The sequence below is a fragment of the Pinus tabuliformis genome, chromosome 9, assembly GCF_031772625.1.
Source record: "Pinus tabuliformis cultivar Carrire ecotype Pingquan chromosome 9, CPIR1, whole genome shotgun sequence".
Taxonomy (NCBI): domain Eukaryota; kingdom Viridiplantae; phylum Streptophyta; class Pinopsida; order Pinales; family Pinaceae; genus Pinus; species Pinus tabuliformis.
The window spans coordinates 1,603,497,307-1,603,569,395 of NC_142307.1; the positions used below are offsets into that span (position 1 = coordinate 1,603,497,307).

General features: G+C 39.3%; 1 protein-coding gene across 1 annotated transcript; it reads right to left on the reverse strand.

Moving 5' to 3' along the window:
- Positions 1–6,732: 6,732 nt before the first annotated feature.
- LOC149154903 (brefeldin A-inhibited guanine nucleotide-exchange protein 2-like) lies at positions 6,733–54,775 on the reverse strand. Its single transcript, XM_089441319.1, has 6 exons — positions 53,248–54,775; positions 8,805–9,122; positions 8,128–8,476; positions 7,573–7,995; positions 7,159–7,451; positions 6,733–7,067 (listed from the first exon to the last, which is right to left on the reverse strand). Exons 1-6 carry the CDS (start codon positions 54,426–54,428, stop codon positions 6,752–6,754), a joined length of 2,880 nt encoding a protein of 959 aa, XP_089297445.1. The 5' UTR covers positions 54,429–54,775; the 3' UTR covers positions 6,733–6,751.
- Between the last annotated feature and the right edge of the window lie 17,314 nt (positions 54,776–72,089).

Here is a 72,089-nt window from a genome sequence, read left to right on the forward strand (position 1 = left end):
TTTATATAAATAGAAAAAAGGACCTACCTAAGCTTACAAAAAAAAAATGGACAGCATGCAAGACGAAAAGGAAAATAAAGAGGAGGATAAACAAGACTACCTAAAAGAAAAGGAGCTTTTTTGGGAAATTTATAGAGAGAACAGAAAAGATGAAGAAGAGATGAGACTGAAATCTAGAAGTCTTTGGCTGAATGCAGGGGACAAAAACACAACAATTTTCACAATACTATGCAAATAAGAAGAGCAAAAAAACTAGATAGATAAAATCCAAGTGGATGGACAAGAAATAAAGGGAGCAGAGGAGCTGAAAAAAGCAGCACATAATCATTTTAAAAACCTCCTGACAGCTAATGAAGAAACAACAGAATATGAGAACTTCCTTCAGCACACTCAAAAAAAAATAAGAGAAGAACAGAATGTAGAAATGAATAAAGAAATCTCAGAAGAGGAAGTAGTGGCAGCAATTTGGAGCCTCCACCCAGATAAGGCTCCAGGGCCAAATGGATTCACAATAGCCTTTTACAAGCAACATTGGAAAACCATAAAAAAAGGATTTCTTAAGGATGGTAAGAAATGTTTTCCAAAATGGGAGGCAATACAAAATCTTCTTATATGGCATTAATCCCAAAGGAATCCAATCCCTCCACTTTCAATAGATTCTGGCCAATCTCCCTTTGCAACTCCTCCTACAAGATTGTAACAAAAATCATAGCTAACAGAATCAAGAAAGTGCTCCTGGAAATAATATCTGAAAATCAGGGAGGCTTTGTTCCTAACAGGAAGACTGTTGACAATGTAATTGTTGTTCAGGAAGCCATCCACTCAAGCATGAAAATAAAAGAAAAAGGAATCATCATAAAATTAGATATGGCTAACGCCTTTGACAGGGTCAGTCTACCATATCTAATGGCTGCACTAAAAAAAAATTGGGTTCTCCAAAGATATAATAGAGTCTGCATCTCGGACCCATGGATAGCACCTCTTATAAACAGAATACCAAGTGACTTCTTCCAGAGCACGAGAGGTTTGAGACAAGGGTGCCCTCTCTCCCCTTTTCTCTATATCATTATGGCAGAAACTCTAAGCAGAGTCCTAGAAAAACAAAGGAGAGAAAGAAACATCACAGGTGTTCAAATCGCAAGAGGTGTTAAAAGCATTAATCACTCTCTTTTTGTGGATAACACTCTCTTGTTGGGAGGTGCTTCAAGTATAATTGCTAGAAGATTTTAAAAAGTCCTGGAAGCTTTTCTACAAGTCTCTGGGGGGCTCTTAAATAATAAAAGTACAGGATTTATGGCTGGAACACCTCTCCCAGAATCATGCAAAGGATCTCACAAATTCTTGAGATCCCTATTCAAGAAAGATGGACCCACTTCTTCTATCTAGGAATTCCCATCTCAAAAGAGAATCTGAAAGCAGAACTATGGACCAAGCAGGTTGAAAAAATGAAAGATAAAATCCAAAAATGGGGGATGATGTGGCTCAACATGGCAGGCAGGGTAATCTTGATTAAGGCCTTACTCACGACGCTCCCAATTTATCAATATGCTACAATTCTGGCACCGGCAAGTGCTCATAAGCAAATGGAACTAATAATAAGAGGCTTCCTATGGCAGGGAGGGAAACAAGAGAACAAAAAGTTTAGTCTGGTTAAGTGGGAGCAAGTCACACTACCATATGAACAAGGAGGCTTATCCATAAGACTTCTTGGCCTAATGAATGCTGCATTAAGAATGAAAATCATATGGAGAATGATAACAAGCAAGGAGAGTTGGTGGAAAAAAACTCTAACCATAAAATACATGAACCAACCGAGAACAAAGCTACTGACTGAAAATATTCCCATAAGGCCATGCACACAAGTGTGGAAGCTTGTGAAGAAGATCACTCCTCTAATCAGAAATCATATTTCCAAAATTCCAGGCAATGGGAAAACGATCTCAATATGGGAGGACAGAATTATGGGGAAGGAGCCCCTAAACCTACAGCCGGGACTTGAAGACATCCAAATCTAGATGAATGAAAGAGGCCTGAAAACACTACATTCAATCTCCAAATGGGAAAAGCGAAATTGGCAAGAATGGAACACTATAAGAATTCCCCCAAATCTGAAAGGTCAATGGGACAATCTAAGGAAGCACCTCAAAGGAACAGCTCCCACAAGCATTCAAGAAGAAGACACCTTTGCTTGGGATCCAAGCGAAGGATGCTACACTGTCAAGACAGGATACAAAGCTCTCCAAGATCAACAGAACCATCAGGATTGGGCCCATTGGAAGTCAGTGTGGAAGATTGAAAGCCTTCCTAAAATCAAAATTTTCATATGGACCCTTTTAAAAGGAAAAATTCTAACCTCTGAAAACCTCAAAAAAAAGGTTTTTATGGTCCATCCAGGTGTTCTATGTTCCTGAAGGAAGAAGAGACAATTTAGCACCTCTATCAGGATTACATGATAGCAAAAGAATGTTGGAAACAACTCTAAAGCCCCTTGGAAACCAATTTAAATTTTCCAACTCTTTTTTGGATTTCTTTCAAGCATGGGAAAAGGCATATCCCTACTCAACAAAGAAAAAGGCAACAATTAATAGATTCTGGAAATGCCTACCAGCAGTTTTGTGTTGGCAAATATGGCTCACAAGGAACAAGAGCATTTTCAAATATCAGACCCCAAGAATAGGGAAAATCTTATCAAAAACATGGGGCCTGACATCTGAAATCCTAAACATGAAAGGAACTACAACAATGGATTACAATACCTTACAGCAAGAAGAAAGAGACTGGATTAGTAAAGCAACAATAAAAAACAATGGGAAAAAAAGTCTTATGAAAATACCTACAGCATAGAGTTGGAAAATCTGACTAAATGAAGGAGAATTCACAAACTGGAAAGAAAATCAAAAAAGATACAGCCTCTCCTTTGATGGGGCATCTAAAAACAACCCTGGGAAAGCAGGGGCGGGGGGTATTATAATCGATCCAGGGGGAAAGTGATAGTCTCCTATGAATGGGGACTGGGAGAAACAACAAATAATAAAGCAAAAGTGTATATCTTGTTACTGGGATCAAGGATAATTAAAAAGAGAGCCATCCAAGATCCAATAATAATGGGAGACTCAGTTATCATCATAGAGGCAATGGATAGGAATAAAAACCCCACCAACTCAGCCATGAATAGAATATATAAACGGATAAGAACCAATCTGGACAATGCAGAAAATGTTACATTCAAGCATATTTTGAGAGAGCATAATAAAATAGCGGACAATTATGCAAACAAGGCAACTTAAAGAAGTGAAGGAATCATCAGGGAAAACAAGGATTTATATTACAATTCAGTTCCTTAGAACAATTTAGTCACCATGAGAAAAAATACTCTCATTAAAAAAAAGAATGAAAACCACCAAAATATCAGCAAAAGGACATCAGCAAATCATTTGAGAGATATTCCAGCGGTGAAACTCAGAAGGAAATCACAGGATTACCAACAAAAAATCTGGAGAGTATCGACATATGATTCTAGTCCGAAGACCAAGGTGGATCATGATCTTATGCATAGGAACAGTGATGTGATCTGTCTTATCCTTGACAGCCATCGCTGCAGATCTCCCTCATTAAATTGTGAGCACTCCCACATTCCTTTTCACTGTATCATTGTAAAAGAAAACTCAAAAATCTCTCTGTTTCATTCTTCACTCAGTTCTCCTGAAATCCCTTCCGCGCCCTCTCCTCACCTGGTCCACCCTCTGAGACCTTCATCCAGCACTTCCTACCCTTTTAGACTTCACTCTAGGCCTCCCCTCAATAGCACTTTCGCTCGACTTATTCCTCTGCGTGCAAAGGACCACAAAAAGTGCCCATCCTCCACTCACCTCCATCGCACTCCCTCACTTAATCTCGACCTCCCCTCTCCATTTCCTGTCTGCATCAAGAAGCTCACTGTTGTCTCTTCTTCCAAGTTGTCCCACCGCTTCTTTCGTTCCTCTGCTCGTGCATCCTCGAGTTCTTCTCACATCAGCTATTCTTCAAACTCCCACCACGAATGCTCTGTCTCTCTTTATAAGAAAAAGTCAAGGAAGAGTAGCTCATTTCAAAACCAACAGTCCATCTAAATCCTGAAATCAACAGATCAGTCCATTACAAAGTTAGCAGAGTGAACAATACAGGCAGTAGGAATCACAGGAACAGCATCCGCAAGAGGCACAACAAGCACTTCAAAAGCACAGAGAAGGCGTTGACAAAGATGGACTTCAATCCAATTGAGAAAGCAGCAAGAAACGATGGTTGTGCCACATGTAAGGCTAACAAGTTCATGATCAGCAGGTTTCAAGAAGCACTTCAAGATCTCAAATCAGAAATGAAAATGGAATTCAGCTACCAAAAGAAGACTATGGAAAGCCAGAAAGCGGAGCTAATCGCACTAAAAAATAAATGTGTGCATCTGGAAGAAGTGGTGGCCTACATCAAATCCTCCACTCTAAGCCAGGAGGGAGAAAATTCAATACACCAAGGCAAGAAGCAGCACTCCTATCAGGGACATTCAGTAAATCAATACTAAACATTTCAAACACTACAATAGACACCAATCATTATGTTTTGTAAATTTATCTTTCTATTAGGCCAATATGTAAGGCAATATGCCAGAATAGTTATAGGAATCAATAGAATTTTGGAATTCAAGCACAGAATCAGAGATTGCGTTCCCATTTTCCCTCTACAGCTTGATACCAATCTCCATCGAATGTAACAGGAGCTTACTCCTCTTCACTTTTTTGGTAATAAAATAAATACCCGATCTTGTCAAAAAATTATAATAATAATAATATTAATGATTAAGTTGAGATTGAACTATTACGATTGATTAATGATAAGTTAAGTGATTTTTCATCAACTATACTTGATTACCAATTGATGCAAGGTGATTTACTATTTTTGGAAAGTCATACTTGAGATGCTAGAAATGACTTTTTATTTTTAGAAAGTCACTCTAGAATTGTCAGAAATTAGATTTTTGCGCCGAGAGGTGCTCTACAGCCCAGTGTAGGACAGATGTGTAGACGTTAGATGTTAGATGTTAAATGTCAGACGTTAGATATAAATATTTTTTAAATTTATTTTTTTATATTGTAATTTTGTTCTTATTAATAAATTTACGAACAATATTTTAGATAAAAGAAAATCATAATATACATATCACATTAAAATATATAGCGTACAAATGGATCTGGGCTGGTAGATAATGAAATTCATCCCTGAGCTGCCAATTTTCAACACTCCACTAGCTTTGATGTAAACTGTGCTCATCTATCTAACACAATTTCTTTGGGTACTCCATATCTTGTATCTTGTGAGTATAGTATCATAAAGGAATTCAGCTATTCTCTTTTCTTGGATATTATTTTTAATGGTTGCACTTCCACCCACTGGGTAAGATAATCAATACACACTAGTAAGTACTTAAATTGATTAGAAGGTGGATTAATTGGTCCAACAAAATCCATCCCCCATTTTTCAAATGGCTCCAAAAAAATTAATGGTTGGATAGGCATTTCCTCTAATTTAGTTGGTTGGCCCATTCTTTGGCATTCATCACAATACCTCACATATTCCTTTGCATCCTTATGCAATGTTGGCCAATAAAAACCTGTGGAGAGTACTTTCTTAGCAGTTCTTGTGGCTGCAAAATGTCCACCACTAAGTTAACCTAAAAACATAGGCGTCTCGAACCACTTCCTGCATGTTCACACTCAAACCTCTGCATGAAGTTCCAACTCGAGCTACATTTCTCAATAGTTGGTAGCAGTCCCACATTCCCCTTTAATACTCGAGCTTGGTTTAATGATTACATGTCGCAGCATGACCCAGAATCAGTGCCTTCAACCCTTCACAGATACCCAGGCAACAGGGTATCAAATCAATAAATTATGGATGTTGTAGGATAGTTATAATCCTGTGGCATGCAGAAAGAGGATGCTTGTACCCAGTTCAAGCAGGAAGTTCACCACACTCTTTACCTACTGAATGCTGGCATTCAGACAGCTGACATTAGCCATTCATGGAAAAAGGGCAAGGGCTTCATGAGGAAGGTGCTCATGCCTGGCTGTGGTAATGGATGATGTGAACAACAGACATCCACCTACCATTATTAAAGAGGAACCCATTATAGAAGACACAGCTAGCAACGAACGGGCAGATGAAGCAGGACCCTTACTTGAAGACCATATGGATAAGCTTGAGGCAAATCTTTTGTTTCAATATCTGTTGCAATGGTTTACTTAATTTTTGTATTGGGGAATTGTGTGGCCAAAAAGTCATAGCAATAGATAGCTTTCTATGTTCAACTGTGATAGTACTTAGGACTAGGCACTGTTCTAAGCTCCATGGGGTTATCATGGTAAATTTTGTATATTTTGTAAATTTTGCTCTTCAAAGTGAAAGCAAACTGATAGTGGCCATCTGAACTGTGGATCTCTCTTTGGAGAGAATTATGTATATATATATATATATATATAATGTAAAAACATAGAAATAATCTTGTTTTGACACACTTGTGTTGACTGGCAAAAACAGGTGGCCAAAGTTATGGCTATCTTCCAGACATCCAACTCAGGTAAGTATTGCAAAAGAGATCCAGCAGTAAATGCAAACTTAATCAGAATATTAGTCTAATAAATTATGCATGAAAGTAGTGCTTTGGCACCTTCTTTCCACAAAATTCTCATGCCCGCCAACAAAAAACCAAAGTGAACCTCAATTAGCAACAGCGAAATTTTAGACAATGACGAGCTTTACTAACCTTTACAGCATCAATATTCTTCTGCTTAATGTCAGCAGCAGAGTGGAGAGATGTGAACTTTGCCACAGAGGTTACAAAAGCATCCCGTTGTGTTTGCATACCCATGACAGCAGTCACATGGATCGCATAACGGAAGCCCTCAAGACAATGGAATGTGACCACTTCATCATCGCTTTGGCCAAGAGTAACACTGAATGCTGCCAGCATTGGAGCCCAGCAAGCCTCCAGCATGAATCTCAAAATTTCCACATCTGTTGCAGCATAATAGGTTGACCTGTAAATTTCAAGTTGATCAGCTTAACAACTTGAAAAATCACCACATCCAGAAGAACTTACCATAGCATAAAGATCATCGTGTAACTTACTCAGATTTGCCAGTCTTCGCTTTAAATTGCTCTTGCATATGTCGAATGAGATCATCACTCTTCTCCAATGGTTTTTCTTCCCCTCTCTTGCGAATTACCAAATTAAGTATACTATCTAAACCTAAAATCATGTTTCCATTAGTAGGCTGTTTACTTGGTAGAGTCAAAGTATCATCTTTCATCTTGATCTCTTTTTTGGCTATACGATCATATAGGGATCCAAGGTAAACTTCTGGCAAATCCTTTCCATTGTCTATTCCTCGATTGTTTCGCAGGAAATCAGCTTTTGACATCTGAAATGCCAAAGGTTGTAAAAATAAGACGGAATCAACAAAAGCTTTACACCAAATGAGAATACAAATAAATTTTTATTACACCAGGATACAAAATTTTGATAGAAGCAGAACGACAAACCTTGTTTTTGACCATTGGATTGTGTGCATCTGTGTTGAGCAATATCACAGAATAAGCAAGCACATAAGCAGTGTCTGCACTTGTAAATGCTTTTGGGTTGCATTTGGAATAGCATTCAGCAAATTTTTCCATGATGCGATCAATTTTTTGTGCCTCTCCAGGTAATCTGAAGCCTTGTAGAAACAACCTGATTGCTTCATCAAATTCCATTCCTTCAAAGTTGAAAGAATCAACATATGCATGCATAACCTTCAGAGAAAAATCTTCTCTTTCTCCTAAATAATCCCCAATCATGGTTAGATCCAAGCCAGAAGTCTTTTTCAAAAATGTTGCTATATCCTCAGGGGAGTCCCCAACCTTTTTTGCATTGATAAGAAATTGGATACCCTTAGAAGGCTTTCTGTTGAAAAGCGAAATTCCTTCCTGCTTAGTCATCAAGTAGGATACACAATATTTGTAAGAATTCTACAAATATTAGGGACAAATTTAAGATAACTAAGTTAGAAAGACTTCGGATGAAAAGATTCAGAGTTTTAATAAATTGAAGCTATTTACCTGAAGTTCTAGTTTGTAGGCACGTCGCTGCTCAAATGTGGCAGCTTCTGATATATCCTTACTAATTTCAGCTTGGAATGTCATTCCATTCGTGGCTTCTTCCCGAATTCCATTTGACGAAAGTATTGTATTACCAGGGTCCACATTCACATCATCTGTTTGAGAATTTCTTGGCAATGAAGAATCTGAAATGCGCAACTGCTTGTTCATCCAAACTCCCATAGATCTACATATCCCTACCAAACATTTGATAGCTTCTAGTTTAAATGTAGCATCCTGAGTTGGAGATAATGTAGTGATAGCCCCCGGATGGACACCTTGAGCAGTTTTTAAAAGTCCATTAACCATCCTGCAAATTATGAAATATACTGTGATTGGTAAGAAGCAGCTTGAGCAATTCTAAATTCTATCATTTCCTCACGGGATCCAACAAAAAAATCAAATAATTTAAATAAATATTTATAAATGCATGAATGTATTAAAGTATTTATTTGTGTACATTAATGAAATATAAGATGCACTTGTTCCCAAACAAACAACCCATCTAAAAAAATCTCAATACTAACAATATCATTATGAAATTTGAATCCTTGCACATTGATGAAAAATCCATCCTTGTTGAAAATTGCAAGAAAGGAAATAAAACCACCCTGGACATGTAAGAGTGATAGGCATACCTCTCAAAAATATTTGACGATTCAACATCACAGTCATAATTGACAAAAATATCAGCCAGAATTTGGGAATCTGTGGATAGCTTATCCAAAAAATGAAGAACTATCATCTTCTGCTGAATGTTTGGTTGAGCAATATTTTCCAGAACACGGAGAATAAACATTGGGAAAAAAACTCCAATCTCAGCCTTTAGTCCAGCTCTAAATCTCGATACCAAACTCATAAAAAGGGAGCAGGAAAGTTGGAAAATATTTATCATTGACAGTGTACTGTTCTTCAGAAGAGATAGGCAAAGGTACTGTTTGATTCCCCCAAGAAACCTGTTATATTACAAGCATGTGGGCAACAACAATCAAAATATATTTAAAAATGTAGATATCTAATTTGTTCGCTAGTTCAAGTCACTTTTTATAGCTGCTACAACTGAACTAGTGTAAAACTACAATAACCCTACACAAGTTTGATCTAAAATTGTAACAGAATAGATATAAAAAAATACAGGCTTTCAATATGCACACATAAAACTAATTTTCTGCACATCAATATAACAGCATACCAATCCAACAAACTGGGCAGTTTAATTTAAAGCCCATTCATGGAGCAAATTTAAGTCTTGTGAGACAACACACTCCTGTACAAAGTTGTGAACCAAGTTCCAATCCAATTTGACATGCCATCTGTTACATTATCTGGTAGTGGTTGCCCAAAGCTGTTCTCCTTTAAGCTTTAGCAAGTAGAGAAGTAGCAGAGATTGCAGAGCTGGAGAAGGTACAAACATGTAAAGGAGACCTTCATAGGGAGGCTAGATTTTTTACAGGCCTTACTTGCTACTTGGGTTTGTGGGAGTTTCAGAGCATTAATGATGTAAGGGGCATGCTTGAGGGAATCTTCTAATCCAGGAGGACTGAGATCCCCATGCTTGACATGCATTTAATTCTGAGAGTTACACTGTTGGAATAGGGCACACTACTCTAGATGGCACATTAATGCTGGAAATTATTCATGAAGGGTGGGGGTGCATTTACTCCTTAATGGTGGGCTGCTTTACTTCTTGACTAGCGGGGCGCATTCATGTGGGGATTACCATTCTCCATGAGGGCACGTTCTTTTTCTGACTCGTTCCCTTGCTCTATAAAAGGAGAAAGAGGACACATTAGCTTAGCAGTCTATGAGATATTGTGTTCTTAGTGTTTGATTGCAGAGCAAAGCATGTGAAGCTTGGGAGCAAAACCCAGTTGTTGTATCTTCTTTTTCAAAGTGTTGAAAATCGGCAGCTCAAGAATGAATTTCCTTAAATAAAATCTCATTTCAGACAATTTTTAGTGACTTTCTAAAAATAGAAATTCATGTTTAGCATTTCAAGTATGACTTTCCAAAAATAGTAGATCACCTTGCATCAATTGGTAATCAAGTATAGTTGATGCAAAATCACTTATCATTAATCAATCCCAATAGTTCAATCTCGACTTAATCATCAATATTATTAATATTATTATCCTTTATGATACTATGATATTATTATTAAAAGGAATTACAAGTCACCTTACCTTTATCACGTCAATCACTTCGCACCTCTCTCTTTGATGTCTCACATGGCACTACGTATCTCTCTCTCTCTCTCTCTCTCTCTCTCTCTTAATGATACATTACACTCTCTCTTACGCCCTCATCAAAGCCATGGCATATTTGATATTCCTCTTACACTCATTAAAGACGTCATTAAAGATTCCTCTTACGCTCTCTTTAATACATATGTTACACTCTCCTTAACTAAGGTGTGTGTTCTTCTCTCAATGGCATAAGTTATTAAAGCAATCGTACCTCCCCTTAATGGCATAAGTTACAAGGCATGTGTTGCCTCTCCATAATGGCATAAGTTACTCTTCCCAAAAAGGCATACATTGCACCTACCTCAAGGCATGCCAGTTGCTCTCCTTTCTGGCATGAATTTGTTGCTCCTCATATAAATGTATCTCATATCATCTCATCTCCTTACTATTTGTGCATTGTGAAAGAAGAATTCGAACTTGAGAAAGAGTTAGAGAGATTTGAAGAGGATTGTGAGAGACAAACTTGGAGAGTAAGCACAGAACTTAATGAGCCAAGGTTGATTCAGTGTTTCAGTGTTGATTTAGTTGAAGGGAAGGTTGATTCAGTGTTTGCATCCGTTGTTGCTACCAATGATCTTTATGCTTCAGCTTGTTCAAATTTGGGTGAACTTACTCATTCTCTTGATCTCTCATTGTACTTTGTATCTCTATTGAACAATTGATATCTAATAGAAGAAGAATCTGGTTGGGTTTTCCCCTTGTGGGTTTTGCGCTGGTCATTGGACCTAAATTTTTTGTGTCTCATTTTGTTCTTGGTTGTCTTCTATTGTGCATTTGGTTTATGTTCTATCTACAATTACTTAATTGATATTGCAACAGAAAGAAGTTTTGTAATAAGTAATTGTTACAACATAGAACATCAAAATTTCAACATGGTATCAGAGCTTTGGTGAATACAAGCCCAAGAAGATAAGAGAAGATAAGAACATGGTATCACTCCTTTGCAGAAATTTTACTTCAAAGAGATCTTACTTGCTACTAAAATTTATTGCCCGAGAAGATAAGAGCTATCACTTCTTTGCAGAAATTTTACTTCAAAGAGATCCTACTTGCTGCTGAAATTTGTTGTCCAATAAGATATGAGTTGTCACTTTTTTGCAGAAATTTTACTTGCTGCTGAGAATTGTTGCCCAAGAAGATAAGAGTTATTACTTTTTTGCATAAATTTTACTTCAAAGTGATCTTACTTGCCACTGAAATTTGCTTGACTTGATCAAGATGTCTTCTTCTTACTTCAAGAATGAAGAGAAGTTGAATGATGTTTCGAATTTTGGTCCATGGAAGGCAAGATTGAATATTACTCTTGAAGAACATCATGTACTGGAATATGTGAAAGTCGAGGCAGCAAAACCACCAAAAAATTTGAATGTTGTTGTCAAGGCTAGATTCAAGAAGGGAGAAGCCGAGGCTAAGAAGATTATCCTTGATTCTCTTGGAGACCATCTCATCACCTACGTCTCCAAGTTGAGGAAATCTAAGGAATATATGACAAGTCGATTGGAATGTATCAACTAAACAACTTGAGTCAAATCCTTGCTTTAAAGAATCAACTCAAGGACATTAAGATGAATACAGAGGAGAGACCATTCAAGCATACTTCATTAGAATATCAAAAATCAAGAATCAGTCGTCAACTACTGGAGAAATTGTATTTGATAAAGAGTTGTTGTTGATTACGCTTGGAAGTCTTTCTCCAACTTGGGAATTTCCAACATTTGATGAGCTCTTGGGAAAGTGCAGCGAAGAACAAGCTGAAATGATTTCCAAAGAAAGAATTCCCAAGCATGAAGAAGGAGAACCTATTGTCTTTGTTGTCCAAGCCAAGAAGCAGAAAGGAAAAAAAGCCATCACTTTTCAAGAAAGCCCGCTCCTCGACCCAACAGTTCCTATAAATGGAACAGGGACTTATCAAAAGTTTAATGCTACAATTGCCATAAGCATGCCCACTATGTTGTGACTGTCTAGAAAATAGAAGAGCACCAAGATCCAACTACACCAATCGTAAAGAAAGTTATCGTTCTTCCAAGACTTCAAGGAACCCAAGGTATGATAATAATGCAGATGAAACACAATCACAGTAACTTCTCGTTTCTGCTCTTTCTAGTTCCTCTCCTACAGATTCTTGTGACCACTAGTTGGTTGATAGTGTTGCTTCAAGACACTTTTCTGGTAATAAAAAAGTTCTCTCAAAGCTAGTTGAGAGGGAGACAGATCTGAAAATCATCCTTGGAGATAACTCTACATATCCTATAAAGAGATCTAGTTATGTTTTTTTTCATCTAGATCAAGGTAAAACTAAATCTCATCAAGAAGTTTTGTATGTACCTGGTTTGAAAAAGAATCGTGTATCTATATCTACCTTAGAAGACAAAGAAATGAAAGTTGTTTTCATAAATGGAAAAGTTCTCACTTGGCCAATGAGATCTAGCATGAGAGATGTCTTCACTCTAGGATTGAGATTTGAAGGTCTTTATAAAGTCAATGGACGACCAATTCATGTGTTGATTCATGACAGCAATCATCAATGTGAACTTTGGCACTGAAGGTTCACTCATTTGCACTATAAAGCATTGCCTCATGTAAGAAAGAGGATTTCTGGAATGTCTAAGATTACAATGGATCATGATGGGGTCTGCCAAAGGTGTGCAAGTGGAAAGCATGTAAAGGGACCATTCCCTTCAAGTAAAAGAAAAACCAGTCAGGTACTTCATCTTATACATTTTGATTTATGTGGACCTATGTTTGTAACTTCTCTTGGTGGCTACTTGTATTATATAATCTTTGTGGATGATTTTTCTTCTAAGACAAGGATTTTCTTTTTGAGAAACAAAATTCAAGCATTTAACTTTTTCAGAGACCTCAAAGCTCTGGTAGAAAAAACAAAATGGAAACAGATCAAAATCTTCAGTTCTGACAATGGAGGAGAGTTCACTTCAAATGATTTCATTGACTTCTACAAAGACGTTGGAATCAGGAAAGAGACCACCATACCATATAACCCTGAACAAAATGGTGTGGCTGAAAAAAAGAACAAAACTATCATGGAAGCAGTCAGAGCTATGTTGCATGATCAAAAGCTACCAAAGTTTCTATGGGGAGAAGTTGCTAATATTGTTTTTTATGTCCAAAATAGATCTCCACACCAAGCCTTAAACAACAAGACTCTTGAAGAAGTCTTCACTCGTGAAAATCCCAAGGTTAGGCTGTTATGAACATAAATTATGTAAAAATAAATAAAAATAGATAATAAGTAATAATCATAATAATATAAATATAATAATAAATAATAAGTAAATTAATTAATGGTTAGTTAGTTAATAATGAAAAGGCATGTCTTAGAGACATGTATGTTCGTGAAAGGGTACTTACCTGGCTATATATACAGGACCCTCATTCTCTTTTGTACTCATCCTACATCACTTCTTTTACACAATATACAATTTACAATTACTATCCTACGATGGATGTCTTTTTTTACGAACTATTTTAAATATTTCCGCTGCGTATATGACTTTTGGTCATTACATTGGTATCAGAGTTGTTCGATCCTCTGGTCGCTCAACCATTGCACAGAGTCGTGTTCTCCGATCCAGCGCTTTGATCGTCAAATTCATCAACATTGTCGTCATTGAAGTGTTTTGCTACAAGAAATTGGAGTTTCTCCAATTAACTATCAAGCATTTGGCCATTCAATAATAATAATAATAATAAATTTATATATATATATATATATATATACATGGAGAGAAAATAAAAAGGCAAAAAATAAAGAAAATCAAATCAAATTCAAAAAAAGAAAAAATTAAATAAAATAAATACATATAAAGATTAAATATATATATATATATATATATAGTTGGATGTAAATTTTGAGGAACATTCATATATATAGAAAGATTCTACATTATTGATAAAAAGTGCATGATAAAGTTAAGAGGGAATCTTTCCAAATATATTTAAAACTATACGTAAGAGAAGGAAGAGTAAATAATATTATCTTGATTCTTCATTAATTGGTTTACAAGCCCGTGGTTTTAGAAACCCATGGTAATTGCCCATGGTATTTTAAAAGTAAAAGAAAAACAAAATGAATACAAAATCTCTTTATGTGAATGGTAAGTTTTACTTTTTATGTGGAAAACATTAACTGAGGTTTTAGAAACCCATGGTAATTGCCCATGGTATTTTAAAAGTAAAAGAAAAACGAAAGGAATACAAAATTTCTTTATGTGAACGGTAAGTTAAGTTTTACTTTTTATGTGGAAAACATTAACTGAGGTTTTAGAAACCCATGGTAATTGCCCATGGTATTTTAAAAGTAAAAGAAAAACGAAAGGAATACAAAATTTCTTTATGTGAACGGTAAGTTTTACTTTTTATGTGGACAACATTAACCGAGTCGAAAGTACATAAGTGAACATATATTTTATATTATACCCCAAAGAGGTGAATAGCCACGTTTCACTAGGGTTGTAACTTTCCAAAAAGAAAAAAGAAAAAATTATAAATAAAAGATATATAAAGAGAAGTATTATATTATAAAGGGGTATTTAAGGAAAAGTTCAAGTCATAAAATTATTGAAAATATATAAGTACAAGGTGGGTATTATTATTAACAGTTACATGAGGAGAAAATATCAATTAAGAATTTACGTTTAAAGTGACTTTGAATTGAAGTTTAAAGAGTTATATGAAATTTAAAAAATAAATACAAAGGGCAATAAGATATTTAAAAGAAGCCAATTGAAACAATATTTAAATATTCTTTTTAAAGTACAAAAGGAAAATTATATAAAAAGAAAAGTTTAACGAGTTATATGAAATTTAAAAAATAAATACAAAGGGCAATAAGATATTTAAAAGAAGCCAATTGAAACAATATTTAAATATTCTTTTTAAAGTACAAAAGGAAAAAAAACATAAGTAGAATTTTATAAAAAGAATACAGATAATAGGAAATTGGATTAAAAGAGTTTTGAAGAACTATAAAAAAAAGATATATATATATATATATATATATATTAAAAAGACACTTTTAAAGGAGGCTTGAAATACAAAGTCCAAAGGAACTTTAAATATAATACCTTAAGTCATCTCGACAAAACAAATGGGATCAATCATTGAAAAAAAAATGATGGAGCTCGATTCTAAAATGACGAAGGAAGAAAAGTTTTCCTATAATGGACTTTCAGTTACAGATCACGAAGTGATTACATTAAAAGGAAGAGAAGTTAATGTCACCATCAGCCCTAGCAATGATAAAAATTATATCAACATCAACTTGGCAAATCAACTATTAATTCCAGAGCTAAGCATCGGTGTAAAGAAAATTATTTTTGACCAAAACGAGTATAAAATTAGTGATGTACAAGTGACAATAGGTCATTATGACTACATATCTCAATTTCATGTTGTAAAGACGAATAAAAACACTGACATCATACTCAGTAAACCCTGGTTTAAGGATTTGGGTACATTCATGTTAAACATAAAGAAACAAGTTTCGACGTTTCCTTATAAAGGGAAGATGGTCATGTTTCGAGACATAACAAGTAAATCAAAATCAATAAAATCTTCATTAGAAGACCTTAAGGATATCTCAGATTTGAGGTTTCAAGATAATGGAAAAACTATATCAAAGAAGCAAAAAGAGCTTGAAGAAGTCATCTGCAACAAAGAAAAAGGAATTTTCGCGCCTCAAATATCACCAAGAAAAGCTACTTGAACAAGTCAAGAAAGCTAAAGCATCAAACAAAGAACTCAAGGAGTGTTTATTAGAATAAGAAGAAGAAAATTTATGTTTAAAGAGCCTTAACCAAACATTGGTAGAACAAATCAAGTGTTTAAAAGACGAGGAGCATGAAGGCCAAAATAATGTTGACTCAGAGAATGAGGAATGCTTACGTCTCAAAAATCATAATCAAAATCTGCTCAAACAGATAAAAAAACTTAAGGACGAAAAGAAGTCATTGACAAATAGGTTCAAAGAACTTGCCATAAAGGAAGCATTAAAATCTCCAGATGTAGCAACCCAAACTGAAATAACAAAGATCAAGACCACTAATCTCGCAGTTCAGGCAAATCCAAACCTTATTGAAGTAAAAACATACTCAGAGGTTGTCGTTCAAACAAAAGACACCCCAAATAAAGATTCAGTGGTTAAGTCAACAACAACAATGCCTGATGGAAATTAGGAAACTGTCGTAAAAACTTTAAAGGAAGTTCAAACAAGAAAAACTCCTTATCTACATCCGAATCACAAGAGTAGACACCTTAATCAATCTACAAATCTATATCACTCATAACATAAACAGCAAACTTATGTTACAAAAAAAATTGAAGTGATCTCAATTCAGTCTACTGATGACAATTTGTTACAAAGTCCCAGCGATCAGAAGATACCACAGAAGGTTAATCTAAGATGGTCTGATCCATTCTCAATAAGAAAATTTTATATATCACTCCAAGGATCATATCAACTTGTATCGACAAAGATGATTGTTCCGAGACGAGAAGGCATTCATAGCAGAAAAAGATATCATGCAGAAGACATTTGTAACAGAAAAGAGATCAAGATCTTTCATCAACAAAGTTTAAGGACAAAGCTTTTTGAAGGAGAAGGCAATGTTATGAACATAAATCGTGTAAAAATAAATAAAAATAGATAATAAATAATAATTATAATAATATAAATATAATAATAAATAATAAGTAAATTAACTAACAGTTAATTAGTTAATAATAAAAAGGCATGTCTTAGGGACATGCCTATTCGTGAATGGGTACTTACCTGGCTATATATACAAGACCCTCATTATCATATGTACTCATCCTACATCAATGCTTTTATACAATATACAATTTACAATTACTATCCTACGATGGATGTCTTTGTTTGCGAACTATTTTAAATATTTCCGCTGCGTATACAACTTTTGGTCATTACATAGGCACTCGAGGATTTTTGGTTGCCCTGCCTACTTTCATGTGCCAAAGGAAAAGAAGAACAAACTAGACGCTTCAAGTAAGAAAGGTACGTTTGTTGGTTATTGTGAAAATTTTAAAACTGTTGATTTTTAATGTACCTTGGACAAGTGGTTTCCCATGGGTTAGTCTCTACTTAGGGAAAAGTGTCTAAAATAATTATTTTCCTCAATGTGACTTTATAAAGTGAGAGTGACTTTATAAGTGGTAAAGTCAATGTTAAATTATAAAGTGAAAATTGACTTTAGACATAAAGTACAATGTGGGTACTTTATTTAATGCGTGAGTTAAAAAATAGAAAGTGAGAACTAAATGCACATTTATTCTCATCCCTTGATCTAAATGAATCTAAGCCATTAGATCTTAGGGTTGCCCAAAAGTCATTTAGGGAAACAAAAGGGGGAAAAGAAAAGAGAGACTACATTCATTCTTCATGAGCATATTGGAGAAAGAAAGGCGAGAGCTGGAGAAAAATTTTGATGAAGAAATTTGTTGCAGCACGCTGAAGGAGTGATTTCCGGGCAAATCTGAGCACGGAAATCAGGGCATAGAAGACAGCAGAAAGTACAGTACGAACAACATTTAATGTTGTGAGCTGCACACCGTTCGAGAGAAGTTTTTGAAAAAAAAATGGAAAAATGCTACAGTCCGTACAACGGTACGGAAATACATACAATCTGTATCCGTACAGTGCATATTTTCAACTTCAAGTGGTCATGGAAATCGAGGCAAAGTGGGCACGATTTTCAAGGAGTTTTGGGCTGAAGAGATAAGTTGTATTTCGTCGTTTTGTTTTGTCTACAAATGTATTTTTCCTAAACTTGAAAGATAAATAAATTTGAAGAGCTCTCTAACAAGTTTTCCCCGGAGAAGATTGAAGGGTTTTCCCTGGGTCTAAGTTGACCAAAAATCTGTATGTATGTTTATGTGTGTTGTTGGCTTGTTTATGTCCATATTTATTTTCAGCATGTGTTTTAATCTGAAAATTTCATTTCCAAAATTCGATGAGTTGAATGTATGTTTTATGGGAAAGAGCATTTAACTGAATGGGAGTGATAAGGTGAAATTAAAACCGGGTTAGTATTGCATGAAACTTTTTAGTCATCAAATTTCAACATGTTATCGGAGCTATAGGCTGAAAAAATTGAAGTTTGAGACAGCAAACAGTGGTTTGGACAACAAACTGAATTTTTGGACAGCAAACCGATATTTTGAGACAACAAGGTGAAATTTCACACAAACTGAACTTTTGGAACATCAAGGTGCTGGAAAGTTCATTTCTCCATTTTTTGTTTTGTAAATTTTGGACAGCAATCATGGACATGTTCTTAAGGATAGTGGACAGACTGGATGGGATATCCAACAATGCCGTTTGTAAGGACAGAATTCAGACAGTGTTTGAGGAGGCAGCAGTTTGGGACATAGTGCAGCAAGTGGTTGTACCTCCTACTACTACAGGTGAACTTGCTTAATTCACAAAAAATAATGCAAAGGAAAAAAGGATTTTGATGGACAGTTTGAAGGATCATGTGGTTCCTCAAATGAGAGGAAACACATATGCATATCAGATGTGGACAGCTCTACCCACTCTCTATCAGAGTACCAATGAGAGCAGGAAGATGGTGTTCAAAGAACAATTGAAGAACATCAAGATGACACACGCTGAAAGGGTAGTTCATTATCTTGGCAGGGTCAAGCAGGTATGTGATGATTTGACTGTTATTGGTGAGGCAGTTGCACCTACAGAGGTAGTCGAGATAGATGTAACGGGACTTCCTAAGTCTTGGGAGGTCTTTGGAGATGTTGTTACCTTTAGGGAGAATCTTCCGAATTGGGACAGATTTTGTGATGATTGTGTGCAACATGAGATACGGAAGACTATCAGTGGTGGGGTGAAGATAGCAGATGAGGAGGATGTAGCCTTGACAACCAAGGGGAAGAACAAAGGGAGGGCCAAGAAAGGGGCCTCATCAGATGGGGCTAAGGGTAAGGAGAAGAAGAAGAAAGATACGATTATGTCCAAAGTCAAATGTGGGACACTATGTTGCTACGTGTCCTGAGAGGAAGAACCAGGGGTAGAAGGGTACTGCAGCTTCAGCAAAGGTGGAGTAGTTTGCTTCATAGTTTGACAAGGACTTTGCATTTATTACTTCTACATCTAGTAGGAGTACATCATCCGATGTGTGGTACATAGACAACGGGGCTTCCCACCATATGACAGGTGCACGGGAGTTATTTTCAGAGCTTACAGAGAGGACACTTGATATTGAGATTGTATTAGGAGATGACCGCACTGTGAGCATTGTTGGTGTGGGGACTGTGACCTTTGAGAGGGAATCTTTGCCTCCTTTGAAGGTCATGGATGTTTTGAATGTTCCGCGGATGAAGAAGAACTTGATTTCAGTGTCTGCTATGGAGGAGAAGGGATTTGACATCACTTTCTCAGAAGGGCAGGTATTGATGCATCCCAGGGGAGCTTCCATCACTTCGGTCAAAGTGATTGGAGTCTGCTCTGGGAAACTATACAGGTTTAGTTTTCAATCAGCAGGAGCATTGGTGAGTAGCACATCTGATAGCACTCACACTAGTACCACCAGCAGTAGAGACTTGTGTGAGTTATGGCACTAGAGGATGGCCCATATGCATCATGGAGCTTTGAGAGTACTAATGCAGATCACTACTAGAGTTCCTGATTTCAGTGTCGAGCATTATGAGGTCTGCAGAGGGTGTGCTTTGGGCAAGTACACCAAGTTACCATTCCCAGCAAGCGACGGCAGATCTATAGGTATACTAGACTTGATTCATACTGATGTTAGTGGTTGTGTGTCTCATGTGTCTTTGCGTGGTTATGAGTATTATGTTATATTCGTTGATGACTACTCTAGGAGGACTTGGATATATTTCCTGAAGACCAAGAGTGAGTTCTTCAATCGCTTTAAAGAGTTCAAAGCTCTTGTGGAAAAGAAGACAGGTAGGAAGATTCGGGTCTTGAGGTCAGAGAATGGTGGTGAGTACACCGATGGTGGGCATTAGGAGAGAGTTCACAGTTCCTTACAACCCCCAGCGGAATGGGGTGTCTGAAAGGAGGAACATAGCTATTGTTGGGGCTGCTAGAACGATGATTCATGATCAGGGGTTACCTTTGTTTTTGTGGGTTGAGGCCTGCAATACTACAAAACAGGAGTCATCACAGAGTATTGGGGAATATGACTTCAGAGGAAGCTTTCACTTGGAGAGAAACCTCATGTGGGACATCTTCGTATCTTTGGATGTCTCACATATTCTTATATCCCTAAGGAGTAGAGGACGAAGCTAGAACCCATGGCAGAGAAGCGTATCTTTATGGGTTACAGCGAGACTTCGAAGGCCTATCGAATCTTCATTCCTTCTAAACAGAGCGTGGTGATTAGGAGGGATGTGAAGTTCGAGGAGGAGAGGGCCTATTGGACATCACAGGAGTAAGATAAGAGAGAGTCACAGACTTCTCCTCGGCAGGGAGGTCAGGTACAGGGAGCAAGACCTTAGGGTTCTGGATCGACTGGTACAAGAGGTACTTCAGTGTCAGTGACATCTGGGGCACTAGTGGCGAGTTCACCGAGCACTTCTTTAGGGAGTCCACTGGTACAGAGTTCACATGGCACTTCAGCTGACACAGGCACAGGTGTCGGTACAAGTTCTTCGAGGATAGGTGTTGGTACAGGCACACCAAGGTCAGTTGGCAGACCTTCAGGTTCACCAGACTGGGGGGCAGAGGATGAGGTTCCCTATGGGGAAGCTTCTTCAAGGAAGAGGAGGCCCAAGTGGCTTCAAGACACCTTGAAGGAAGCGGAGTCCGTTGGTCCTCCGAAGAGGGTGAACAGGGAGAGTGTGCCACCTGAGCAGTTTTGCAATTATGTAACCAAGGCTACCAGCATTGTTGACTCAGAGCCTACTAGCTATGAAGAGGCTGCCAGCCACGAGGTATGGAGAGAGGCTATGGTGGAGGAGTATGCCTCTATCATTAAGAACAATGTCTGGGAAGTGGTGCCTAGGCTTGAGGGCAAGTCAGTTGTGACTTCCAGGTGGCTCTACAAGATCCATTGAGAAGTTCAAGGCAAGGTTTGTGGCTAGAGGGTTCTCAAAGATAGAGGGAGTTGACTATGATGAGACCTTCGCTCCCATAGCTCGGTACACTTCTATCCAATCACTTATTTCTAATGCTGCAGAAATGGGTTGGAAAATCCATCAGATGGATGTGAAGACCGCAATTATAAATGGAGTTATAGAGGAGGAGGTGTATGTTGAGCAACCACAGGGCTTTGAGGTACTTGGGCGGGAGACCCATGTATGCTAGTTGACGCGAGCACTCTACAAACTTAAGCAAGCTCCGAGAGCTTGGCATTCGAGGATTGATACTTACTTGCAGCATATGGGTTTTACGAAGAGTGATGCAGATCCGAACCTATACTACAATGTTGTAAGGGATGATACGCCAATTCTTGTGTTGTATGTTGATGACTTGTTCAATACTGGGGCAGAGAGACTGATTAGTGCTTGCAAGGAGGATTTTGCTATGGAGTTCAAGATGAAGGAGCTGCGCTGATGAATTACTTTTTGGGGCTTGAGGTGTGGCAGGAGGAGGGGCATATCTTTCTAGGGCAGGGGCAGTATGTTGTGGATGTGTTGAGCAGATTTCACATGGCAGACTGTAGACCCATGTCTACACCAACTGGAAGAATCTTCATGTTTCGAATTCTAGTTTGGTGGATCCCACATTTATAGGCAACTTATTGGGTTCATGATGTATCTGGTCAAAACTAGGCCAGATATATGCTTTGCAATGAACACACTTAGCTAGTTCATGGTTGAGCCCAGGAAGGTGCACTGGGTAGCTGCAAAGCACATTCTTCGCTACGTGCAGGGGACTGTTGATTATGGTCTGGACTATAGGCGGGGAGATTGAGTGAGGTTGGCAGGTTACACAGATTCTGATTGGGCAGGGTGTGCTTCTAACAAGAAAAGCACTTTAGGGTGTTGCTTCGGATTGGGTTCAGTAATTGTGTCATGGTTCAGTCGAAAGCAAAAGTCAGTTGCTTTGAGCTCTTCTAAGGCTGAGTATATGGCTGCTAGCCAGGCTAGTTGTGAGGCCATTTGACTTCGCAAGTTTTTGTATGGTCTATTTGATCAGGAGTTGAGACCAACGGTTACTCACTGTGATAATCAGGGTTGCATTAAACTCACGGAGAATCCAGTGTTTCATGACAGGTCAAAACACATTGACATCAGATATCATTTCATCAGGGACTATGTTCAAAAGGGGGCAATGACGCTGCAGTATATTTTGACAGATGAGCAGTTGGCCGATGTTCTCACGAAGTCCTTGCCAAGAGGCAAGCATGTCCATTTCAGGGACAAGATGGGTGTCGTAAGAAACACTTTCCTCAATAAGAGGAAGTGTTGATTTTTAATGTACCTTGGACAAGTGGTTTCCCATGGGTTAGTCTCTACCTAGGGAAAAGTGTCCAAAATAATTAATTTCCTCAGTGTGACTTTATAAAGTGAAACTGACTTTATAAGTGGTAAAGTCAATGTTAAATTATAAGTGAAAAGTGGCTTTAGACATAAAGTACAATGTGGGTACTTTATTTAATGGGTGAGTTAAAAAATAGAGAGTGAGAATTAAATGCACATTTATTCTCATCCCTTGATCTAAATGAATATGAACCATTAGATCTTAGGGTTGCCCAAAAGTCATTTAGGGAAACAAAAGGGGCAAAAGAAAAGAGACACTGCATTCATTCTTCATGAGAAGATTGGAGAAAGGAGGTCGAGAGCTGGAGAAAAGTTTTGAAGGAGAAATTTGTTGCAGCATGCTGAAGGAGTGATTTCTGGACAAAGTTGGGCACGAAAATCAAGGCATAAAAGACAACATAGGGTACAGTACGAACAACATTTAATGTTGTGAGTTGCACGTTGTTCGAGAGAAGTTTTTGAAAAATAAAAACGTCCAATCCGTACAGCGGTACGAAAATCCGTACAGTCCGTACGAAATTTGTACAGTACAGTCTGTAAATTCTATATCCATACAGTACATATTTTCAGCTTCAAGTGGGCATGGAAATCGAGGCAAAGTGGGCATGGTTTTCAACGAGTTTTGGGCTAAAGAGATAAGTTGTATTTTGTTGTTTTGTTTTGTTTGCAAATGTATTTTTCCTAAACTTGAAAGATAAATAAATTTGAAGAGTTCTCTAACAGGTTTTCCCCAGAGAAGATTGAAGGGGTTTTCCCTGGGTCTAAGTTGACCAAAAATCTGTGTATTTTTATGTGTGTTGTTGGTCTGTTTATGTCCATATTTATTTTCAGCATGTGTTGACATTCCCATGTATTTTAATCTGAAAAATTCATTTCCAGAATTCTATATGTTGAATGTATGTTTATGGGAAAGGGCATCTAACTGAATGGGAGTGATAAGGTGAAATTAAAACCGGGTTGGGATTGCAGAAAACGTTTTAGTCATCAAATTTCAACAAAAGCTTACAAGAAAATACACACCTAGTCAATGAACTATAGAGTTTATCGGGGATGTAAAATTTGATGAAAATGCAGCTCTTGGAAAGCAAGAAACACTCCTAGAGAAACCTTCAGAGAAAGCAAGAAACCATGTCGATTCCATGGATACGTTGTAGCCATGAGCAACATTATTCAGGATGAACCATGCACTTTTGAAGAAGTAGTGAAAGATCAAGTATGGAAAGATGCAATGACCGAAGAATATGAGTCCATCATACATAATGATGCATGGGAAGCAGTTCCAAGACCCAAAGGTAACTCTGTTGTGACTTCAAAATGATACATAAAATTAAACATGGTGGGGATGGCAGTGTTGAAAAATATAAAGCTAGATTTGTGGCTAGAGTTTTCTCTCACAAAGAGGGAGTAGACTATGATGACACGTTTTGCCCTTGTTGCCCAATATACTACCATCTGATCAATTGTGGCTTTAGCTGCTAGCCAGGGATGGACTCTTCACCAAATGGATGTGAAAATTGCTTTTTTGCATGGCTTCATCAAGGAAGAAGTATTTATGGAGAAACAACAAGGCTTTGAAGTACATGACCGGAAAATTCATGTGGGTAGACTGAAGAAAGCTCCTCTCTATGGATTGAAGCAAGTCCCAAGAGCTTGGTATGCCCACATTGATAACTTCTTGATGAAGCTTGGTTTTACCATAAGCAATGTTGATCCAAATCTCTACTCCAAAATGGTCCAAGATATGTCGTTGATTTTGGTATTATATGTTGATGACTTATTCTTGACACTTGGAGAACCTCTTATCTTTCAGTGTAAAAGGGAGTTAGCTTCTAAGTTTGAAATGAAAGATCTTCATTTGATGTACTATTTCCTAGGCCTAAAGGTATGGCAAAGACCTAGTGAGAATTTCCTTTCTCAAGAAAAATATGTTGTCAAGCTACTAAAAAGATTTGGTATGAAATAATGTACGTCCACGAATACACCAATGAAAATGAATTTCAAGAAGTTATGTGGTGAAGTTGCAGGTCCTGATTTGACAAATACTTCTGAGTATCTAATTTGACAAATACTTCCAGGTATCAACAACTGATTGGGACACTAATATTCTTAGTGAACACTAGACAGAACATATGTTTTGCGATCAATACTCTAAGCCAATATATGAGTAAGCCATCACATGCACATTGGATTGTTGCAAAACATCTGCTGAGATACCTGCATGGGAACATCAATCTTGGATTGAGATATACTGTCAGATATGTGAGACTACATGGGTACTCTGAGTTGATTGGGTTGGTGACTCTGCTGACCGAAAGAGCACATCTAGATGCCACTTTAGCTTGGGATGTGCCATGATATTTTGGATGAGCAGAAAACAAAAATTTGTAGCCCTTAGCAAGATTGAAGTCGAGTACAATGCTACTAGCATGGCTAGTTGTGAGCCAGTATGGCTAGGGAACTTCTTTGGAGAGTTGTTTGAGCATGTACTAGATACAACAGTGATTTACTGTGACAATAAGAGTCGGATTCGACTTGCAAAAAATCTTGTGTTCCATGACAAGTCCAAGCACATTGAGATTAAATATCACTATATCTGGGATATGGTGCAAAGAGGAGCAGTGAGACTCCATCATATTGCAATTGATGATCAAATAGCTAACATAATTACCAAGCTTTTGCCGAAAGGGAAGTTCTTGGTATTCAGAGAGCAACTTGGGCTAACGGATGTGACCCTTCATGGTGGGGTCGGTCACGGATGATCGAGAACACAGAGCTATGCTCTTCCCTCTTGTTTGAGCTCACAACTTGGGAATAGAGCCAAGAGAGCTACTGGGGTTAAGGGAACTCTTGACTGTAGGTTGTATAAAATCCTTGTCATGTGTTGACAAGTGGTAACCCCCCCTACCATCAAGTTTGGGACTTGCCAAGAGTATACCCCAGTATGCATCCTACCCACAAGTTGGGCTTGTTGGGATTGCCACCCATCTGGCCAATGGGTGTGGTAAAGCTTGGTTGTGCACGATCCTTGTCAGGTGTTGATAAGTGGTAATCCCCCCAAGTAGATATGAGACTTGGTTGTGCATGATCCTTGTCATGTGTTAACAAGTGGTAATCCCCCCAAAGTCTATGGATGCAAGTGTTCTATCACTTGACTCTTATGGTAAGGTTTGGTTGTGTGTGATCCTTGTCATGTGTTAACAAGTGATAATCCCCCCAAGTCTGTGTCAAGGTGGGAAGATCACTAGATATAGGTGTCCCGAACAAAATTCGTATACGCAACGGAGTAATCTTCAAAATATTTCGAAGACAAAGACATTCATTGTAGGACAAGTAATGTATATTGAATAGTGTATAAAGAATTGATATGATGTTTTCATTACAACTGAGGGTCCTATATATATACCCAGGCAGGTACCCTTTCACGCATGGCCATGTCTTTAGAGACATGCCTTTTCATTAACTAATCACTAGCTAATTAATCCTTCATTATGATTATTATTGTTTACATTATTTTTTATTATTTATCTATAAATTATGTTCATAACATTGCCTTCCTCTTTAAAAAGCTTTGTCCTAAAAGCTGATTGATGAAAGAGCCTGATCTCTTTTCCCATTTTGAATATCTTCTCGGCTCAAAATTTTCATCTTCGTATATACAAGACGATATGATCTCCTGGGTGATAAACAAAATTGTCAGACTGAGAATGGATCTAACCATCTTAGATTAATCTTCTGTGGAACTTTCCGGTGACTAGAAATTTGTAATGAATTGTTATCATAGGATTGGATTCTGCAAACTTCAGTTTTCCTTGGAACATAAATCTATTGCTTCCCTTATGAATGGTTCAAAGACTAACTTAGTTGTCTGCTCTTGTGATTCGGATGTCAATAAGGAGCTCTTGTAGTTTGTTCTTGCCCTAATCTGTTTGTGGTGATTTCCCAATTTGCTTCAAGTACTATTGTTGTTGAGTTGGTTACTAAATCATCACTTGGAATTTCCATTGTTTGAACTGCAATATCTGAATTGGTTTTAACTTCTATAGGTTTCTCTTCTTCTTGGGTTGTGATATTGACTGGATCGGTATTTATTCCTTTAGCCTCAACTTGAACTGAAACGACTGGAGACTTCAATACTTCTTGAAGTTGTTCTAACTTGTCATTTAGTAACTTCTTGTCACTTTTAAGCTTCTTTATTTGCATAATAAGTTTTTGATTATGATTCTTTGGACGTAAAAGTTCATCATTTTTTGAATCGTTGACTTTTTCCTTACTATCCTTCTCTTTAGATTTTATACTTTTGATTTGTTCTAATAACCTTTGTTCAGGACTTTTAAGCGAAAATTTTCTTCTTCATTTTCTAATAGATTCTTGTTGAATTTCTTCTCGAGACATTCATTTTCTTCTTCTAATTTTTTTCTTACATCTTTGGACTTCTTGACCTTCTCAAGTAATTTTTTACTATGGTCCCTTAAATGCCAAATTTCTTCATTACTTTTTGTTGATTCTTCAAAAAATCAATCTTCGAAATCTTTATATTTCTTTTCCAATGCTTCATTCTTTTGTTGTAGTTCTATGAGTTTTTCCTTTAATATTTTCATTTGCATTTGCTCATTATCTTGACGTTCTTCTATATTAAATAATTTATTACATGTTGGACAACATAAATTGCAATTTTTTTAATCTACTGATACCCAATTTTTGTTTTACAAAATGGGCATCTGGTCCAAAATAATGATTGTAGTGTGGAACTCATTTTAATTGCTTCATTTTCTTCTTAATCCTTTTTTGGACTTTGCAATGTACCTCCTTTCTTCTCTTCTTTTTCTTTTGTTTTCTTTAACTTGGAAAAAATAAATTACTTGAATATTAAAAGTACCTTCATATTTTATAATAAGAGACTCTTTTTTTTTATCCCTTTTATAAAGTATATATATCACCCTTTTAATGTAATATGAAACTTTATAACTTTAATAATATAATGTTTTTATCAATGTTGCAAACATCGACATCGGAATAAAATCAATGAGGATCCAGAGAACCAAAAAATCGTAAAAATCGGAAGAATATCGGTAAAAATCGACGAACATCAGCAAAATCAAGATACCATCAAAATATCAGTAAAAATCAACAAACATCGACTAGGCCAAAAAATCGTGATTTGGAGATAAAATCGAGATGTTATCAAGATGTTCGCAACACTGGTTTTTATTAAAAACCTTTACTCTGTAGGACATACTATATTGTTTCTCTCCACTTATTAATTACAAAAATAACTTGTTTTTATCCAAAATATTGATCTTCTTGACTTAATGAAAAGTCGTGTCTTATGATATGACGTTCAGGTGTTAACTTTCTTTTAAAAACTGTGATACATGGCAACAACAGCAGATTGTGGTACAGGACAAAAACTGGTACTTGACAATAGTGAGCGGGAAAGTAACTCGGGTGGAACTTGTGGGGGATGAAGCACAAATTTGTGAGGAATTTGTCACAATGGACAAGTAACACATAGTCAAGGAGAAGAGGCAGAATGTTGGATTGAATGGAGGCATTCGTACAACGTCTAAATGGAGGCATTCGTACAGTTGAATAGAGGCATGTTGGCGATCTGTTGGTGCTACGTGACTATGGCGGCTCAGGTGGCTATGGTGCAGTAATGATGGCTCGAGAAGGAGGCAGGCAGCAATGGAGTTGGGAGGCAACGATGGCTTGAACGGATGTGGCCGTTGTGGCGGCAATGACAGCGGATTGAGCAGCGGCAATGATGGCATCGAGGGCGGCAACTGTTGGAAAAAGAAGTTGGTCTGCAGTGGTGTGGGTTTTTGCACCGTTGATGACCCCATTCACTGGGTGGACTTTGTCGTCTGCATTGGTGTTCGAAAGTTGCTGAGGGAATGGGTCGGCCAACTGCCTTTTTTCTCATTTTTACTAAACTTCTTTTTTTATTACCTTTTTATATACCCTATTTTTTATTTTTGTTTTTATTTTTGTGGACTATATATATATATATATTATACCCTTTTTTTTCATTTTGTTTAATTTATATATATATATATATATTTTTTCCCTTTTCAGTATATAATAATTTTTTTCCTTTTATGGCCAAGGGCCAATTGGTGAAAATGGAGAAACTCCAACTTGTGTAGTGAAACGCTTCAGTTGCAATGACATAAAGGTTGACGAAGGATTGATGGAAAAAAGTCGGGATCAGAGAACATGGCTCCGATACCAATGTAACGAACAAAGTTCGTATACGAGCGGAGTAATTTTCAAAATACTTTGAAGACAAAGGCATCCATTGTAGGACAAGTAATGTATATTGAATAGTGTATAAGGAATTGATATGATGTTTTGATTACCGCTGAGGGTCCTATATATATACCTAGGCAGGCACCCTTTCACGAATGGCCATGTCTTTAGAGACATGTCTTTTCATTAACTAATCGGTAGCTAATTAATCCTTAATTATGATTATTATTGTTTACATTATTTTTTATTATTTTTCTATAAATTATATTCATAACAATAGAGTGATAGATGAATCTCCCCTATGATGATTCTTCTTCATTAAATTGAGACATCATTGTTCCAGAGCAGAGATGAACAAAGATGAGCATAAAATGCAAATATCTTTGTTACAGAAAGAATTTCCTCCCTAACTGAGAGGAAGTGTTGAAAATTGGCAACTCAAGGATGAATTTCCTTAAATAAAATCTCATTTCAGACAATTTTGGAGTGACTTCCTAAAAATAGAAAGTTGTGTCTAGCATCTCAAGTACGATTCTCCAAAAATAGTAAATCACCTTGCAACAATTGGCAATCAAGTATAGTTGATAGAAAATCACTTATCATTAATCAATCCTAATAGTTCAATCTCGACTTAATCATCAATATTATTAATATTACTATTATTATCCTTTATGATACTATGATATTATTAAAAGGAATTACAAGTCACCTTACCTTCATCACCTCAATCACTTCGCACCACTCTCCCTAATGACTCACATGGCACTACGTATCTCTCTCTCTCTTAATGATATGACTCACATGGCACTACGTATCTCTCTCTCTCTCTCTCTCTCTCTTAATGATACATTACACTCTCTCTTACACACTCATTAAAGACATGGTATATTCCTCTTACACTCGTTAAAGGCATGTCATAAAAGATTCCTCTTACGCTCTCTTTAATTCACTTGTTACACTCTCCTTAACTAAGGCATGCGTTCCTCTCTTAATGGCATAAGTTACTAAGGCATGTGTATCTCCCCTTAATGGCATAAGTTACAAGGCATGTGTTGCCTCTCCATAATGGCATAAGTTACTCTTCCCAAAAAGGCATATGTTGCACCTACATCAAGGCATGCGAGTTTCTCTCCTTTATGGCATGAATTCGTTGCTACTCCTATAAATGTATCTCATATAATCTCATCTCCTTACTACTTGTGCATCGTGAAAGAAGAAGAGAAAGAGTTGGAGAGATTTGAAGAAGATTGTGAGAGAGACTTGGAGAGTGAGAACAAAACTTCGTGAGCCAATATTGATTTAGTGTTTCAGTGTTAATTCAGTTCAAGGGAAGGTTGATTCAGTGTTTGCATTTGCTGCTGCTACCAGTGATCTTGATCTGGAATTGATCCAAGACAATTAATAAGGTATTACAGACTCATGTGCATGGATGTGCCTATGTTATTTTATGCAACGGATCGATAAGATTGTGAAATACACAAGCACTGAAACAGTTAAAGAAAACATAACAGGCAAACATATAAACACAACAAGTTTAATAAGGAGTTCACCCAACACTCCAGGGCTATGTCTCCTGGTCCAACCTTCAGTGGTGGCCTCTCTATTATGTTTTCAAAGCAGAGTTTTTACAACAGTGAGCTCAATTTGAGTCTCACTCAACAGATACAAATCAGTAGGACTGTACTTGGATCCCCCAAGACTCTGGAGTACACAGACCCTTCTTACAGAAACTCGACCTCTATTGGTCACAGTAGTATGAGGCCAATCTGAGACTCATACATGACAGGCATATACAGAGGAGTTCGCTTGAACCTCTCACGCCTTCTCTGGAGCACACAGACTCTCTGACTCTCTCTGTCTTTGTCTTGACTCTGGCTCAATGTTGCATTTGTTTCTGTAGGTCAACTCGGCTTCTTCTCTCTGGTCTTAGCTTTCTTAACTTGCCTCCCTCTCTCTGTCAGTTCGTGGCTTTTAAAGCCAATCTGCTTTCTGACCGTTTGTTTCTGCTTCCTGGCTTTCCGGTTCCCCTGCCTCTATTCATTTGAATCGCAGGGCAAACCCCTCAAAGAAGGAAGGGTCGTAAGCTCCCAGACCTGAAAAATCATAAAATGTAACAGATCGCTAATCGCATATCAGAAACTACCCCCGTTCCTTGAAATGGCCTCTAGTTTTGCTAATTCGCGACAGCGCACGTTACCATGGGCCGACGGTCTGCATGCTTGACCAAGGGTCCTCGTTGCTCCGCGTTGATCACAAATTGCAACTGTTACGAGGATATCTCCGATAAGCTTGATCTTTATAAGACTTTGAAACTTTGGCATGATTTTTAAAGAGTTCATGAAAACTTAGAGAGTGTTCTAGGATCCAATTTGGATCACGGCCTTCCCACTGAAAAAGCTTTTGGACCACCAAAAGTTGGTTTTTAAGCATCAATCAAGTGAGGATATAGATTCCTCGCTTGCCCAATTTCTATCCATCTTGCACTGCTTGGTTTTGAACCTTTGAGCCCAATCCTGAGGTACTCAACATCCCCTCTGCACATAGTTCTCACCTTCCTGTCCAGAACTGTGTCTTCCTGCAATTCATTGAGATATTCAGGCAACAGATCATCAATAGAAGGCAATTGACTCTGCTCTTCGGGATCTTCAATTAATGAAGGTTCAAACAGTCTCAAGCTTTCTGCATTAACTACTGAATAGATGTGCATGTAAGCTGGCAAATCAAGGCGAAAAGAATTCTCACCGATTTTCTCAAGTATCTTGAAAGGTCCATACCTTATCGGCTTCAGCTTCTTACCTTCACCTTGCATTATGTCTTTGCTGATATACAGCCAGACTTGATCACCAACTTGGAAACTATGCTCAGTCTGATGCTTATCATGCCTTGCCTTGTACTTGGCTTGGCTCTGTTCTAGCTGTTCCTATACTGCCTGGTGAATCTCTTGGATTTGTTCAATGAACTTGGTTGCCTTGTCCACATCACTGTGTCCATCAACCGCTATGTCTTTACCAAAGACAAAATCCAAGGGAGACCTTGGTATGAAACCAAAACAGGTCTCAAAAGGAGATCTTTGTGTAGAAGAATGTTTAGCCCAGTTGTAAGCATGTTACACATAACACAAATATTCATCCCATAGCTTGGGATGCTTGCTACAATAGCCTCTGAGCAACTGGATCACTGTCCTGTTGACCACTTCTGTTTGGCCATTTGTTTGTGGATGAAAGGTTGTGCTCTTCTTCAGTCTGGTGTCCATCAATTCCCACAGATTTGACCAAAACTTCCCAACAAATCGGGAATCTCGATCAGATACAATGGAAGTGGGTAATCCAAAATGAACCCACACATGCTGAAAGAACAACTTTGTTGTTTGTTCAACTGTAATATGTTTGTTACAAGGTATTAAAATACACATTTTGCTGAACCTATCCACAATAACATATAAATAGTCATGACCTTTTCTAGATTTAGGCAATCCCCCAACAAAGTCCATGGAAACACTTTCCCAAGGATGAGAAGGAACTAGTAGTGGAGTGTACAAGCCTAGTTTTCTATTGTTGGGCTTGCTTTTGGCACACATGGTACACCCTCTTACATATCTAAAAATTGTTTCATTCATTTTTGGCCATTAACAAACTCTTTGCAGTTGTGCAACTGTTTTACTTACACCAAAGTGACTTGATATTAGAGAAGTGTGTGCTTCTCGAATTATCTTTACTCTTTTGGTTTAAGGAATGCATAACTTTCCCAAATGATACAAGAGTTGGTCCTTAACATGATAATCCAATTCCTCTACTTGTTTGCCATGACTTAAAGTTGCATATACGTCTTTAAAATCTATATCTTGAGCATATTGTTCAATGTAACTCTCATGCAATACTCGATTATGCTTAAGTATAGTAGATGCATTTATGATTGGTCTGGACTCTGGACAACATATCTGCAACTTTATTGTGTATGCCCTTTTTATATCTGATGACAAGATGAAACTGTTGTAGAAAACCCATCCACTTATAGTGTCTTGATTGCTGCAATTTAGTTTGTGAGTGTAAATATTGAATTGGTTGATGATCAGTATGTATAACTACCTCTTTGCCCATTAAATAATGTTTCCACTTTTTCACACTCTGTACTAATGCATACAATTCTTTATCATATGTGGGATAATTAACTACTGCAGAATTAAATGTCTCAGAATGATAACACATGGGTTTACCGTGCTGCATCAACACTGCTCCAATGGCATAGTCACTGGCATCCGTTTCAATCTCAAAGGGTCTTTGAAGATCGGGCAGTGCTAGTACTGGTGTTGTACTAATCTTTTCTTTTAAGGTGTCGAAGGCTTTCTGTTGTTTGCCTTCCCACTGAAACACCTTGTTCAATCCTGTTAAAGCATGTAAGGGAGCTGCAATCAAGGAAAAGTTAGAAATAAACTTTCTCCAATACTGTGTTGCTCCTTGGAAACTTCTAACTTCTGTAGCAGATTTGGGTTTAGGCCAGTTTACAATGACTGCAACCTTAGAGAGATCCATCTTCAATTCACCACCCTCTACAATATGACCCAAATAATTCAAAGATGTTTTGCCAAATTCACATTTTGATAGCTTAACATAAAGATTTTCTCTTTTCAAAACATCTAGAGTCTGCTTTACATGCTTCAAATGTTCTTCCCATGTTTTACTAAATATAAGAATGTCATCTAAATATACAATGACAAAATCATCAATAAAAGGCCTGAGTACATCATTCATTACTCTCATGAAAGTAGCAGGAGCATTAGTTAAGCCAAAAGGCATAACTAACCACTCATACAATCCCTGCTTTGTTTTGAAAGCAGTTTTCCATGCATCTTGCTCTGCAACTCTGACTTGATGGTAGCCACTATGTAAGTCCAACTTGGAAAAGTAAACAGTTTCTTTCAACTGATCTAATAGATCATCTATGTGAGGAAGGGAATAATGATTTTTTATCGTTATCTTATTCAGTGCTCGGTAATCAATGCACATTCTCCATGAGCCATCTTTCTTTCTCACCAAGACAATTGGAGACCCACATGGTGATGTGCTAGGTCTTATGAACCATTCTCGAGCAGCTCCTGTACCTGCTTCTTGATTTCTACATTCTCTAAAGCGGACAACCTGTACATTCCGATATTAGGCAATGGAGCATCTTGCTACAAATTAATATCATGTATTATTTCCCTTTTGGGTGGCAGACCTTTAGGTTCTTGAAATAGTATATCATATTCTGAAACAATTTTTTCTAAATCAGCATGTTGTTTAGCATTACAGCGTTCAAATACATTAGTTTTATCAGGTTTCTTTTCCTTTACAACCATCAATAAAAATTGTTTGCATGAATTTACAATTCTTTTCATCTGCCCTGAGTTTATGAGAGTGTAATTATTCTTGAGTTTATGAGCTCTTACAATATATTCAATTCCATCTTTAACGAGTTGATACTTGTTTTCAGCTTTATAGAAAATGGATTTTCTATCATACAAGTAAGGACTTCCTAAAAAAATTCCACATATATCCAAGGAAACAATATCTAACTCAACCTCATCTACAAATGCTGACCCAAAAGAAAACCGAAGTTTACATTGTCTAGTGACTTGTAGCTTTGCTTTATCACATAACCAACCTAATGGATATGACTTCTTGTGAGGTGTGGTTAGTAATCCCAGTTTCTTTACAATTGCTTCAGAAATTAAGTTTACTTGTAAGCCACTATCAAACAAAGTATCAATCTTTTGATGCTTGGAAATAACTCTAATATGAAAAAGATCATGTCTTTTCCTCTCATTTTCTTCATTATCAGTAGATTGTGTTATTACAAGTAGATGCTTCAAAATTTTTACCTTTTATACCTGTAGCTGCGATTGTTGTTTCATCCCCTGAGTCTGACCCCAAATCTTTCTGAATAGTTGTAACAGTCTTCTTCTTTTTGCCATCATACTTCTTGGGTTTCAACTGCGGATGTAGAATCCAGCAGTGTTCATCATCATGCCCATCCTTCTTGCAGTGAGTGCATGAAGGTTTGGTCTTTTGTACAGAATTTGTCTTCCTCTCTTTCCATTTTTGCTTTCTCTTTTCCTTGCTCTTGCTTGCAGTGAGTTTTGATGATCCCCCAACTTCTGGGTTCACATTCTCGCCTCTAGCCTCTAGATGTGTAGCCTAAACAGATACCTCATCTATGCTAGTGGGATTAAACATGAGAATGGTATGTCTCAAATAACTATGTAGACCACCTATATACTTCAGCAAAGTTTCAGGTGAGTCTAAAGAAATTCCTAGAATCAAAGCTCTTTTTTCTAAATTCTTGGGTGTAGCTTTGTACACTTTGCCCTTTCAATTGGCGAAGAGTTTGCCAACTCATCATAGCTTGCTGCATATAAGCTAGTGGATAGAATTGTTTTTTAATTGCAGAAACAAATTCATTCCAGGTAGAAAGAATTTTAATATGCTTCTTCAAATCAGCTTGTGTCCTGCCTTCCCACCATACCAGGACAGTGCCTCCAAGGCGTAGGCTAGCCAGCTGAATCTTTCTCCTTTTTGAATCGATGTTTTGCACTCTGCAATATACATCAATCTATCTAATCCACTTATCTAGCTTTTCTGCATTCAATTCTCCGTCATAAACTGAGAAGTCAAACTTCACATCTAATTTAATCAAAGAAGATTTCTTCTTTTTCTTTTCAAGGCTTTCTTTGTGTGAAGGAGATGATGATGAAGGTGATGATGGGGGAGAGGGCTTCTCTTCTTTTCCTTTGCCTTCTGGGTGGGAAACTAGAAGAGGTTCTTCTACTCCTTTATCTTGTTTGGAGGTTGATGACTCTTCACCTCTACCTTTCTTAAATTCTCTATACATTTCTTCTACCATGGCTCTCATGGTCATGAAACTGTCCATGAATTAGGAGTCTGATTCCAAGGGACTTTCTTCTGACATTTTCCTCTTAGGATAGACTCTTCCAATTTCTGGGTTAGCTTCAACCAACTCTCCTTCTCCTAATTTGAGCTTTGATCTAGTTATCATTCAACAAAAAAAGAATCCAACACAAGCTTGTCTAACCTTAGCAACCTAGAGCTCTGATACCACTTGATCTGGAATTGATCCAAGACAATTAATAAGGTATTACAGACTCATGTGCATGGATGTGCCTATGTTATTTTATGCAACAGATCGATAAGATTGCGAAATACACAGGCACTAAAGCAGTTAAAGAAAACATAACACGCAAACATATAACCACAAGAAGTTTAATAAGGAGTTCACCCAACACTCCGGGGCTACGTCTCCTGGTCCAGCCTTCAATGGTGGCCTCTCTATTATGTTTTCAAAGCAGAGTTTTTACAATAGTTAGCTCAATTTGAGTCTCACTCAACAGATACAAATCAGTAGGACTGTATTTGGATCCCCCAAGTCTCTGGAGTAGACAGACCCTCCTTACTCAAACTTGACCTCTATTGGTCATAGAAGTATGAGCCCAATCTGAGACTCATACATGACAGGCATATATAGAGGAGTTCGCTTGAACCTCTCAAGCCTTCTCTAGAGCACACAGACTCTCTGACTCTCTTTGTCTCTGTCTTGACTCTGGCTCGATGCTGCCTTTGTTTTTGTAGGTCAGCTCGGCTTCTTCTCTCTGCTCTTAGCTTTCTTAACTTGCCTCCCTCTCTCTCTGTCAGTTCGTGGCTTTTAAAGCCAATCTGCTTTCTGACTGTTCGTTTCCGCTTCCCAACTTTCCGGTTCCCCTGCCTCTGTCCGTTTGAATCCCTCTGTTCTGCGTAATCATCACTGTATAACGCCTCATAGGGAGGTGGCCACCTATTTCATAACGAACTGAGTGTCAGTTCTCTTGGACGTTTTCAAAACGACCGTTTATTCCGTTAACTCCAAGAATGCCCACGAAACACGACCTTCCGCCAACGCATTGTCCATATCGAACTTCAAATCTTATACAACTCTGCTTGTTGACCCCGTCAAATTCGATCATCCATCGGATTGTGTCTCCACCGTTGATCTGGAGCCTCCAAATCCTACGGTCATCGTCCATATCGGGCGGATAAGTAACATGACGTTTACCTGTCCGATGTGAGCGGTTTTCTCTCTCTTCCGCCGAACGCGTGGCACCCATTGTGTGGCATCGGGCAAGACTCGGTTGAAACCGCTTACCACTCGAAGCCCTTCCGATATTCTGCTGGTTTTTGTGGGACCCCGCTTCTGACAGAATCGGAACGATATCCATTACATTTTATGATTTTTTGGGTCCGGGGGCTTACGGCGCTTCCTTCTTTGAGGGGTTTGCCCTCAAAAACTACCCCTGTTCCTTGAAATGGCCTCTGGTTTTGCTAATTCGCGACAGCGCACGTTACCATGGGCTGACGGTCTGCGCACTTGACCGAGGGTCCTCGTTGCTCCGCGCTGATCACAAATTGCAACTGTTACGAGGATATCTCCGATAAGCTTGATCTTTTTAAGACTTTGAAACTTTGGCATGATTTTTAAAGATTTCATGAAAACTTAGAGAGTGTTCTAGGATCAAATCTTTATGCTTTAGCTTGTTCAGATTTGGATGAACTTACTCATTCTATTGATCTCTCATTGTACTTTGTATCTCTGCTGAACAATTGATATCTAATAGAAGAAGAATTGGTTGGGTTTTCTACTTTTGGGTTTTGCCCTAGTCAATGGACCTAAATTCTCTTATGTCTTATTTTGTTCTTGGTTGTCTTCTATTGGGCATTTGGTTTATGTTGAATCTACAATTGCTTAACTAATAATGCAGCAGAAATAATTTTTGTAATAAGTAATTGTTACAACATACAATATCAAAATTTCAACACAAAGTGATGGTAAAGCTATGTGATTGCTGTATGATTAACAACATGGTGTTCATCATTTCCAGATTTTCTCTTTTGCAGATCTAGGTAGTGTTTGCCAGCTGGTTTGAGTCTATTAATTTTAGGTATGTTCTATGCTTAAAGCAATTTATATCAATTTTCAGAGTTAGCTCAATATCTTTTCCAGATTATCAATCACACCAGCATTAAAGTAAACTGCAGATAGAACATAAACATAAATCGCAGAAGACAAGCCAAGACAAGAGGACACAAGATGTGGCGCTAGCAAGGGACAAACCCCAATGTGGGGAAACCCTTGATCAATTCTTCTTATATGTTCTTCAATAGTTCAGCTGAGAGAGAGAGAGATAGTACATTTACAACAAAAGTAAACACTTTGACTTATCTAGATAAGAGAATAGATCATCTCTAAGAAGACGATACATGAGATCAGTTGAATACATGTTGCTTCAATTGATTCTCCAAGGTGACTGATTCACCTATCATTGTGTTGCATTTCGTCATCATGCAGCACCTCACCGTGCTGCACCCATCATCACTATGTTGCATCTCATCACACTTCATTAATCATGACTGTACCCATCACTGTATTGCATTATGTGCCATTGTTGCACCATGTTGCCATATTGACCTATGTGTTGGCTGCATCTTGCTTGCTTGTTGTCCTTTGCATGCTTGTTGTTGCATGCTAGCTGTCCCTTGCATGTTAGCTGTAACATTGCATGCTTGGTGTATTTGTTGCTAAGTACCATACAATTGTCCCAATTTTAGTTAGTTGTCCCTTGCATGCTGCTCTCCTTCGGAGACAGATGCTCTGGTTGTTCCAACAATTCTGGCAGTTCCTGCTTTTCCTGGTAGTTCCGGCAGTTCCGGCTTCTACCCTCTGCGTCAGCTTTCCCAACTGTTCCGACAATTCCAGTTGTTCCCGGCAGTTCCGGCTATTCTCAGCAGTTCCGACAGTTCCAGCAATTTTAGCAATTCCCGACAGTTCCAGCAATTCCAACTATTCCTGGCAGTGCCGACAATTCCGGCTTTTCCCAGCAGTTCCCGGTAGTTCTGATAGTTCCAGCTTCTGCCCTCTGCGTCAACTTTCTCGGTTGTTCTGATAGTTCTGGTTGTTCCGGTAGTTTCGGCTACTCTCGACAGTTCTGGCAATTCCGGCTATTCCCGGTAGTTCCGGCAGTTCCCAATTTCAGCTATTCCCGGCAGTTCTCCTGTCGACCGGGATGATTAGTTCTCCCGTGGCAACCGTGAAACAGGATGATTAGTTCTCCTCTGGGTCGGGATGATTAGTTCTCCCGTGGCGACTGTGGGTGTTAAAATTGGAAACTAGGGCCAAACTCAATGTGGATCACCTTATTTGTTGAAATTTGGTACCGGAGGACAGGTGGTTCCCTTAGGCTTTGATCTTTGGCCTAGGGAAAAGTGTCCAAAAGAATTTATTTTTTCTCCTAAAGTAACTTTATAATTTTTATAAAGTTAAATCTAATTTAAAAGTGACTTTAAGTGATAAAGTTACTAAGTCTAATTTTAAAGTGACTTTTATAAAGTCAATGAAAAATTAGAAAGGAAAAGTGACTTTGGAAATAAATGACTAAGTGGGTCTTTATTAAAGTGGGGTGAATTAAAAAATAGAAAGTGAGATTTAAATGAGCATTTAATCTCAGCCATTGATCTAAATCTATTTCAGCCATTGGATTTAGGGATCACCCAAAAGTCACTTAGGGTTGGGTTAAGGGAGGAAAAGGAGGAAAAAGATCATTCATTCTTTCATGAGCAGATTGAAAGAAGGAGAGCAAGAGAGATTTCTGGACAGCTGAAAGCGGAGTTTCAGCAGCTGAAAGCGGTGTAACAGCAAAGCTGAAAGCGGTGTAACAGCAAAGCTGAAAGCGGAGTAACAGCAACAGCCGCGGTGTAACAGCAACAGCCACGGTGTAACAGCAACAGCAGCGATGTAACAGCAACAGCCGCGGTGTAACAGCAACAGCTGCGGAGTATCAGCAGTGGTGTATCAGCAAGGCTGAGATAAGTTGTAAAAGTTTGTTTGTTGATTTTTGCTGAACATTTTCTCTCACTGTAAAAAGGCATTTTCCAGAAATAAAGAAGAGCTCTCAAACTGGTTTTCCCCAAGAGTTGTAGGGGGTTTTTCCAGGGTCAAGTTGACCAAAAATCTCAGTGTTTAAATGTGTTTTAAAGGCTGTTTATTACTGCTGATTTTTATTTCTGCAATTTCCAGCATTCTGTAAAATTTCCAGAATTTGTGTTTTCAGCAAATTTATTTTTTTCAGCTTGTTAAATGTATGGTTATGGGAATGGGCATTTAACTACATGGGAGAAATAAGGAGAAACTGAAAACCGGGGTGGAAATGAGAAATTTCTACATGGTATCAGAGCTTGAGTGCTGAAGGGCAGTTTGGGACAGCAAAAGGAAAAATTACAGTTGCTAATTTTTCACTCAGAAAATTCCAGCAAACTGATTTTTCATAAACAGCGGTTTTATCTTTACCACAGCAGTGCTATTTTTCAGTTTTAGGACAGCAGGATGTCATTGGGATTGAGGGTGGAGGACAGGTTGGATGGGCATACAAATTACAGCGTTTGGAAAGAGAGAATGCAGAGTATCTTTGAGGAGGCAGAAGTCTGGGATATCATGGTGCATACAGCACAGCACCCTGTTGTTGTGCCTACTGATGCAACTCAGTTGGCTGCTTATAATAAAAAGAACAACAAGAGTAAGAGGTTGATTCTAGACGGAATCAAAGACCATTGCATTCCTCATGTGAGAGGAAAGAGCAATGCCCATGAGATGTGGACAGCATTGTCCAATCTCTACCAGAGTACCAATGAGAACCGGAAGATGGTCCTGAAGGAAAAGCTGAAGAACATTAAGATGGGGAATGATAGTGCAGTTGGATATCTCACAAAGATTACCAATGTGAGAGATGAGTTGGCAGCGATTGGAGAGGCCATTCCATCCACTGAGTTGGTGCGTATTGCAGTGAATGGCCTCCCCCGTTCATGGTTGAACTTTGCTGATGGGGTTTGTGCACATGAGACCCTTCCCACATGGGAGAGGTTTTGGGATGATTGCATTCAGACAGAGATCAGGAAAGGACAGCTTGGGGCAGCCAAGCCAGTTGAGCAGGATGAGGACGTAGCACTGGTGGCAGAAGGCAAGAAACGCAAAGGGAAGAAGCAGGCTTCCACAAGCGGTGGTGGGGGCAAAGGCAAAGGTAAAGGTAAACAAGGGAACACACAGAAGGACTATTCCAAGGTGAAGTGTTGGAATTGTCAGAAGATGGGACACTATGCAGTTGTGTGTCCGGAGAAGAAGAAGAAGAAGGGGAAGAACCAAGACGTGGCAGCTTCAGCAGAGATTGAGGACTTTGCAGGTCGTTTTGACCGAGAGTTTGCGTTCACTACGTGTGAGTCCTCTAGTGCAGGATCACCTGCCACACAGGTTCAGAGGGAGCATGCTTTTCCCTCGATTAGCGGAGCATCTTCAGGTATCTGGTATGTGGACAGTGGGGCTTCACGTCATATGACAGGAGTCCGTGAGTACTTCTCAGAGCTTTCAGAGAGTGGCACTGATATTGAGGTAGTACTCGGTGACGACAGAGTTGTTAGAGCAGTCGGGGTGGGGACAGTGACATTTCAGAGGGAGTCCAAACCTCCCTTGAAGGTGTCAGAGGTTCTTTATGTGCCAGGGATGAGGAAGAACCTCATATCCGTCTCAGCTTTGGAGGACAGAGGATATGAGGTACTGTTCAGGGGAGGACAGGTGTTGATGTATCCCAGGAGCACTCCAGCTGATTCAGCTAGAGTGATAGGTGTACGCCATGCAAAGGTGTACAAGTTTGCATTCCAGCCCCTTTTGGCATTGAGCAGTAGTACCGACAGCAGAGCTAGCAGTTCTGAGCTGTGTGAGATTTGGCACCACAGGATGGGACACATGTATCATGGAGCCTTGAGGACATTGCGGGAGATCACCACAGGTGTGCCAGATTTCAGTACTGATCACTTTGATACTTGCAGAGGTTGTGCTATGGGCAAGTTTGTCAAATCCCCTTTTCCCAGCAGTGACAGCAGAGCGACTGGGATACTTTATTTGATTCATTCCGATGTGAGCAGTCGGATGTCTCATGTTTCCTTGAGTGGATATGAGTACTATGTTTTATTCATTGATGATCACTCCAGGAGGACCTGGATTTATTTTTTGAAGACCAAGAGTGAGGTCTTCAAGCGGTTTCAGGAGTTTAGAGCTCTTGTGGAGACACAGACAGGTCGGAAGATCAAGTCCCTGAGGTCGGACAATGGAGGAGAGTACACCCTTGGAGAGTTTGTTGACTATTGTGCGGAGGCAGGCATTAGGAGGGAGTTCATTGTTCCTTACAACCCCCAGCAGAACGGGGTTGCGGAGAGGAAGAACAGATCCATCATAGGGGCTGCCAAAGCCATGTTACATGATCAGGGGTTGCCATTGTTCTTGTGGGCAGAGGCCTGCAACACAGCTGTTTACTTGCAGAACAGGAGTCTGCATCGTGCCTTGGCGCACATGACTCCGGAGGAGGCTTTCTCTGGGAAGAAGCCTAATCTTGGTCATCTTCATATCTTTTGATGCATTACATACTCCTATATACCCAAGGAGAAGAGGACCAAACTAGAGCCCACCGCAGAGAAGGGTATCTTTGTGGGCTACAGTGAAACCTCAAAGGCCTTTCGGATTTACATTCCTGCACAGAGGAGAGTTGTTGTCAGACGGGATGTGAAGTTCGAGGAGGACAGGGCCTTTAGGAGGTCACGGGAGTTAGAGTATCTGGATCAGCCAGACCCTCAGCAGCAGTTGAGTCAGTCGCAGGGATCCAGTGGGCAGGGATCAGGAGGATCCGGAGGTACATCTATGAGGATGTCAGGTCCATCAGTGAGCAGTGGCTCGCCGAGCCAGAGGGGTGGTGCTCCGGGCAGCATGCAGAGCAGTTCACTAGGGAGTCCACTGATGGACAGTTCACACGGTACCTCAGCTTCTACATGTTCAGATGCAGGCAGGAGGACAGCAGACAGACAGTCAAGAGTTCAGGCTACTGATGGTGATGAGGAGGAGGAGTTTCATTCTCCTATGGGAGAAGCATGATCAGGGAAGAGGAAGCCCAAGTGGCTTCAGGACACCTTGAGAGATGCCACATCTGTTGCTGAGCCGAAGAGGCCGGTCAGAGAGAGTAGACCACCTGAGAGGTTTTGTAGTTATATGGCGATGGTTACCAGCATCCTTGACTCTGAGCCTTATAACTATGAGGAGGCAGCTAGCCAGCAGGTCTGGAGAGAGGCCATGCAGGAGGAGTATTCTTCTATCATGAAGAATGATGTTTGGGAGGTGGTGCCGAGGCCTGAGGGCAAATCCGTGGTTACTTCCAGATGGCTTTACAAGGTAAAGCATGCTGCAGATGGCAGCATTGAGAAATTCAAAGCAAGGTTTGTGGCTAGAGGGTTCTCCCAGGTAGAGGGAGTTGATTATGAGGAGACCTTCGCTCCCGTGGCTCGATATACTTCGATACGCTCCATTATATCGATAGCAGCAGAGATGGGTTGGAAGATCCACCAGATGGATGTGAAGACCGCATTTCTCAATGGCTTCATACAGGAGGACGTGTACATTGAGCAGCCACAGGGCTTTGAGGTGCATGGGAAGGAGTCCCATGTGTGCAGACTGAAGAAGGCCCTTTATGGCCTGAAGCAAACTCCCAGAGCTTGGTACTCCAGGATAGATACATATTTGCAGAGGATGGGTTTCACAAAGAGTGAGGCAGATCCGAACCTTTACTTTATTGTGATTGGTGAGGAGCCTCTCATTTTGGTGTTGTATGTGGATGACTTGGTCATTACAGGTGCAGAGAGACTCATAGAGCACTGCAAGAGAGATCTTGCGGCGGAGTTTGAGATGAAGGACATCGGCTTGATGCATTACTTTTGGGTTTGGAGGTGTGGCAGGAGGAGGGGCATTTCTTCCTGGGGCAGGGGAAGTATATTGTGGACATCCTTAGCAGATTCCACATGGAGGATTGTAGACCCATGTCGACACCGATGATCACCAACTGGAAGAAGCTTCATGCTTCGGATTCCGAGTTGGTGGATCCCACATTGTACAGGCAGTTGATTGGTTCCTTGATGTATTTGGTCAACACTAGACCAGATATTTGTTTTGCAGTAAACACGATGAGTCAGTTTATGTGTGAGCCTAGGAAGGTTCACTGGGTGGCTGCAAAACACATTCTGCGGTACTTGCAGGGGACAGTGGATTATGGTATGGACTACAGGCAGGGAGATGGAGTGAGATTGGCAGGATACACTGAATCTGATTGGGCAGGTTGTGCTTCTGATAGGAAGAGCACTTCAGGGTGCTGTTTTGGGTTGGGTTCAGCAGTAGTGTCATGGTTCAGCCGGAAGCAGCAGTCAGTAGCACTGAGTTCAGCGGAAGCAGAGTATATGGCAGCCAGTCTAGCTAGTTGTGAGGCCATCTGGCTTCGCAAGATGTTGTTTGGCTTATTTGGTCAGCCGTTGAGACCTTCAGTGATTTACTTTGATAATCAGAGTTGCATTAAACTCACGGAGAATCCAGTATTTCATGACAGGTCAAAGCATATCGGGATCAGATATCATTTCATCAGAGACTATGTTCAGAAGGGAGCTGTGAAGCTTGAGTATATTTCCACTGATGAGCAGGTTGCAGATATTCTTACCAAAGCCTTACCACAGGGCAAGCATGTCTACTGCAGAGACAAGATGGGTGTGGTGAGGAACACCTTCCTCGGTAAGAGAGAGTGTTGAAATTTGGTACCGGAGGACAGGTGGTTCCCTTAGACTTTGATCTTTGGCCTAGGGAAAAGTGTCCAAAAGAATTTAATTTTTCTCCTAAAGTAACTTTATAATTTTTATAAAGTTAAATCTAATTTAAAAGTGACTTTAAGTGATAAAGTTACTAAGTCTAATTTTAAAGTGACTTTTATAAAGTCAATGAAAAATTAGAAAGGAAAAGTGACTTTGGAAATAAATGACTAAGTGGGTCTTTATTAAAGTGGGGTGAATTAAAAAATAGAAAGTGAGATTTAAATGAGCATTTAATCTCAGCCATTGATCTAAATCTATTTCAGCCATTGGATTTAGGGATCACCCAAAAGTCACTTAGGGTTGGGTTAAGGGAGGAAAAAGATCATTCATTCTTTCATGAGCAGATTGAGAGAAGGAGAGCAAGAGAGCAAGGGAGATTTCTGGACAGCTGAAAGCGGAGTTTCAGCAGCTGAAAGCGGTGTAACAGCAAAGCTGAAAGCGGAGTAACAGCAAAGCTGAAAGCGGTGTAACAGCAAAGCTGAAAGCGGAGTAACAGCAAAGCTGAAAGCGGTGTAACAGCAAAGCTGAAAGCGGAGTAACAGCAAAGCTGAAAGCGGTGCAACAGCAAAGCTGAAAGCGGTGTAACAGCAAAGCTTGCTTGCTTGTTGTCCTTTGCATGCTTGTTGTTGCATGCTAGCTGTCCCTTGCATGCTAGCTGTAACATTGCATGCTTGGTGTATTTGTTGCTAAGTACCATACAATTGTCCCAATTTTAGTTAGTTGTCCCTTGCATGCTGCTCTCCTTCGGAGACAGATGCTCTGGCTGTTCCAACAATTCTGGCAGTTCCTGCTTTTCCTGGTAGTTCCGGCAGTTCCGGCTTCTACCCTCTGCGTCAGCTTTCCCAACTGTTCCGACAATTCCAGTTGTTCCCGGCAGTTCCGGCTATTCTCAGCAGTTCCGACAGTTCCAGCAATTTTAGCAATTCCCGACAGTTCCAGCAATTCCAACTATTCCTGGCAGTGCCGACAATTCCGGCTTTTCCCGGCAGTTCCCGGTAGTTCCGATAGTTCCAGCTTCTGCCCTCTGCGTCAGCTTTCTCGGTTGTTCCGATAGTTCTGGTTGTTCCCTGTAGTTTCGGCTACTCTCGGCAGTTCTGGCAATTCCGGCTATTCCCGGTAGTTCCGGCAGTTCCCGACAATTCTGGCAATTTCAGCTATTCCCGGCAGTTCTCCTGTCGACCGGGATGATTAGTTCTCCCGTGGCAACCGTGAAACAGGATGATTAGTTCTCCTCTGGGTCGGGATGATTAGTTCTCCCGTGGCGACTGTGGGTGTTAAAATTGGCAACTAGGGCCAAACTCAATGTGGATCACCTTATTTATGGCTTCTAATATTTTTCCTAGATTCCTCTCATTAAGAGGTGGAGGATTGATCTAAAGATCATCCGATTCCGATAAGTATTTATGGAGATATCAATTTATTTTGATTAAGGACAAATTGTCAAGGTTAGCCAACAAACTTATGTAGGCTCAAAAGCCCAACAGTCATGTCTATTCAACCCCAACGTTTGCATATAAATACAAGGAGCATTCTCCTCATTTGGACAATTCAATTCACTCATCTTCTCTCTCTCTCTCCTACACATAAAAGGAGCCTCTCTCTCTCTCTCTCACGTGTGGCTGAAAGGAAGACGTCCTAGGGCAAGGAAGATGCAGAAAGAAGAATGCTAGGGCAGCAGGTCATCTCTTTGACCAGCGTTGACCAAGCATTGACCTTCCAGAAGTGCGGATTGGGTGTGGTTGCCTCTCCTAGGTAGGCCGCAATTTTTGGCACGAAAATAAAGGTGATCTGACCTCTGGTTTGACCGGTATTGACTACCCTAGTTTAGGGCTGCAAGTTGACTTCAGAAATCTGCAATTTGATTGAACTTTTGGGGCTGTTCAAAGGCTGTTTCTTCAGGCTATTCGATGACAAGTTGACCGGAAATTGACCAAGTATTTTAGAGGTCAATTTCAGCAAGTTTGACCAAGTTTGACTTTGCTGATCTAGGGTTTGCTACTGCTGATATAAAATTACAGAATTCAGATTTTGTACTATTTCTCTCTGCTGAACTATTGAAGATAATAGAAGATTTGATCAAAGGGTTTCCCCGCATTGGGGTTTGTCCCTGGCTAGCCGCCACATCTTGTGTCTCTTATCTTGGCTTGTTTTCTGTTGATCATTTAATGTTCTATTTGCACTTAGTGTATATGTGATTGTTAATTTGTGGCAAATAAGAAGAAAAATAAGTGAATTGCTCTGTGGTTTGAGTGATTAGTTCTCATGTGGGCGGGGATGATTAGTTCTCCCATGACGACTGTGGGGCAGGATGATTCGTTCTCATGTGGACAGGATGATTAGTTCTCCTGTCGAGGCATCCTACCCATGCAGTCTGGGACTCATGGGAAGTACCTCTCATCTAATCAATGAGCAGGGAAATGGGGTTAGGGACCATAGTAGTACTATCAATGGACGCATCATTGTATCTACCGTACTCCCTATGCTAGGATGACCTCCATTGATCTGGGATCAATGAAAATGATCTAGGATCAGTATGAGTGGTTTGAGACACTCTCTTCCGATATTGATCTGGGATCAATAAAACTGACTTTAGGTCAGTAAGAGTGATGTGACACACTCTCTTTAGATGAAACTGACTTCGGGTCAGTAGAGAATGGTATGAGACATTCTCAATCAATTCTTCTTCTTCATGGTTCAGCAGAGCAAAGCAAAGCAAAGCAGAACAGTGCAGGGCACTAATGGCAGAGATAGCACAGTCAGACATATGGATCAGCAGATGGAGTTCTCCCCGGTGTTCCACCAAGGTTCCGGGACAAGGGGGCGAGGGAGCAAGGAGGCGCAGGGGCGGCCTATGCAAAAGCTCTCCACCAGTTTTTAGGAAACGTGGGGGAGCGTCAAGGTCTTAAAAACTTATAAATATAAAATATAATTTATTAATTGAGCCCACTATGACAATTGGGTTTGAATTGAAAAGCTGCAAAGCATGATCATTGATATGAATATCATTATCTAAATTTCTAATATCATATAAATTTAAAATTCTAATTTATAATCATACATCATAAACTAAACAATCTATTACAAAATTCACCAAACCAAACCAAACCACTTAAACTAAACAATCTATTACAAAATTCAATCCCAATTTTACCCATAACAATCAAATCTAATGTTTTCTTTTAGACCTGCAAGAACAACTTTATAAAGCACGGTGTGAAATTAAGGATGAGCCGCTTAGAAATACAATTTTTCTCACAAGCCACGACAATATTCCCTCGAAATCCTTAGCTTCTTACGGGATTAAAGGCCATGCGGTCTGAGCGGGCGTTGCTTCAAACTTTCAAGAATAGCTGCTGCTTAATAGCATAATTATATTCATTTCAAATCTCGAGAGATCTCGACAATTCTACTAAACCAGACACATATATTAAGTCAGCGACAAAAATCGCTGCATCTATAAAGTCATCAAAAATACAAATATAATGCTGAGAAGGGAGCGTCTTCAGTCAACCACTTTCTTCCAATGTGTATATACATTCTATATGAAAATTTCGTACACCATTTCGTCAAACGAATACGCACATCCTGGAGTTTATGTATATATATTTGGAGTGATCAAAATACGATGTTTTCCAGCGATATAGGAATGCGAGTGACGTTATTTAAAGAATATGAGGGTGGTGCGTGTACTTGTACCTTGGAGACTCTGGTATCTAGAAATATTAACAATTATATTACTTATTAATGACGGGGTTGAGCCGTTTCTTCATCCTGCAACAAAACGTGCTCTACATATGTGAGATCAAGATACGACTTGATGTTGGAATCTTACACCCTGTCATATTATCAACCTCCAAAACGTTAACAGTGGAAGATGTAGACGGGAAACGACCCCCCTTGTCCCCATTTTCGAAAATGCCCCCTCAGGAAAGGGAAACGACCCCCTGGCACGTCCCCCTGAGTTTCCTCATTTTTGGGAGCGTGGGGAAACGTCCCCTACTCGTCCCCAAGTCCCCAGAGCACGGGGGAGCGAGGAAACTAGACCCCTCGGGGGGGGCAAGTCCCCGTGGAACACTGGTTCTCCTTAGTTGAGAGGGAGTATTAAAATTGGAAACTAGGGCCAAACTCCATGTGGATCATCTTATTAATGGAAGCTAATATTTTTCTTGAATCCCTCTCATCGAGAGGTGTAGGATTGATCTAAAGATCATCTGATTCCAATAAGTATTCATGGAGATATGAATTTATTTGTGTATGGGACAATTCATCAAGGTCGGCCAGCAACCAAATAAACCCCACTTGTGCTCAACGTTTTAGTATAAATAGAGGTGGCCTTTAAGTCACTTAAACACACTTGGGATCTCTTCCTCTCTACTTGTCTTTGGGTTTTAGTAGGAGGAGAGATCCTAAGGGATAACGTTGCCCTAATCCAGAGGGTAAAAGCCAGAACTGCCGAGAATAGCTGGAATTGCCAAAACTGCCGGAACTGCTGAAACTACCGGCAAAAGCCAGAACTGTTGGAACTGCTGGGAAAAGCCGGAACTGTCGGAACTGCTGGGAAAAGCCGAAACTGCCGGGAAAAATTGGAACTGCTCGGAAAAGCCGGAACTGTCAGGAAAAGCTTGAACTGTCGGAACTGCCGGGAAAAGTCGGAACTGCCGGGAAAAGCCAGAACTGCCGGGAAAAGCTGGAACTGTCGGAACTGCCGGAACTGTCGAGAAAAGTCGGAACTGCTAGGAAAAACCAGAATTGCCGAAACTGCCAGGAATAGCCGGAATCGCCAAAACTGTTGGAACTGCAGGAATTGCCGGGAATAGCCGAAATAGCCGGAATTGCTGGAACTGCCGGGAATAGCCGGAATTGCTGGAACTGCCGGAACTGTCGGGAACTGTCCGGAATCGCCAGAATTGTTGGAACTGTTGGAACTGCCGGGAATAGCCAGAACTACCGGGAATAGCGGAACTGCCGGTACAGCCGGAACTGCCGGGCCAGCCGGAACTGCCGGAACTACCAGGAAAGCTGATGCAGAGGGCAGAAGCCGAAACTGCCGGGAAAAGTCGGAACTGCCAGAACTGCCGAGAACAGTTGAAATTGCCGAAACTGTCGGAACAAACTGAGCATCTGTCTCCGAAGGAGAGCAACATGCAAGGGACAACTAACTAACATTGGGACAGTTGCATGGTACTTAGCAGCAAATACACCAAGCATGCAATGTTACAGCTAGCATGCAACAACAAGCAAGCTAGGGACAACAAGCAAGCAAGATGCAGCCAACACATAGGTCAGTATGGCAACAAGGTGCAGCAATGGCACATAATGCAGTACAGTGATGGGTACAGTCATGATTAATGAAGCATGATGAGATGCAGCATAGTGATGATGGGTGCAGCATGGTGCAGCACGGTGAGGTGCGGTGTGATGACGAAATGCAGGAAGGAGTCACCTTGGAGAATCAGTTGAAGCAACATGTCTTCAATTGATCTCATGTATCATTTTCTTAGAGATGATCTATGCTCTTATCTAGATAAGTCAAAGTGTTGACTTCCGTTGTAAACATACTATCTCTCTCTCTCTCTTTGCTGAACTATTGAAGAACATAGAAGAAGAATTGATCAAGGGTTTCCCCACATTGGGGTTTGTCCCTAGCCAGCGCCACATCTTGTGTCCTCTTGTCTTGGCTTGTCTTCTGCGATTTATGTTTATGTTCTATCTGCAGTTTATTTTAATGCTGATGTGATTGCTAATCTGGAAAAGATATTGAGCTAACTGTGAAAATTGAAATAAATTGCTCTAAGCATAGAACATACCTAAAATTAACAGGGAGTCACACTGTAGGAGTTGGGTGCCCTTCTCTAGATGGCACATTAATGCTGGAGACTACTCATGAGAAGGGAGGGTGCATTACTCCTTACTAGTAGGACACTTTTCCCATGACTAGTGGGACACATTCATGATGGGGGTTACCCATTCTCCATGAGAATGTGCATTATTTTGGTGAGTCAGTCCCTCTTCACATGGTCTATAAAGAAGAAGAGGGTGGATTAGCTTAGCAGTCCATGTCAATTTTTTAAATCATATTTCAGATCTGACACTCAAAGAATGAGTCCTATGGGTCCTAAAACTCTTAGCTATAGATTGTGCCTATACTAAAATTCTGTAAGAAAAAGAGTCAGGAGCACAAACATGACATTCTATGAACTATTTCAGAACAAAAATAGATAGTGTCTACTCTACATAAAATCTGCAATCTGAAAATTGGGACAGCAGGAACAGCCTCCAAACAACAATTAGATGAGCTCTATATTACTCAGAAATTCAAGCAGCTACTAACTCACAGGCTGCCACAAATTGTTGTCAGAGCAACACAAAAACAATGACTCTCGGCTGAAAGCAAACATTCATCCACTAACTCTGTTCTTTAGCAATACACCCTCCTCTCTTTATACATTGGAAGAGAAGAGGGGTTACAAAATGTAAGCTAAGAATAGCCATGAGAGCTGCATCCCACTCCTAATCAATGCAATCAGAAACTGCCTTTATGCTGCCAGGAAACCATGTGCCTAGCCCACTCCTAATCAATGCAATCAGAAACTGCCTTTATGCTGCCAGGAAACCATGTGCCTGGACTAGTGCGCCTTACTTGGCAAGTGTAAGCTGCATGATACATGTGCCTTGTTTGGCACAACTCCCAAGGTGATAAGCGTGTCCTCAAAATGTAGTCTTTATAAGCACTGACCATCCATGAGTATCTCTTACTCCAAATACACCTATCCAGCTAACTCAATAGCAGTTCAGGTATCTGATGGTGACTAGAGAACCAACTCAGAGAAACATGATAAAACTAACAATATGTGAGATTGAATTAGTGTTTCTTGAGTGTTTACTGCGACAGCAACATGTGTGAAGCTTGGGTGTGATACTCAGCTATCGTATCTTTTATTTTCTTAGAAAAGATATTGGATTGCTGCTACGATTTATGGCATGCTGTTTTCCATATTTCCCTCTTCAGTAGATGCAGGCACCAGCTATCTGCTATTTTGAGTTTCTTGTATAAGTGTTTGCACTCCCACATTTATTGTACAGTTATTTTAGCATATGGAGATTTGAATTTTAACAGGGGAATACAAAGTTTTCCATTTGGTAGCTGTAGATTTCATTCTTTGAGTACATATCTAATCTATGAGATGAAAAATTGATACAGCCACCCCACAAAAAAAAGACAAAAATAAGATCTTGATTAATAGTGAAATTATTATCACCACGCTCACCCTTCCCCTGCTTGAGGAAAACTGAAGAACGGTGGCTGAAGGGTGCTCCGATGAGAGGGTATAGATGGTGGAGGGGAAGAGGGGCCTTCCATGTTTTTCCTAACGGATCTACAGGATAACCCGCCTAAAAGGAAGGTGATCAAAGCTCAAATCAACTTTGAGTGGACAGTTAGGAATGGGATGGTGGGCATGGTAGGAGAAGTCACAAGCTGCATGTCAGAAGTGACGGAGGTAGTTTGGAATCTCTCTCAATCCAGTAAAGGAAAAGTCCAAGAAGACAGAGTCCCTGATCAGAATCCCTATACTGAGATTCTCAAGGAACTCTGAGATCTGGAGGATCACATGGCAGTCCAGTTGATCCAGATGGAATGCATAGTGCACAAAATGGGAATCAAGCGCCTTGATGAATCGAGCAATGAAACTGCTACAGAGCTTTACTCTTCAAGCCACCAACTATCAGCCATTGTCAGGCGCTGATAAGCATGACATTTCTACGGATGCTTTTGGTCTTTTACTCAATGTATAGCAAGTATGTTAATAGTATGATACGTCAAGTATTAATAAGGAACTTTTTTGTGAACTCAAACTGGTATATGAAATCATGTATGATGTAATACAATAATAATAGACAGGAGTATTTTGATTCCAGTAAGCCAGGCAAAAGTTCAATATCAGGGCTGGAGCATAGATGTTGAATTTTGTTTTGGTCAAAGGTAAAAACAGAGTAGAGAACCCTGTGAGGATAAATCCGTAGTCCAATTTTGGGCCAACAAAAAATCAGGCAATGGGTTTTTTGCGTGTAATCTGGCTGTACTCTAATCTGGCGTTCAGTCTCCCCATGGTGCCTGAGCATTGCTAAATACAGTTCCCTGAGTTGAAGTTCTACCATTGAAGCGGGTACCTTGCAGAATACCCCAAATTGGCATTTCGATTAAGGACACAAATCAACAAATAGTTGATCTTCAGTTTACTCCAAATTACATAAACATAATTCCAAGGCATGATAATGTGTTAATTTATGGCCAGTTTGACTGTTTCAAAAAGAATGCATAAATACAACATCATAGGGATTCAAGTTACCTCTGGCTTGTTTGAAAAACTGATCCTGCATTTTCAAGTAATACCTTCAGCAACTCTAATGACAGAATCTTCCCTCGCATCATTACTAGATCAATCGAACCTTCTTGCGATGGAGTCTTCATTGAAAGCTTACATATGGCCACGAAGACCAAAAACGCATCTCGCCGCAATTTATTACTTATCTGAACTTCTACATCTGCATCTTTCTCTGAGTCTGCATCTGCCAATTCACCCTTCCTACCTTCAATCGTATTCTTGAAAATACTAACTTCCCAGTACTTAGCATCCAACATATCTTTATCCATTGGTTCCGAGGAATCCATGCTGTCAATAGCGTCGTCGCCGGAATCAAATGCACCGTCATGCCCCATGGGTTTCAACGACGAAGCAGGACCCAAAACCCCTTCGATATCCTGCATCACCTTACTGATAAAATTCTGTACAAATTGAAGCATATTCGTATCATTTTGGGTTTTATCAATAGGCTGCATGAGATCCGCCACAACAATGGGCTGCAGCGGGACAGAAGAAGAATCTGCCTCCATCCTATGAAACACGATAATGAGCATTTGTATCAGCGAAGCTTTGGCAGTGGCCTGATTCACAGAATTCTTGCTTCCTAAGAATATATTGTAGCAGGTTCTCACGATCTGAAGAAGACAATCGCCGTGAATCTGCAGCGAGACCGATGTAACCGCAGAAAGGAGAGTTTTCAGCACGGCAAGCTCCATGTTCTCGTCTTCCAGCTCATGGCATTTGCAGACCAATTCCATCAATTGCAACAGAATAAGGCTTCCCCTGTCTTTGTTATCGACCTCGCCTCGAATATGAGAATATATGATCAATTTCTGGATACAGTTCACGGCCGGCTCCACTACCTTGATGGATCCAGTCTCGCAGGCCATGGCGAGGGGCTGCAACAGGATTTCTGCATCGGATGAACTGAGACAAACATGTTCGCTGAAGAGGCAGGCGCTGCTGCCGCCAGGGGCTTCGGCAGACGGGGATGGGGTTTCGGAATCTGAGATTGTGATTGTGGCAAGCTTGTCTAGAACGGTTTTGCAATGGTTTACCAGTCTGGAATGCTTTCGCCATGCGGCATTCTTAATAATCTTCTCGAGGGCGGTTCCCAGGAGGCGGCCCAGGCGGGTGCTGCCTCCCAGGGTCTGTGAAGACGCCATGACCTAAACAGATCTCAGCTGCTTCATCCGGGCAATTTCACAAAATTGGTTTACTCCGGTGATCTGATCGATCTGTAGGCCCTGATTCAGCATTCGCCGCAATGCACGCTGTGTATCACATTCCTAAGCGTTCATCAGCGAAACCAGAGCGCGGATGGTTTAAGTGCCCCATTGAGAGTGCACGAGGTCAATCCCCGTTAGAAATTTGCGAGATTTGCTCTGCCACTGTGCAAGGAGGTGGCGGGTAGAGCATTCCTGTTTCCGGTTGGTATTGCTTCCATGGTCATCGTCCACATACCTTCATTATATCCGGGTCTTGCGTCACATGAAATCCAAGTATTCTTTTCTTATTATTCGGGTCAAATTCACTTGTGCCGTATGCCTGGTCTTGAATGGTGAGTAGTCACATTGACACAAGCGAAAGCATATTGAAATTACGGTTGGCAAACCCCTAACAACTCTGATATTTTTTTATTTTTTTGTAAGGGTACATGATTAAATCTTTAAGAACATTGTTTTCACTTTCAAGAGTATTATATTTCTTTTCACTATTATATTTCTTTTCACTAACATTTGTATTTTAAGAGATTTGATTCTTTTATATTTGGAGTTCAGATGGATTTAAGTTAGTTTATATATGTATATTTCATGTAATAGTTTATATATGTATATTTCATTTTACATGAGAATATTATTCGCAAAGTCTCAACGGGTGGAAAATCAAGTGGCATTGGAGTACAAGGTGCACTCACCACCCCACCAACTCCCGAGATCATTAAAGGAGGGGGATGGCATGCCCTATGCCCCCATGCAAATACATGTAAAATGTTTCATACCAGGTTGAATGGATGGTTGGGTTCTAGCACTTTCTTTTGCATTTTCCTTAAGCTGTAGTCTAAAAATTATGCTTTTTTCCCCTGAAAATTTTGGAAATTACGGCCATATTTTGAAAAAATCAGGGAGGGATTTTTGTAAATCCAAGTAGAAGCTGTCAAAATTCATAATTTTAGGTGCCTTAGGCATTTTTGATGGTGTTGAATCCATTTCCACCATCAAAAACATGAACAAGATTTTTTGAAATTTTTTTGCCCGGATTCCAGCCACTTTTGGTCGTCCGGGCAATTCATCTGCCTCTGTAGATGACTCCTTTCCTCAATACATAACAGTTCTTTGTATTATGTATGTCAATTCTAAGGGACACAAATGGAATTTTTTAATGCCCGTATGAGCCTAGGTTCAAGCTATACATATGATCTTAGGCTAAAGGAGGGGGGGGGCGGGCGGGGGGGGGATCTGGAAAGTTTACGCTGGATAAGGCTTGCCAAACTTTATTAGTTATCCATTCCATGCACTAGTGGTTGCTTCCTGTCTTTTGAAGCTCTCAACGTTGGGGTCTATGTTGAGGACAATAAGAATGGTGGACTTATTGAATTGAGACTTCTGTGATCCATATCAAATTTTTGAAGAATTCTTTGGCGAAAATCACATGGAGAAATTTTTGTCGACGCGTTTCGAACCAACTAGTGTGGTTCATCGTCAGGACAAGTTGAATGAGCAGATCTGGCATATGCATTTTAAATAGACCGGCAGAATATCCAATGACTCAGATTACTTGATAAGGTAACAGCTAGAAAGACAACAGCTCGATTTGGCCTGATAACGGCTAGTTTGACCATTATATTAATTTATATTATTTATTTATTTTATTTATATAACAGAAATTTTAGTTATAGAATAAATTAATCATAAAATGAATTAATTATAAAAAATTAATTTTAAATATATTAATAAACTTACATTAATTTAAATTTGTTAGAAATGTATACTATAATAGGTAAAATTATAATAAATAAATTACTAAAAATAAATAAATAATTTCAAATATATTAATTTTGAACTGTTAAATAAAAATATTAGTTAGTTATAAAGGCTAGTTTGACCATGATAAGGGCTTGTTTGATAAGGTGTATTTATTTATTTATTTACTTATTTTATTTCAAAAATGGAATAAATTAATAAATTATAATAGGTAAATCATAAAATATATTAATATATTAATAAATTTAAATTAATTTAAAATTGTTTGAAATATAGAATAAGTAATAATAATAATAGTAACAAAAATAAATAATTTCAAATATATTAACTAATGAGAATAAAATTAATTTCAAAATATTAGTTAGTAAAAATTTAATTCAAGGTCTATGTAATGGTAATGGACTTATGTTTTGAGGTTAGCCCAAACTCTCTGGGCAATCTCTATTCCATAAGGGTGTAGGTATGGAGTGCAAACCCTAGGGTCTAGCTTACAGATGGACCTTGCTTCAATTCTCCCTCGGTGTCAATTTAAGGTAATTTTGAACACTTGGCCCTTTTACGCAATCATTGGTGGTGAATGGTGGGTTTATTTCCACCGTTTTGGTTTCAAGAAATCAAGTATGTTTGGACTTGGCTCCTTCTTTTAGGTTGAGAGCCACCCAACAATATTGCCTCGGTATTGTATTTTTGTTGGCTTTCTTTTTGTGTTCTTTTTGTTCCTTGTTTCCCTTTTACTACGATGTCATTGTAGTTTGGCTCGTTGTGGTCTTCTAGTTTGGTGAAGGGGGAGAGAAACCTATTCTTTTGAGTTTCCATTTTCTATTGTATACACCCAAAGGAACATCTTTGTTGTGGTATCTGAAGAAATTTTTTTTACAACCAACTTGGGTTTCGTTGTGTTTCATCATTGCCCTAGATCATTATGCCTTGCCAACGAGGACAAAACCATCATGGGGCCAAGGATCATGGTCAAACTAGCAGGTCTTGTGCTGAGACTCTAGCCCGGGAAGAGGTTGTTACTTACCACGTAGTGACCTTGCCCAGTACTCAGGAAGAAATGTATTGGCTCAAAAGGCAGGTTTGTTAGGATAGACGAGCTTTCTCAGACTCATACATTATTGATGAAGTTTCTCACTAGCTCCTTAAGCGAGGGCATATTAGGGATCACAGAAACCAGTGCTTGCATATTGTTACTCTTCACTGTGAACTGGAGATTCTTCTAGGACAAATTTTGAAAGAAAAACATGAGGATAGAAGCAATGTAATTTCCTTTCTCAGTGACATCTAACAAAACCAATGATGAATGTAAGATAATCTTAATAGCATGGATGCTCGCCTGACTCATATGGAAAATCACATCCAATGTGAATTCAAGCTTCATGTCCCCCTTGGCACCAGACCTGAAAATCCTGCTCCTGTAACCCCTTCAAAGTCCTAGAATGGTTCTTGCTTTGGTTTGTTTAAATTGTCTCTATGGTACTCTAAGACTACACTGTTATTGTTTTTTGGGCAATGTAATATTTTTTGTTTTTTGTAGCACTTGGGGTCATTTCATACTGGCCAACAAATTTAGTGAGAGTAAAGTTGGTATAATTTTGTAAAATGCTATCACCACTATAAGATTTTCTCAATGGAAGACGTTTAACTTACAAAAAAGAATATCATTGGTAAAACCATGGGTTATCAAAACCTCGAGCCCAAAAACCATCAACGATAAATTTACTACTTTACCTCAATTTTATTTAACTATTGATTATGTGGCGAAGGCAAAATATGAAGGATAAGCATTGAATGCATCTATTATTCACATGATATACATTTATAATACATTATGATGACCCTTGGTTTCCATATACCAAGTGGTCTCTTGGACTCTCTTTGACTGTTTACATTCCACACCAACACTTAGAGGATTAGGTGTCCAACATTCCCCCACTTAATCCGAAGGGGTATGTATGAGTCCAAGAAGCGAGTTGTAATACAAAATGTGCAAAAAATGCATGGCAGCACTAGGCTGAATGTGCTCTCTGAAACATTGGTATAAGGGGGTGGATTAAGGATGACCACCTACACTGGAATGCTTAGTGCAGTTCCCGAAACTCTTCCAAGTCTGGAAAGAAGCTGAAATCTTCTGCAAGAGGAATTGTTCCTAATGCTTTGGAGAGGGAGACCTTCAACCTGGAAAAGGGAGGTCTCAAAACCGCATAGATGGTTTAAGGTTGACCACCAACCGAAGGCATGCTCAGGGGCATCTTTGTCTCTGGCTACAACTCTGAATCTGGTATGGCAGGTTGTGGCTCAAGCTCGCTTGATATGGCTTTGAAGCTTTTAGATGACCATCACTTCCCCTCGTGTTAGATACAAGGTGAGAAGATGAAGAGATCTCAACTACAAGACTTTTCAATATTCGAGAACAAATCTTGTTGTATGAGTGAAATATCTTCTTGGTTGTTGAAGCCCATTGCTAAGAAGCGATCCATCTAAGATGAATCTTTGTTCTTGCAAGAGGTTTGTTTTTTAGGCATCTATGTGAAGAATGAGTATGTTGATCACAATGCTTGCATGGACGAAGATCAAAACAGTGATCTTTCGCATGGCCAACTATGTCACAATGTTGGCATTTCACAATCTATTGTTGTTGTTGTGGAAGTGGAGCATAATCTGGAACAACTGAAGGTGAACTATCATGAAGGAATCCAACACTTTGAAATTGAATGGGCTTGGAATAGTCTAGAATATGAAAGGACGCCTCCTTATCTTATCCAAAACCTATTTTGTGCCTATTGTGGACAAGCTCTTCTTGAGGTCTGATAATTTTCTTGGGAAGTGTAGGCTAAATTTCTCCTTCTGCATGCAATTATGTTGCTTCATTGGGTACTGGATCGAAATGAATTGTAACATTATTGACTTGTTGTTTATGGTAGTCTGTTTCAATGCTCTGAACAGAAACAGGTTCAGAATGATGACTCCTTTGTTTTAATTCCTTTTGTTGAAGTTGACATTCAAGCTCCAAATATTCTACCTTCTCCTGTGTATACTGCAAACAGGTTTTAATATCACAAAGAGTGTTTTTGTTGACTATCATCGTGCTTTCAGTAGTAGAAACAATTAGATTTCTCAATAACTCTAATAACTTGTCAATTTGAGCCATAATAAGTGCACCAAATCAACAATCAATGTGCAATAGTTCTTAAGGAAGGCTATACAAATAACTAAAGAATGCTTTTAATTTCCAAATCAATACAATTTTACTTTCCACATACATATACTTCTCTCTTAGTGCTGGTTTATCCAACTAGCATTCCTTCACTCTAGATGCACACGTGATCACAGGTTCAAGTCTCAACAAACTTGAAGAATCTCAAATTCCTGCAGAACATTCATGGCGATTGTTTCCACAGTGCATGTGACTACGCCTTTGTTAGTAGAAGAAAACATAGGCAATAGCAGTGGAGTATTAAGTTCTCCAGCTAGTCAGCCTCATCAAGTTGGGGTTTCAAATGCCACAACCACTCACGGGTTTTGGTCTTGGCTTAGAGCTTCTTGGGAAGTCACCTCAATCAACATTTTGCTAGACAATTCGAGCGATATCGGGGTTATCGGCCAGCTTTGTGGAAATCACCTATGGACGAGCAAGTCACAATCCATAGATCCTCTAATGTTGCAGCAATTCCTGCTGCTTAAGGTGACAATGAGCACAATCTCTAAGAGCGCACTAATGGAGGTGACGCCATGAATGTTCTTGAAGCCTTCTTAGGGGGTCTCGAGTTCGAATTCCCCCTAGGCGAAGACGCAGCAGAGGTGTTGCACCCCTTGCTGATGGGGCTCGAGTTCGAATCTCTCGGCGACTCTATGGAGGACGATGGATTATTTCTAGGCAATTGAGCCTCTGTCATCTCGGAAAGACGGTTGTGACATCCTTCTAGACTTTGACAATTGAGCGATATGCTTCTTTGGTGTCCAACTAAAGATTCATAATCCTCTTAAAAATCGTTGGACCTCACTACCTTTCCCTTTAAAAACAAATGCTCTACATATAAGCTACGAAAGAAAGCACACATTGAGTACCGACAATGTAATATTGAACCAACAGTGAGTTTGACCTTCAATTCAATTTGATGGAACTTCAATTCAAACTTGTGATAGCTGAAAAAATGTGAGAAACACCCCTTCCCTCAACGCTATTTGCGCCATTCTCTATCTATCATTTTGCATAAACTTCAGTGTTGTTACATAATTGGGGGAGGTATTAACATGACAACGTGGAGGTGATATGACATTTACCAGGCCAGTGTTACATATTAAAACCGCATGTCAGACCAGCATTACATATTAAAACCGCATGTCAGACCAACGTTACATATTAAACTGGAGTGGTGAGGTATTAATAGGCAGGGACAATGTTCATATAATTGTCGTTCATATAACCAGATGGTGTATATACTAATCTGATGCAACGCAACCACAACCACGGTGTATAGTCGTGGTGTACACGCCAACACAATTTCACTGACGCAGAGGAGGTATTATGGTGCAGAGTCATGAGTATTAACTGTGCGGAAAGAGAGGCATTAACCAAGAAACAATCATGGTAACACAGTATTATGCAACACAATAATATCGACTCACAATCACTCCATGTCAAACAATGCAATGTTCACCCAAAACGCAGTCAACACATTATTATTCAATGAAGAATACCATTCAATGCAAAATATGTATCGAATATGTCTGGCTACAATACATACTTATTTCACTCATGGCACTCACAACACAGTCATCTCAGTCTTCCACGTAAAGTAGACTTTAAAGGTTGTTCTATTTTCTATCAAACGCGGAGTGTACTCCATCCAGCACCACGCTTCGACAGGAAAGGTTTATGTGCATTCAATGGGCTCGAGCAGACCACATTTTCACTGCGAACCCTAGGCAGAGGAAAGTGTGGGAGAGTTGTCCTCATGGAATGAATCGCCTCATGTTCAAAATGTAGAGAGGCCACAGAGCATGAATATGCCTCCCTCTAATACCATGTTAAACACATACATGGCAAAGGCAAAATATGAAGGATAAGCATTGAATGTTTATTATTCACATGATATACATTTATAATACATTTTGATGACCCTTGGTTTCCATATACCAAGTGGTCTCTTGGACTCCCTTTGACTGTTTACATTCCACACCAACCCTTAGAGGATTAGGTGTCCAACAGAGTATTTTATTTTATTTTTATTTTTATATAATTTGACCAAATCAAAATGTTTACATACAATGATAGGACACGACATTAAATATATCTTCCATATTGAATTGAAAAGCACCTCTCAACACAATAAATAAATAAATTATTTAAAATATTAATTAAATATTCTAAATACAAATAATATTTTATTGTGAACTACAACATGTTATATTCATTAGCAAAATGAAGTACATAGTTATCATATTCAGATTTAGATCTTCCAGACAAAACCACATAGTCTCGATAGCAGCAAATAAAGAAACAAAGCAATAAACGACTCCTTGAGATATCAATATATAATAAACCATTTTCCAACCATCTGAGACATCACCAGAATAAAAGTAGGATAGTTCTGACCAAATCGCTCAAATCCAAGAACCAGAGGCATCACTAGTACTTCATAGCTTCCAATGTTCTCCATAGATCGTTTGACACATAGAAATATAACAGAAACGTTGATCCAAAGTACCTTGTTTGGCAAAACTTCAAGGCCATGAGTTTTATCACAAGGATTTGTATCACGCAAAGAAGGCAAACCAAACTCAAGCTAACCATGAATAACTTAACAAGTCCATATACGACATGTGCAAACAAAACATCACCTGTTGAAACATAAACATAGCACTATTTGCTCATGGCTAAATTTAAAACCATCCTGGGATACATACCTCAAGGAAACCAGAACTGTGAAGCGAAGTGTTGTAGTGACATACACACACCAAACAAATTTGGGCTAGAAAAACAACCAGCATTACATCACCAAATGGGAATCACATAACATACACGAGACTAAAAACCCTGCTTGCACCAAAGCTATAGAAGAATAAAGGAGGCCAAAAAACCACCTCAAACTCAACATGCCCATTTTTGAAAAACAAGAAAACCATCTACAACAATGTGTAATCATAAAATTGAAAATTGGAACTAGACAAGTTTCTCCACAATAATACAGTTTATATACTAACAATAGAATCTGGTGTACTGAGCTTAAGAGCAAAAATATGTTGAGACTGCCATGAAGAGACCATACATGGAACATGATTGCCAAGATAGCAACAACAAAAAAATAAGACCAATCATCTCTAATCCTGGTCAAAGGAAATTATAGTTAGATCCTAAGCAATGTCAACTGATGGATCAGTGGGATCACTAGGCGGATCAGTGAGTTCACCAGAGGCTAAACCAACACCAGAAAGATTTCCACTCAGGCCAATTGAGAATCCACATTATCTAAACGAAACATTTGGTTTCAGAGCATACGTTTGATGCCCTCCAATGAAGACAATACATTATAGTTTTCTACTTGCTTATCTTTGAAAATTAGATGCAACAATGTATCCATTTGTTGGTGTAAATCCAAAGAGTTCAAGAAATGAAGCTATGTTTTCGTGAATTTGCCAAGATCAAGATCCCATTTCATATCTTCCTCGACCACTTTTGAATTTGAGTATATGGGTGTTCCCCTGCTACTTTAGACTCCAACAATAAGATTTTCTTCCTCACCTATAAAGAAACAACATCAAAGAAAGTCACAACTAAGTCATAGGCAAAAGGACAAACTCGTTTATACCCGATATTACCTACACCACCCCTCCTGCTTATCATTCTCTCGCGATGAGGCATGAGTACAATGGCAAGGGAACAATGGAGACAACCACTAAGAAAAACTCTACCTAGGAAACAAAAAAAAAGATGAGACACTAATCCTTGAAACCCTGACCTGTAAACTACCAAATCATCCCCCTATTTCCACACTATAGGACAAAATTCCAATAGATTGCCAAATTCACCACAACACAGAGACATAACACACCAAATTCCCCAAAACCCTAATAAACAATGAAAGCTGCAAATACCCAAACAAAAGACAAGAGCAATTCCAACACTCAAAGCACTCAGCCTCATCAACAAGGTGAAACACATAAGAATTAAATAAAATTACACTTCATTGACTAACTAAAACCCAAATTCAAAGACTCAAAATACTTCTCATATGTAAAACACATGCACCTAAATGAAATCCCTGGAATACAATGCACCTCTGTTGACACAACATTAAAATATATTTTAATTAAATATATGTAAGATATTTGAGAAAATAATGTTATGTAAATAAGTAGTGGATAATGTATTTTATTATACCTACCACAGGCACGATATATTGCATTTAGTTTTTGCCTTTACTAGCTATTAGTTTGCTTTGACCCAGAAAATTTACACATTTTTCCATAGTTTAACCATATAAATTGGATTTCTTTATTTTTTAATAATATTTTAATTTATTTATTTGAAATTTGATTGGTTCACCCCTTATTTTGCAATGATTACATGTGTTTGTTGGTTGTACCATCAAAACTTTAGTTGTACATGTTGTATTGTCCCATCACTGACTATTTCTAGACTGTTCTACTCTACAACCATGAGAATATACAAAAGTAGCGTTGGCTATTTAATAATCTAACTGTTAGTCATGGATTGCACTTAAGGACAATGACGGCGCATCAAATTCACAATGATAATTATGAGGGGCATCTTAAAATCTTGATTGAATGCACACATGCTAGTGAAATGACAACGAGAAAACAATATCTTAATCTTGTATATAAGATCATATCCTTGATTGTACACATGGAAACTATTTCGTGGCGATTACGAAACTTCAACTGTGAACCCGCGTGCTATCTCCATGTTGGCTTGTTGGGGCCTGACCCAAGTTCGAAGTTAATTAGCCAAACAAATCCATGTACTACTGGCCCTTTCGGCAACAATCCGTGGAGCGCGGACTGAGGTCTCACCCGAAGTAGTATGGGAGGGTGCTAGAACCAGGTTTCCGCACCCTTGAGATGTCTAAGAGGTACGACTGGTCTTCGGTTTGTTCCTGCACGCAGGTCGCTTCGTGCACTTTCCGTTCCTCACGGCCTGATACACTACCTTCGTGCAGCCCTAACCAGGGGCTGTGTCGCGCTCTACGCTATTACCCAAGATCTTACTTATCTTCCAATGTTAATTAATTACCTTCACCTACTTGAATGTCTTAAGTTATAATTAGCAATACAAAACATTCATACACGATCATGTAGTAAATAAATAGTATACTTGCAAATTATATCCAATCATGCATTAAACCAGGAAAATATACACAGAATTATAGCAAAACTTCTCTTTATTGATTCTCCCAACGGTTACAGACTTGACCTGCCCTGCGCACTCAGCTGCAGGGGTCCGCACACTCAGCTGCGGACTACTAGATGGTCGACACGTTCTTTAACCCAAATGGCATAACGATGTATTGAAAGCAGCCCCACTTAGTCGCGAAGGTGGTCTTGCTCCTGTCTTCCGGTGCGATTTTGATCTGGTGGTACCCTGAGAACCCATCAGTAAAAGAATATGCTTCTTGCCCGCCAACATTTTCCAATACTTCATCTGGGAATGAACCCCTGTAGCTGAGTGCGCAGGGCAGGTCGAGTCTGTAACCGTTGGAAGAATCAATAAAGAGAAGTTTTGCTATAATTTTGTGTATATTTTCTGGTTTAATGCATGATTGGATATAATTTGCAAGTATATTGTTTATTTACTATTGCTAATTATAACTCAAGACATTCAAGTAGGCGAAGGGAATTAATTAACATTGGAAGATAAGTAAGATCTTGGGTAATAGCGCAGAGTGCGGAACAACCCCTGGTTAGGGCTACACGAAGGAAGTGTATCAGGTTGCGAGGAACGGAAAGTGCGCGAAGCGACTTGCGTGCAGGAACAAACCGAAGACCAGTCGTACCTCTCAGACATCTCAAGGGTGCAGAAACCTGGTTCTAGCACCCTCCCATACTACTTCGGGTGAGACCTTAGTCCGCGCTCTGTGGACTGTTGCCGAAAGGGCAAGTAGTACAGGGATTGTTTGGCTAATTAACTCCGAACCTGGGTTAGGCCCCAACAAGCCAACACTCCATTTATATGATCATTGTCTAGTAACTGATTTGATCCTAGGGCAAATAATAACCGATTATAGCGAAACCTTACTTATCACAGTAAAGGATACCCGTGAGCCATGTTAATTCCTAGGGTTTTTTATTCCAGCTGTGAGATAAAATGGAATAAGTACTCGATCATATAGTTATCCTAGTTATTTTTTCCTTATCTCACAATGGTTACTTTTGTTGAATATGAAATCATTATTATAATAGTTACAAATTGTAAATTTAAAATTAAGCTTGTATTATGAATATATTAAAATGTTGAGCAATATAATGTGTGATTTTAATAATTTTCGGTATTAGATTTGGGTAAATATAGGATAATTTGAGTTACCCATATTAAATGACATTATAACATGGGATACAAAATCATCATATCCCCTAGTTATTATGCTAGTGTTTCCCATCATATTTATGAATTGCGTTGGCAATTCGCAATTAACTAACTAAAGTTATTGATTGCTATAATTTTATTATGCTATTGATAAATTAACCAACTAAAGTTAACTTTGGTCATTAAAAAGTTGTTTCAAGACTAATTATATTTTTCTAGATACTACCATTTTATTAGAGATTTTCTACATTATATCAAACAAAAATATGTCAAAAATTCAAAACAATATGATTTTTATAAATTTGAAGAAGAATTTGCAAAAGTAGTTTGTGTTTTTAATAATATTTAACAAATCATCATTTACACTAATTTATTTGTTCTTATTGTTTCTATGTGTATGATACTTTGATCTCTAGATTTGAAGGCTAGTTTTCTCTCTACAAATATCAAATCCCGAAACGCAACTAGACTAGTAGTTGTTGAAGAGCATATGAAAATCTTAACAACCATGCACTGAGCTAATCATTGGCTAGGTGCATGGTCAATGTCTATGTATGATATGGATGGTTGCTTTACATCTCCCAACCACTTCATGAATTTTCCGGTATAACTGATTTCTGACAAGAAAGACGCTAGTCGTTTGATTGACAGTTTACAAATTAAGGATTGGTATGAAAGGATTTAGGGACGACGGAACATTAATGTTAGTTACTCCGCACATCTACCAGCTCACCCCTCTGTCGTATTGCAATCCTATAATATCTGCATACGACCCTATAATCTATGCATTCGGGTTCAAGAGCAGGAATAGTGCCCAAGAGCTAGAGCCAAAGTCGAGCACGAGCAGCTGAGAAAGGAGTCGAGCATGGTCATAGCTGAGAAAGGAGTCGAGCACGGTCATAGGTTGGTTTTGTAACAGATTTTCTTTCATTACAAAAATCTCAGTCACCTTTTTCCGTTATTTTCTTCCCTTCCCATATGTTTGGCACAATCTCTCGAAATCCCTATGCCAAATATTCTATAATGTAAATCTCAATTTCATTATTTATCACACTATCCACTAGGATACAATTCTGTTACTTTAAGTTCTTGTGTTATATATGTAGGAATTTACAGGGTAAGTTCCTCAGACAGAACACCAAATGACACTGCTCACAAATAGATCACAGATCAATACACCAGTACTTTTGACGTGGTTAAAACCCCCAAAGAGGGAAACAGTCCACGGCCTGAGCCAACGCGGCCACTTCAGGCAATTTATTAATAAAAGAATGAAAATTTACATAAGCTTCTCTCATGCACGGTTAACCTACAAATGACCCTCCATGCTCTTTAAATAGAGAAAATGGATCAATCGGGTGTTAAGCCACGGATCAAGTGTTGGTAATACCGAGGAGAGAATGAACCGTCGGATCACTACATATCGTGACCGTCGAATTGTAAGTTACAAAATGTACATAGTAAAGAAACACACTTTACCTAACTCTATACCTAACTATACACTAGACCAAGTTGTACTTAACTATTTCCTATGTATCGGAATATCCTAACATCCCCCCTTAAGAACAACTTGGGATAGGATTGAAGGATTTACAAATATGACACAATAGGAGAAGGAAGGAGGCACTAGAGCCTATCCCCCCTTAGTGACAACTTCCTGAACTCCAACCATAAATCGAAGTTTAGTGAACTTCGCCTCTGTGAGAGCCTTTGTAAAGATGTCTGCAACTTGATCATCTGTTGAACAATATTGCACTTCAAGAACATGGTCATGAATGAGCTTTCTGATGAAGTGCATGTGCAGTTCAATGTGTTTTCTACGCTGATGTTGGACTGGATCTTTGCATAGTTGAATGGCACTTTGATTATCACACCAAAGTGTAGTCGGATGCTGCTGCTGAAAGCCAAACTCTGACAGGATCTGATGAAGCCACAAGGCTTCCTTACTAGCTTCTATGGCACCATGATACTCTGCTTCTGCTGAAGAAAGAGAAATGGCACCTTGTTTCTTGCAAGCCCATGTAATAGGTCCTGAACCAAGAGTGAACACATAACCTACAATAGACTTCCGATCATCAGGGTCACCAGCCCAATCGGAATCAGTGAAACCAACCAATAGAGGAGATGCTTCGGCACTGTAATGAATCCCAAACTGAACTGTTCCTCGAACATAACGAAGTATTCTTTTAACTTCTTTCCAATGACTTTCACGTGGGTTTTGCATAAACCGAGCAACAAGGCCAACAACAAAGGAGAGGTCAGGACGAGTATGGGTTAGATACAAAAGTTTTCCTACAAGTTGACGGTATAAGGTAGCATCAACTTTAGGAGAAGTACAAGTGACTGAAAGTTTGACTCCAAACTGAAAGGGAGAAGGGGCTGGCTTACAGTCTTCCATGTGAAAATGGCATAGAATATCACAAGCATACTTGGATTGGGAAAGGGAAATACCTTCCTTGGATTGCAAGACTTGAAGACCAAGAAAATAATGTAAGTGTCCTAAGTCTGTCATTTCAAACTTCCTTTTAAGGCTAGACTTCACATGGTTTATAAGGTTGGGATCACTACCAGTCAGGATAAGATCATCAACATAAAGAACAAGAATGATAAGAGACTTGCCCACTTTCTTGGTGTAGGCAGTATTGTCATAATGACACCTAGAAAAGCCATTTTCTAAAAGAAAGTTATCCATTTTGGCATACCAAGCTCGAGGAGCTTGCTTGAGACCATAAAGGGATTTCTTAAGCCGACATACAAGGCTGGAGTCTGTTTGTATAAAGCCAATAGGTTGTTCCATATAGATTCCTTCATGCAAGTCCCCATGAAAGAAGGCGGATTTAACATCCATCTGATGGACTTCCCATTTGAAAGAGGCAGCAAGGGAAAGAACAAGGCAGATAGAGTTCATTTTGGCAACAGGGGAGAAGGTTTCAGTATAGTCAATGCCTTCAACTTGTGAAAAACCATTAGCAACAAGACGAGCTTTATGTTTATCAACTTTCCCATCTGGTCCATACTTGGTTATGTAAACCCATTTGCATCTAACAAGTTTTCGTCCCTTTGGTAGAGGAACAAGATCCCATGTATCATTTGCCAATAATGAATGATATTCTTCATTCATAGTTGCTTCCCAATCTGGATGGCCTGAAGCTTCTGCAAAGGTGTTAGGATCATAATTCACTGAAGCTTGAGCCACTAAAGAAGAGGCTCTCTCAAAATGAGAACGTGTACGTCGCTGATCTGTAGGATCACCGGCAAGATCACCTGTTGCATCCCAAGTAGCACGGACCCATTTTGGAAGCTGAGGAGCTAAAGGAGGATCGTGAGAAGGTGGGGGAGGATTTTCATCCTCGCTTTCATCATCTGAAGAAGAAATATTTCCAAAAGTAGAAGAGATAGGGAGAGGTGGCACATCTGCCGAACTAGGCTCGCAGGCCGATATATTTTCAGCAAACTTTAGATCTCTTCTAATGATAACATTTTTGGACTTAAGTGGAATAAGTCTATATCCTTTGACATCTTTAGAATATCCAACAAAAACACATTTTTCACTCTTAGGTTCTAAAGCTTTATGTTTCTCATCTGGAATATGGGCCCATGCTTCACTACCAAAAACACGAAAGGGACTTACATCTGGTTTGATTGAGCTCCATGCTTCTTCTGGAGTGATATTCTTTAAAACCTTAGTAGGAGTGCGATTTATTATGTAATTTGCACAGTTATTTTCTTCTGCCCAATAATTAAGACTAAGTCCTTTAGATTGGAGCATACAATTAGCCATTTCCTTTAAGGTGCGATTCTTCCTTTCAGCTACACCATTTTGTTGTGGAGTATATGGAACAGTATGTTGCATTTGAATTCCATTCTCACTGCAAAAGTTGATGAATGTGTTTTTAACATATTCTCCGCCATTATCAGATCTTAGCTTAAGAATTTGATGTCCATATTGTTTTTCAACAAAGGCCTTAAAGGCCAAGAACATGTCAAATACTTCACTCTTGAGTTTTAAGAAGTATATCCAAGTGCGTATGGAGAAATCATCAATGAAAGTTAAGAAATACTTGTAGCCAGAGAATGAAGCAACTAGAAGTGGACCACATAAATCACTATGCACGAGCTGTAAAGGGGCTGAGGCGTGCCAAGAGGCACGTTTTTCAAAACTTTCCCGATGATGTTTTCCGAGTACACATCTGGAACAAACACCATCTCTGCAAGATACCATTGGAAGACCTGTCACCATATTTTCTTTACATAGATTCTGAAGAGAGCGATAGTTTAAGTGACCAAATCGCTCATGCCAAAGTTTGCTCACTTCATCATTATGAGCAACAAATACCGAGGGAAGGTTTGATGATCCAAAGTTGTGAAACTTATACAACCTTGTAGAATCATCAGCAATGCCAGTAGCTAAAATCTGTTTAGGATCTCTTAGGTCCTTAATTACAACATCGTGAGGTGAAAATTCAACGATTTTACCTTCACCTGAATGAGTTATCTGATATACAGATAGAAGGTTGCAGGATAAGGTTGGAACAGATAATATATCATTAAACTGACCATTGTCTAGATGAATAGTTCCAGTCCCTACAACACCAAGAGATCTATCATCACCAACATATATATTTTTAGTGTTACAATCATTTAAAGAAGAAAACATGGCTTTGTTTTTGGCCATGTGATAAGAAGCTCCAGAATCAATGAGCCACTCATGAGAATGAGAAGAAGAAGATACATTTAGTGCATAGCCAGACCGAGATGCTTGACAACCACATGCAGAAAGTGCCATTCCTGAAGATGAAGTTGAAGTTGAAGATTGCTCCAACTGGATGTTATGCTTCTTCATTGCTGCTTCCAAGGCTTCCATCTTCTTAAAGCATTTGGATTCTAAGTGGCCATCTCGATTACAAAAGTTGCAATGTCTATCATTCTTCTTCCATTTGTTTTTATTTGTCTTATCATTTTGTTGAAATGATTTTTCATTTTGAGGTGGAAATTGCTTAGGACCCTTGTTTAGTTTAGGACCATTCCTTTTAGGATACGACTTCTTAGGATTCTTTGAATTTGGTTGCTGTTGGGCGGCTAACGCTTTCTTAGAAGAGTTTCCAAGATGAAGAAGACCAAGGTGTAAGAGTTTTTCTTGTTCTCTTATTAAAGAATCACAAAAAGAATCAAAGGAAGGGGACTTGTAGGTTTGTCCTTGAGAAATGAAGGCTTCTCTTGTAGAATGGAAGGTGGAAACAAACACAAAATAGGCTAGTCCCAACTTAGTAAGAATGTAGTAGATAAAGTTTAAGTCATCATATCGCGCGCTTGCTCCCTGCCCGCGGCAGGCCGTCTCCCCCTCGGCGCCCTGCGTCCTGCGTCCTGCTGATCGAGCCTCGCTCTGCCGCCCCAATGGCGGGCATTAGGGACCCCGATCCCCCTTCTACTCCTTTAGAGGTGATCGCATTTCGTGCTATGATCGCTTCAGGCCCAAAGCGCCCTCCTTCGGTGTCTCAGCAGAAATTCGTCAAAAAGCTGGACTCGATCCCATCAATGGTGTTACCTGAAGAAGAAACCTGTAAAGCCACGTTGAATCTTGCAGAGAGAGGCCTGATAGGCCAGTTCACAGGCCTCTGGCCATCTCCCAAGTCAGTGGAGGATTGGATTCAAATGAACTGGAAGCCTCTGATCAAAGAAGAAGTGAAAAGCTATTTCGTAGGTAAGGGATTCTTTGTGTTTGTTTTTGAAAACCCTGATGACAAAGGCCTGATCTTTAGAAACGGACCGTATTTCATGGGGCCTCAGGGGCTTTATTTGAATCAATGGTCCCCGAACTTTGATCCCACCCAGGACATCCCATCAGCTATTCCAGTCTGGGTCAGACTCCCTCACTTGCCTCTGCACTGCTAGAACCAAAAATCCCTTCGGATCATAGGTAACGCCCTGGGAAAATATATAGATCAGGCGGCGAGAAAAGACCAATATTCATGTGCCCGTATTTGCGTCGAAGTGGATTTAGAGGAGGGGCTACCAGAAGCTATTAAACTCACAGTAGCTGGGTGGACGCATGTCCAGGAACTGGACTACGAACAGTTACCTTTTAAATGCAGACATTGCCATAGTCATGGCCACTTTGCAAAGAACTGCAAGAAGAGAGTAGAGGAGCATGCTGATAAACAAAACAGGGAACAATGGAGTCTGGTCCAGAAGAACACATCAAAAAAAAAGGCACGGGCAAAGGCACCAAGGAAGGAGACCCTAGCAGCAGCAAAGCAAACCAGGAAACAGAAGTAAATCCAACAGGAGCAGAGAAG

What these genes read in the sequence shown, in the direction of transcription:
- LOC149154903 (XM_089441319.1), bottom strand. Translation starts at nt 54,428, where the DNA reads ATGGCGTCTTCACAGACCCTGGGAGGCAGCACCCGCCTGGGCCGCCTC. An exon ending in CCTACAAACTAGAACTTCAG is followed by an intron (nt 7,996 to 8,127) that starts GTAAATAGCTTC and finishes ATGACTAAGCAG; the next exon opens with GAAGGAATTTCGCTTTTCAA. An exon ending in GCGAAGACTGGCAAATCTGA is followed by an intron (nt 7,068 to 7,158) that starts GTAAGTTACACG and finishes TGAAATTTACAG; the next exon opens with GTCAACCTATTATGCTGCAA.